The sequence below is a fragment of the Panthera tigris genome, chromosome B3 (assembly GCF_018350195.1).
Source record: "Panthera tigris isolate Pti1 chromosome B3, P.tigris_Pti1_mat1.1, whole genome shotgun sequence".
Lineage (NCBI taxonomy): Eukaryota > Metazoa > Chordata > Mammalia > Carnivora > Felidae > Panthera > Panthera tigris.
In genome coordinates this window covers 12,952,319-13,019,098 of record NC_056665.1, presented here as the reverse complement: position 1 = coordinate 13,019,098, position 66,780 = coordinate 12,952,319, and the positions used below count along the sequence as shown (strand labels likewise).

Genomic DNA, 66,780 nt, shown 5'->3' with positions numbered 1-66,780 from the left:
AATTTTCCCCCCGAGGCCTTTATTGAGATACAATTTACATAACATACAATTCATCCATTTTAAACGTACAATTCCACGCATTTTAGCCTTTATAAAGAATTATACAACCACCACAACGAGCTTGGTTTTTTAAATACTTTTTTAGATATTTTATTCAATTTTGAGAGAGAGAGAGAGCAGGGGAGGGGCAGAGACAGAGGGAGGCAAGGAATCTGAAGTAGGCTCCGGGCTCTGAGTTGTCAGCACAGAGCCCGACGCGGGGCTCGAACTCATGAACTGTGAGATCATGACCTGAGCTGAAGTCGGATGCTCAGCTGACTCAGCCACCCAGGCGCCCCCATCAAACCCACCTCTGAAGGTATATCCACTCATCCATCGATGGACATTTGGGCTCTTTTCATACTTTGTCTATTGTCAATAACACTGCAATAAACATTGGGGTGCATGTGCCCCTTTGACACAGCACACCTGTGTGTCCCTTGGATAGATACCTAGTAGTGTAATTGCTGGGTCATAGAGTAGCCTCTACGTTTAATTTTTTGAGGAACCTCCATACCGTTTTCCAGAAATTCATCCCTGTCTTGATAAGCTCTCTCATGTTTTTAAAACTTAAACAAACAAACAAAACAAAAACAACTTTCTCAGTCTTTTTCATGTGTTTGCAATTTGAGTGTATGTTTGAATGCTCAAGCGCACACAGCCAGAAACAGAGTCACCTTCTGGTGTCTTTTTTTTTTCTTTTTTTTTTTTAAGTTTATCTATTTATTTTGAGAGAGAGAGAGAGAGAAGAGCGAGCAGGGGAGTACCAGAGAGAGGATCCCAAGCAGGTTCTGTGCTTAGAACCCAAAGCGGGGCTCAAACCCTTGAACCATGAGACCATGATCTGAGCCGAAATCAAGAGTCAGCCGCTTAACCAATTGAGCCATCCAGGCACCCCTCCCTCTAGCGTCTTGTTTTGCCCCACGGCTTGAATTTAAGATTTATGATTGTTTTCTCAGGGGAATGGGCATCACGGAGCAGGCTGGATCCCAGAATGTGCCTGATGGTTTGCTGTGTGTCCGTGACCCTCAGTTCCGGTGCTTCTGTAGGTACAGCCGCCTTGGCTTGAAATGGCTCCCAGTCTGTAGGCTGGGCCAGACTCTGTGGCCCCACAAAAGTCCGCATGGACATCTCTCCTCTGTCTGGTACACTTGCTGTAGGGTCTTGCTGGCCAGTCCCTAAAGAAGAGGTTTTATGATTGAGGTGGACTATTTTGGAAATAGAACCTTGGCTTCGCTTCTTCTGATGGGCTGACTCTTCCAAAACCGGATATGTTTTGTCTGTTTCCAAAATAAATACCATTATTTCTCCAACAAAACTAAGAATGGACTCTTACTAGAGGAGCACAGCAGCGGCGGGGAGGCACCTGGGTGGCTCAGTTGATTGAGCATCTGACTTAAGCTCAGGCCACCATTTCATGGTTCTTGAGTTTGAGCCCCACGTCCGGTTCAAGGAAGCAAGTGCAGCCTTGTCTATTTCATTCACTGCCGGTGCCCCACAGAGCCTACCTAGCACAATGGCAACCTTTGTTCGGGACCTAGTCAGGAATTCTCTAGAGCAGCCGATTTTCCTCCCTAAAACTGTGCGATGTGAACAAAATAACAAAATGGCATTCATGAAAATCCTGAGAACGACCTGATGTTAGGAGAGATCTGGGTTCACATCTCTGCTGTTGCCCCTTTGACTCATCATATCTTTCTCCAGCCTTTCTTTCCTTATCTGTGGAATGAATGTCTCAGATTTATGGTGAGATAATGAGGCCCTTAGGCATAATGCCTGGCATATAGGATAAGTTCCATGTATACTGGCTTTGTCCATTTCTATTTTTTATAATACTCCAGCCTTTTAAAACATTATTTTATTATTTGATTTTATTTTATTCTATTTATTTTATTTTGGTGGGGAAGAGGGGCAGAGGGAGAGAGAGAGAGAATCTCAAGCAGGCTCCACAGCCAGTACAGAGCCGGACATGGGGCTTGATCCCACAACGCTGGGATACTGACCTGAGCCGAAACCGAGAGTCAAACACTCAACCGACTGGGCCCCCAAGTCACCCCAGGTTTTGTCCGTTTGTATTCTGTGATTTGAAAAATAGCCACGAGAATACTTCCCTGGTTGTATTATGGATTGAAAAAACATGTAAAATATCTCCTTAAGCTATTTTACTATAAATTGGTGTTGATCAATTTAGACCAAACTAGATTGGAAAAAAACAAAAAACCAAAAAACAAAAAACAACCTTCAACTAAAATGGGCTTGTTGTTGGTCTGTAAGCACAGCGGTATGGAAGAAATAGGGGCCAGAATCCAATGAGAAAAAAAAAAGGAAGGAGTGCTTTATTCTCACACAGCTATATAGACTTATCTAAGGTAAACCCCTAGGGCAGCGCTTCTCAAACTTGACTTTGCAACCCGGAACACCTTGTTAAAATACAGATTGCTGTCAACACACCATAGCCGCCCCCCCCCCCCCACTGCCATTTCTGATTCTAGGAATTTTCACTTCAAATAAGATGATAGTAATGCTGTAATGCTGGTCCTAGGACCACACTTTTCGAACCATGGCCACGGAGGTGGTTCTTAACCTTGACTGTACCTTGAGATCCACTTTGGAAGCTTTAAAAAATACTGATGCCTGGGCTCAACCCCCCAGAAGTTCTGATTTCATTGGTCTGGGTGGGATACCTGTCAGGATTTTTAAAAGTTTTTCAGGTGCTTTTAATACGCAAAAGTTGGGGCACCCGGAGGGGCTCAGGTCCTTTGACTTCGGCTCAGGTCACGATCTCCGGTTTGTGAGTTCAAGCCCCACATCTGTCAGCTCTGTGCTGACAGATCCCGCTTTGGATCCTCTACGCCTCTCTCTCTCTCTGCCCCTTCCCTGCTTGCACTCTCTCAAAATAAATAAACGTTAAAAAAATATATAATGTGCAAAATTAATCCCTGTGCTAGGTGCTAAGAATATGGATATAAATCAGACAGAAGGAGGGAGATTACCACACTGATAACTAATGAAGTGGCAAGCATAGCAATGAGCATATTTACAGAGAACTGCTAAGGGCTGTGTGTGGAGGGTAATGAGGTTTAAGTGAGGAAAGTCTTCATTAAGAAACTGGAACTCAGCTTTGAAGAATGAGCATTTTTTTATGGGCAGGGATTCGGGGGAAGAACATTTCAGGGAGAGGCCTGGAGTTGGGAGTGGACACAGGATGTGTTCACAGGTGTTCTCAGGTAGCCAGAGCCTGGTGTAGGTGCTCCGTAAGGAGGTGGGAGAAGATTCCAGAAGGAAAGCAATGCTGATGGGTTTGACCACCAGCCACATCAAGAGATAGGAAGACCTACCTGAGAAATATTCTCTAGGTAGAAGAATCTCGACCTTGAGGTTCAATCTGGAATATTCTGCAGGTTCAAGACACCAGAACGCCAGAGAATAGTAGGAAAAGCAAGACACCAGCTTCCTTCTCGGTGGCTAACTCCCAAACTCCTGATTTGATTTTCCAGGGAAAAGGAGGATGCCTGTGTTTTCATTATGAGTCGACCTGTTTTGGATTTTGGAAATGTGGGTAGAAGAGTTAATGCAGAGAAAGAAGAGACCAGACAGGAGAAACAGGAAGCCCGGAGATACCCTGATTGGTAAGACACCAAAGAGTGAATTAAAATTAAAGCTGTAAGAACATGTTTCCGGCCTGCCTCCTGCTGGTGCTCCATTGAAAGCCAGCCCCCCCCCCCCCCCCCCCCCCCCCCCGCCCCCCCCCCCCCCCCCCCCCCCCCGCCCCAGAAGGCCAAAAGCCATATCCCATGGCCTGCACTGCCACCTGCTGGTAGAAATTCTGAAAAAAAAAATTTTGAAACAATTCTGAAATCTCCGCCTGCATTTTATCCTCCGCCTTTGCAGAAAAGCTAGGTGTCTATGCCTTGGATGCCAGCAGGCCGTCCTCATGCTGGGCTAGCAGCTCACTGCTCTGGTCTTTACATTTCAGACTGGCTTTTAAAGGATCACTTTTCATGAATATTAGAAGGTACTCTTTTCTCCTACGCTTTTACATCTCTGAAGTCCCAAAGCATCTCGGAATTAATCACCAGTTTGACCGGCAGATTGTTTTTGCCTTTGTGATGCACACGAAGGAGCATCTCACAATCGATATCACCTTCTACTTGGAGAAAATATGGCAAAGCACTCGTTTTGTATATATCAGAGGCGTGGCCTGATGGAAAAGGCATGCCTTAAATTTTTTTTTTTTTACTGTTTATTTTTGAGAGAGAGAGAGTGAGAGAGTAAGTGCACAGGCAGCAAAGGGGCAGAGAGAGAGGGAGACAGAGAATCCCAGGCAGGGGACAACGTGGGGCTCAATCCCACACACCGGGAGATCATGACCCGAGCTGAAATCAAGAGTCAGAGGCTTAACCAACTGAGCCACCCAGGCGCCCCAAGGCATGACTGTTTGAATGTGAAAGGTATACTGTCACCTTAAATCTCTAATACCCCTTCTTTCTTCTAGTCGGGATCTCCATTATTTACTACTTATTTGGTTTGGGGCAAGTTAATGATCTGAGTTTCGATTTCTTCCTCCTTAATACCATGTATCTTATAAGGTTTTGTGGGGTTAAATAACATTATACATAAAGTCCTTGAATGGTTCCTACCTAGCACATTAAAGTACGCGGCAAATAACTATTATCATTTCCAAATTAAAGTCTCAAAACCTGATAGCCGCTCTGCTAATACCCGAGTGAAAAGCATCTGGCCCCAAACACCCTTCATTCTAGAATGTGCCGTTGAATCCCAAATGCAATCTGTGCAGTTTAATCCTCAGAATTTATGAGGACTGCTGCTGAGAGGCTTGCTTTTTGTTGATAACAAAGACAGGAGAATTCAGATGGAGGCTATGGGGGCAGTTATTTTAAACGCACCTATTTGGATGTTTAAAGTCTTAAGCAGAACCCAGCTATCTCCGCCTGCTATAATTCAAAACCTCCTGTCACCTAACGGCATCTTCCTTTATGCCCTTAAAGCTAGCCAGCCCGACTTCTGCTTTATTTTGATAAACCGGGAAGTGCGGAGCCCAGCCTTTTAAGTAAAACTGCTTTTCCAGTGCTTAAGGCAGCGGAACATAAGTGAAACGGCAAATAACAATGATAACAGGTAATGCTATCTATCGCTGCCGGCTGGATGCCTTGTGTAGCTCTCCTGAGCAATCACAGGATAAAATAAAGCCCCGTGTTGAAGGGCAGGGCATAAGCAGCTGGGTCTCGAAGCCTCAGTTAGCTCTGCAGGGAGGCAGCTCCGAGGGGCACCCCAATGGGGATAGAGCTTATAAAGATGTCTCTGAGCAACCTTTCATGTTTGCCAAGTGGCCGCCCCTTAAGCTCCCTCATATCCCTTCTTTCTTAAATGATATGAAATTGTACAGTCCAAGTTCTTAGCACAAATCCCAAGGAGGTTCTCCTTCTCTTCCCGGACGAAGAACGTAACGTAACACCATTGTGTTTCTGTGGGTTGCGTTGCGAGAAGGCGTTGAAGGGCAGAAAATGGGGATCTTGAAAAACTCCTCCTGCCCAGGCCCTCCTCTCTACGTCCCTCTGTCGCTCCTCCTGGCTGTTCTGTTTTTATCTTCACAGCTCTCTAACTTAGGCAGCAAGCTCGTCGTATACCTTGGGGACCCAGGTGGTTTAAGAATCTTGCTGCCCTGTGGAGCGCCTGGGTGGCTCAGTCGGTTAAGCGTCCGACTCTTGGTTGTGGCCCAGGTCATGATCTTACGGCTTCGTGGGTTTGAGCCCTGCGTCGGGCTCTGTGCTGGCAACATGGAATCTGCCTGGGATTCTCTGTCTCTCTCTTTCTTTGGCCCACCCCCACTCGCACTGTCTCCGTCTCTCTCAAAATAAATAAAAACTAAAAAAAAAAAAAAAAAAAAAAAAATGACTCTTGCTGTATGTGATAATGTCATGGTTTGAACCCAGGTGGGTGTGACAACCACCTGTGGGTTTGGTTTTGTTTTGTTTTTCCGGGAGACTCCCTGGCCTCCGCACGTTTCCCACCCCAAGCAGAAACTACACTTCCATCCCTATCTGCCCTCTCTCGCAGGCATTTTTGCAGATGAGTATGTGTGTATATTACTCGTATATTAAGTCCGTGAACATCTGCTCATTTATTTATGGCCCAGAACAGCCTGTAGAGATAAAACCATCGGGTCCATTTGTAAATGAGAAATTAGACCCCCAAGAAGTGTAGTATTTGGTCCAAGGTTATAGACAGCCTGTACAAAGTGAAGTTTACATCCTAGCCCAGATTTGACGATGACAAGCCCCATGTGTTGCCAGTAAGACAGAATATCCTAATTTTGTATACTTAAAAAGGAGACGAGAACACATATTTTCTAGCAATATCATAGTTTGGTGGCCAAAATGGCTCATGGTTGGAAGTTTCCTTAGGTTCAATGATAAACACGGGGGATCGGTGAGTCCCTTTTCACCCAACTTTACGTAGGTGTGTTGGTGATTTCATTACATCTCTCTGAAAGTTTTCTTCACCTGCGTAAAAAGCTATAAAATCTTGGATTGAGTGCTCGGTGAGCTTTTGAGGGGACGGCTCACAGATCTCTGTGGTCTTGGGTAACTCTATCGTCACCTGCTCTGGTAACGAAATCGTAGAAACCAAAGGAAAGGCATTTACCATACGGCCCTGGCCAGGGCTGCTGTGTCATCAGAAGGGGGAGGGGAGGCGTGTCACCGAAGTCTTTCTGCAGGTGACGGGGGTGCATCTTGCACTTACACTGTGTGAAGTGCAGGCAAGTGTGGTAAAAGTGAGCGTGAAATTGCCCTGGATGATCTCCTACCACCATGGGCGTCAACGGAGAGGCCCGCGGTGTCGTGGGAAGAGCTGGAGGGAGGCTGGACAGAGACGTGGCATGGAATTCCACTGGGATCAAGACGTGGGATGTGTCACCCTCTGCACCCTCTCTGCTCATGGGTGGAAGCAGGCTAATGGTTCCGACCCTGCGGGACGGTCGTGAGGGTCGAAGTGAGTTAATGCTTGAGCGAGCTCGAAAGATGTTCTCCAGAACAATCCCATTTATCACCCCTACCACAGAGAAGAGGAAACAGAGGCAGAGAGAGCAGGAGAGAGAGAGAGATCCCTACAGGATGCCATGCAACTCCTGAGTCTTGAAGCCAAATGTTCATGCCCTTTCCCTGGCTCCAGGCCTGTTTGAAATGCCCCCATCGGGGCATCTGGGTGGCTGAGTCCGTTGAACGTCTGACTCTTGGTTGCAGCTCAGGTCGTGTTCTCGCGGTTTGGGAGTTTGAGCCCCCCATCGAGCTCTGAGCCGACAGTGCGGAACCTGCTTGGAATTCTCTCTCTCCCGCTCTCTCTGCCCCTCCCTCACTCACTCTCTCTGTTCCCCTCTCAAAAGAAATAAATAAACTTAACAAAAAGAAAGAAAGAAAGAAAGAAAGAAAGAAAGAAAGAAAGAAAGAAATGCCCCCATCAATCATTTGATGCTCTTGGCTCTCCTGGAACATTCTGACTCATAATGAGGTTTTCTGAGCAGACCTGATTCTTGGGATGTAGCAGGTGGCCAGTGCTGGTCATGTTGCCAGGACAAGTGACAATTGCAAGCGAGTACGTTGGCTTTTGAGTTTATGTTTCGGCATCTTTTGAGTATGGCAAGCGTGAAAGACATCTGTAGCCTCTGTATCGCCAGTAAAGCTTATAACACCCTGTGGTTGAACCAAAAACCCGAAGGCTGTTCCAAGGAGAGCCACACTGAGCTCTTCTCTGTACGTTTCAGATGTCGGAAACAAAAATAATATTTTTCTTGTGCACTTGGTGCATACGCGATCATTCCACTGGCATTTCACACGCGAAAATGAGCTAGAGACAATGGCCGGAGATGACGACCGTGTTTTTGTCTGTTTGTCTGAGAAATATCCTTTTATTTGCATTATGTTTGATAAAGATTTGTAAATATGAGCTAATATTCAGGCAAGCGATGCAAATCCTTCGCGGAAGAAGGCAGTGTAACTATGTGTAAATAGTGTAATATATTTAGGTAATGGTTTCTGTTGTCCAGCATCGTGTGATTTTTTGATCCAGGTATGGGCACACATACATTTTATGTATTTTTACCTAGTATCATAATCTTTTATATACAGTTAACCCCGAACAGCACAGGTTTGAATTGTAAGGGTCTACTTACACGCAGATCTTTTTTGATAAGTACAACACTGTAAATGTTCCCTTCTCTATACTTTTTTAAATGTTTATTTATTTTGAGAGAAAGTGTGTGAACAAGCAGGGCAGAGAGAGAGAGAGAGAGAGAGAGAGAGAGAGAGAGAACCCCAAGCAAGCTGTGCACTGTCAGCGCAGAGCCCAACATGGGGCTCAAACTCAGAAACTATGAGATCATGACCTGAGCCAAAATGAAGCGTTGGATGCTTAACCAGCTGAGCCACCCAGGCACCCCTCCTTATAATTTTTAAATAACATTTTATTTTCTCTAGTTCATTTTATTGTTAAGAATACAGTATATTAAGGGGTGCCTGGGTGGTTCAGTCGATTAAGCATCCGACTTCGGCTCGGGTCATGATCTCGCGGTCTGTGAGTTCGAGCCCCGCGTCGGGCTCTGTGCTGACAGCTCGGAGCCTGGGGCCTGTTTCGGATTCTGGGTCTCCCTCTCTCTCTGTTCCTCCCCTGCTCATGCTCTGTCTCTGTCTGTGTCTCAATAATAAGTAAATGTTAAAAAAAATTAAGAATACAGTATATAATATGTATAATGGATATAAAAATATGCGTGGATTGACTGTTTATACTACCAGTAAGTATTCTACTCAGTCGTAGGCTATTTGTAAGTTAAGTTTCTGGGGAGTCAAATATTATGGTTTTTGCAAATTTTTGAAAACTTTTGACACCATGGACACATGGCCGGGGTACTTCCATCCATCTTTAATTTAGGTCTTTCAGTCTTTATCTGAAATCTGTTGTTGACTTGCCTTCTTCGTGTTTTCCCTAGTCTCCGTCCCTCCGGCCGTTGTGCTCTGAAGCGTCTTGTTATGTTTCTATGCCAGCGTCTGATTTTTGACTGTGTGGGCATCAACGCCCCTAACTCCTGGGCTGTTCAAGGGTCAACTGTATGTGTATCCACACATATATGTGTACATGTCTTTGTACACACACCTACACACACATGCACCTGGACCAAAGGCAACACTTAGGTACAGATGAGCCTTGTTATCGGACTTACAACAGAAAGAAAAACCCAGACAAAATTGCCCTGGGCCTTCTTTTAAATGGACTGTGTGAGATCCTGGGAAGGATCCTCAGAGATTTCTGCAGGAAAGATGAACCAAGTGGCAGATCCTTGTAATAAGATCTGCTGAGATCTGGGGACCCCTGAGCAGCATGGCCGTAGGACCCGAGAGGTTGTGCTCCCCGATACCAAGATGCCCCGTGGTGGCTGAGTGGGCCAGCGGCCCTGTGGTTCCAAAGCTGGGGCTTCTAGAAGCACAGAGGCATCGTTGAATCCAGGAGTCCCCCTTGGAGGTGAACAGCGCTCTGCTTCTGCTCTCTTTGTCCCAGAGGGAGACTAGATCATCCCCCCCTTTGACAAATGGGGACTCCAAAAGTCATACCTGAGTCACAGAATGCTGGCATAGAAACATAACAAGACACTTCGGAGCACAACGGCCAGAGGGACGAAGTCTAGGGAAAACATGAAGAAGGCAAGTCAACAACACTTCAGAAAAAGACTGAAAGACCTAAATTAAAGACGGATGTTAGTACCCTGGCCATGTGTCCATGGTGTCAAAAGTTTTCAAGAATTTGCAAAAACCAAGTTATTTTAAGCACCAACAGCTAAGACGATGGTTTCTTCTCCCCTAGAGCAATCAGCCTGCTTTCTGGGTCCGGGACTGAGAGAGTTCCCGGGACACAGGACTTTGAGCACTAAACTGGGCAAAATCCCTGGCAAAATGGGACGAGTGGGGTCACTCTGTTTGCCAATCTTCCTCCTCTTCCCACATCTCTCTCATCAGAAGGCACTGGAAAAAAATACAGGGCTTTTGGGATCTGGCAAAGGAGAGGTTGGATAAGGGATGCATTTCATTTGGGCCTGGCGGGTCGTATGCCTGTGGTTTGTAACCATTTCGAAAAATGTTTAATATTTATTTCTTTTTGAGTAAGAAGCGGAGAGACAGAGCTTGAGCAGGAGAGGGGCAGAGAGAGAGAGAGACAGAAGCCAAAGCAGGCTCCAGGCTGTCAGCACAGAGCTCGACGTAGGGCTTGAACCCACGAACCGTGAGATCATGACCTGAGCTGAAGTTGGACGCGTAACCGACTGAGCCACCCAGGCAGGCACCTGTGTGATCACTGTGTGTTACTTATTGGTTCGTGCTGCAGAGTGGGGGCAGCCTCTGGGATGCTAGCCAGGCATCACACCCCACCCAGCATGCTCTCACCAAGACACAGGACCTCGGCTGGTACCACATCCTAACCACGTCCTACTGCGCCCAGAGCCAGGGGAACCAAGGTAGCGGAGGAGGAACGAGGTTTGGAATGTATGGGGCCAGAAATCAGTGGGTGGAAAGTTCCTCCGGTGATCAAACGTATACAATGGATGATGGAAGATGGAATTCTCACTGACGTTCAGTCAAAATGGAAATTTTCTCAAGAATCAACTCCAGAATACAGCATACGCCGTTACAAAGGCATCGTGTATTTTTTTTTTTTCTTTCTTTCTAGGAATCGAGTGAAATGTGGTTTTTCAGATTTCCTGTTTGAAAGGTACAGTTGTGCGCAGTGGTTTTAGAGTGAATGCGTTTGTGTCTGAACTCGTGTGGGTTATACATCGCAACCACCAACAATAAAACAATTTTCGATCAACTCCCGTGAAGGGAAAGGGCCAACTTTTCATTTTCTCTATGGAAAATATTACACAATTGCAATTATATAGTGAGGTGATCAAAGAATATGAAGCCAAAAGATGAGGGGAAATAAAGCACTGTAGACATGAATTAAGCAGCCCTTCAGTAAAAAATATTTTGTGCCATCTTTCTGGATTAGGGGGATATTTGAGATATTTGTCAACATGTTATATTTTTTATTCTGTTTTGATTTCTTCTCATGCTTTGGACAGATATTCACTTTTGTACCAAAAATTTGCACTTATGTTTGCATTTTTCAAAAAAAGTCTTTTAATACATAAAATTACATGAATTTTATTCCTCATCCCTGGAAAAAATATACCAAAATCCCCTAAGAATAGATAGTCTATATGTATTAAAAGTGGTGAAGTCCTTAGGCAATATGGAATGCTACAAAGCGTTAAAAAAAAGAGAGATAAGCAAATTTCACTCTATAAATATGAAATAAAAGTTTTTGTGCGATAAATGATGACTTCAGTAGAGTCCATAGAAAATTATAAGTTTGGAAAAATATGTTTGCAACCCAGGTAGCAGAGAGAGTGTTAATATTTAAACTATACAAGATCTTAAAATTGATAAGAGAATGCACAGTCCACCTGAAAAAAAAGCATGTAATATGAAGAAGCAGCCTTTATTTTAAGTACACGTATTAGGCCAGAGAGCCCATTGTAGCAGTAAATTTAGCTTTAATATCATACAGACCCTGAAGTCTGAAAACCGTAAGTTAGAGAATGGTATTATATTAACCTAAAGAACCCATTCACATGGGAATATGAAACACACATCTAAATAACTCATGGGTTGGGGTGTCTGGGTGGCTCAGTTGGTTAAGCGTCCGACTTCAGCTCAGGTCATGATCTCACACTCTGTGAGTTCGAGCCCCGTGTCGGACTCTGTGCTGACAGCTCAGAGCCAAGAGCTTGCTTCAGATTCTGTCTCTCCCTCTCTCTCTCTCTCTCTCTGCCCCTCCCTGCTCATGCTCTCTCTTTCTCTTAAACATACATAAAAACATTTTTAAAAATTTAAATAACTTATGGGTCAAAAATTTTATCATGGGAATTAAGCAATTATTGAGAATTGGACAATAGTAAGACTACCTCATGTCAAAAGTTGTGGGAATACCCCTAAAGCTATCGCCTTACATGTCTATATGGGAAAAGTAGGTTAAATGAGCTCAGTGTCCACCTCAAGAAAATTTTTAATAAGGATACTGTACTTGAAGAAGTCAGAAGGAAGAAAAAATACGTAAACACAAATTAATAAAATAGAACACAAAGATAATCACTCAAAAATCAAAGGTGTTTGCTTCCTCTGCATTAATTAATAAAATGGGGCAAGAAAATAAAGAAACAGCATTAATAAATATTAGGAACTAAAGAGAGGGGCACAATTAGAGATATAATGCAGGTAATGGTAAGGGAAAACCAAGAATGAATTTATGCCAACTAATTAAAAACTGTGATAAATGGATCATGTTCTAGAAATTATTCATTTCTGGTTATATTTATCTAATTTTCTAATTGCACATAAAAGTTATCAAAAAAGTATTTCAAAAAGAACCAGAAACCAGAATTGATGTTTAGCCATTACATTTTTTTTGTTTTTAATCAGGAAATCTAAGTCTATTCCCTGAATTGACTACTGGGTCAGATGTTTTAGGAGCTAATTTTTGCAAAAATGAAGAAATACAGTATCCCCATCTTATACATAATATTTCAGATAGTAGAAGAAATGAAGGGAGCCTCCTTAGCTCACTTTCTGAAGTTAATACTGACTTTGACATTGGACTGAAAAAAGAACAGCACAAAATTTATTATGCAATCTGTCTCATGAATGTAAACTTAGAAATCCTGAATAAATATTAGCAAACAGAAGTTATCACTTTATTATTTTTAAAGCCATTATGATCAAGGTGGACTTCTCATGAGAATTCAGGGATGATTTAAGATGAGAAAAAAAACCTATAAATGCAATTCATCACCAACACTAATTTAAAGGATACGAACTTTCTAATATACCCAAATGTATACAAAACAAGCATTTGTTAAAATCCATTACCCATTCAAGATCTGCATACATCACATGCACATACACACATATAAAGTGTAGAAAGCAAACCTTAACTTATAAAGATTACCTAATTCAATGCTATAAACAACTTTATGTTTAATAGTGAAATGTAGAGCCATCATTTTGCAAGTCAGAAACAAGGCAAAGATGAGGCTAGCAGGAGTAGGAAATAATAGAAATTATCTGACAAATGATGTTCTAGACTTCTACGGAGGGGAAACAAACTTTACTGAATAATGCAGAGTAACGACATAAAGCCAGTTCTTGGATTGGAAGATATGCTTTCATAAAGATGTCAATTAGTTTCAAATTAATATATAAATCCGAAGTAATTCTAATTAAAATCCTTTCCGTTTTGGGGAGAACTTGAAATGCTCATTCTTCAGTGTATATGGAAAGCACAAGGCAAAAAAAAAAAGAAAGCCCACATAATTCTGAATTCGAACAAGGGAAAGAGCCTCTCCCCACCAGACATACGTATTTATTATAAAATGATACCAATTAAGAGATTGTGTACCAGTGCATGGTACACAAAAAGCAAATTCAGGAAATATCATTTCCTGACACCATTTATGTCAAGCACAAAATATACAAAAATAACGATATATGCATATGGAAGAAAATGTGCAATGAAAATATAAAAACGTTGATGAAAATGTCAAATATCAAATTTCAGAATTGTAGCTCTGTAGAGGTACAGACCCCAGAGGTTACAGCTGTAATGTAATGTCTTATTAAAAAAAAAAAAATTGTTACACCCTGGTGGCTCAGTTAACCAAGTGCCGACTTCGGCTCAGGTCAAGATCTTGTGGCTCGTGAGTTTTAGCCTTGGGTCAGGCTCTGTGCTGACAGCTCAGAGCCTGGAACCTGCTTCAGATCCTGTGTCTCCCTCTGTCTCTCTGCTCCTCCCCTCCTCACACTCTCTCTCTTTCTCTCTCAAAAATTAAATAAACATTAAAAAAAAAAACAAAAAAAAATTAAAAATAAAAAAAAATTCAAAAATTCTTGGGACTTCCAGGTGGCTCAGTTTGTCAAGCATCCAACTCTTGATATCAGTTCAGGTCATGATCTCACAGTTCATGAGATCAAGCTCCGGAGGGGGCTCTGTGCTGACAGCATGAGCCTGCTTGGGATTCTCTCTCTCCCTGTCTCTCTGCCACTTTCCCAATCACACACTCACTCTCTCTGTGTGTCAAAATAAATAAATAAACGTAAAAAAAAAAAAAAAAAAAAAAAAAAAGCAATGGGTTGGTTATACTCCAATGGCCAAAACAAACATTAAATTATTTGTAAGGACTATAGAACCATCTCTCCTCCTCCCCCGCCCCTAAAATTGTTAGTGACTTCCACTACACCCAGTCCAGTTCCATTTTATTTCTGGATCTTCCCACTTCTCCCAAGCCAACAATAAAAGCTTTACACAAAAAAATTACTTTTTTTGTTATCAACGAGATATGTTTTTTTAAAAAGGTTTATTTATTTATTTTGAGAGCAAGAGAGTGAGCAGGGGGAGGGGCAGAGAGAAAGAAAGAGAGAATCCCAAGCTGAGCCTGCACTGTCAGCGTAGAGTCCAATGAGGGGTTCGGTCTCACGAATCGTGAAATCACGACGCGAGCCAAAATCAAGAGTTGGACGCTTAACGGGCGGAGTCATCCAGCCGTCCCAAACAAGATACGGTTTTTATACGTGGAGTGAGGTTACTCATTTTTGTAGTTCCAAGACCTCAGCCTGTACCCCGAGTATATTCTAAAGAAAATGGTAATTTTTAACATTTTTTGAAATCTGGATTGTTTGAGTTCGCAAGTGTTAAGTTGAAGGGCAAAGAAAAAGCCCAGTGGTTTTTCATATGCTCTAGTTGTCCTATGAGTCCTCTGGGTCTTAGGAATTTACAGAAAGTTACAAGAGTACCTGCCATCTTGATGTAAATTTCTGGTGTTCCAGTTGCAAAAGCAAGTGAATGTTCTCAGCAGTTGTGACTTCAAAACTCCCTGGGAAATAGAATTCTATTTACCTTGTAAGGCTCTGGATCAAAAATCTGCCTGGGGGAAGTGGTGACTTTCTATCCTTTGAAAGTCATTTGAGTTCTGTCTTCTGCCTCTGTAGTCAGTCCTTCCCTTCCCATGATGACAAAACCCGGCTTACCTTTAGTGTGGGTTTCTGAGGTGTAAGTATCAAATTTCAAGCTGCTTGCTTCTGCCTTTGCTCACTCTGGCTCACTCCCACCCAGCAAGCATTTATTTCCTTTGCGAGTTCAGAAGGTCTCTGTAAGATGAGGCATGTGTGGGCCATACTACCACATTGGGCACATCTGTGTTCTAGTAGCCACCTGGGACATAGAAAATGGGCTCTTGGGATGACTTGGGGGGCTCAATCAGTTAAGCGTCCAACTTGGGCTCAGGTCATGATCTCACTGTGAGTTCCAGCCCTGCATCAGGGCCCGTACAAGGGTCTGCACTGAGTGTGGAGAGTACTTGGGATTCTCTCTCTCCTCTCTCCCTGCCCCTACCCCGCTCTCTCTCTCACTAAATAAATAAATATTTTTTAAAAAAAATTGCCTTCTAAATCAAGGTCATGGTGAGGATTCCAAGAATAAATGCTAAAATGAGGACAGATAGGGATGCCTGGGTGGCTCAAGTCAGTTGAGCATCCGACTTTGGCTCAGGTCATGATCTCGTGGTCCATGAGTTTGAGCCCCGAGCTGGGGTCTGTGCTGACAGCTCAGAGGCTAGAACCTGCTTCAGATTCTGTGTCTCCCTCTTTCTCTGCTCCTCCCCCACTCATGCTCTGTCTCTCTCGCTCTCTCGAAAAATAAGCACTAAAAACAATTTAAAAAATTAAATAAAATGAGAAAAATAACATTTTCAAAAGCAAAGTGTGAATTCCAACAAGTGAATAGGATTTTTTCACCTGGAATAAGACATCATTTTTTGTAATGGGCTTCTTAGTGATTGAGTGTTTGGGGTCCATGATTAACTTAGTAAAATCGTATAAAGCAAAATGTCTGGAATAATTCGATGCAACTCAGATGATCACGATCAGGATTTAATTGAAGACCACTTTCATCTCCAAGTTCTGGTTACTAGTCAAGCAGAATTACACTTACTAGGAAGTACGTTTGGTGCCTCACAATCTCCTTGGATCTCTTTGATGATCTTTGAATATAAATGAACTGCTGAGCTTCTGAAGGGAAAATGATTCCCGTCGCCCAAAAAACAACGTCACAGAATTGTCATTTATTTAACAAAGAAAGTGCTGGGATCACAGGCCAGCTCAGCTGGTCCCTTGCCTTAGAACTGGATGGGCAGAGGACTTTATTTATTTATTTATTCATTTATTCATTCATTTGTCTATTTATTTTTGCCTGATGCCATTGTCCCCAAAAGCAAAGCTGCAGACAGTTGTATATACAGGATAAATCTGTGACAAAATGAGAAGAAAATTCGCATAAAGCACACTGTTCATTTCTCAAAGCTGTCTTTTATTCTGAGATTTTTATCTTGAAATTCAAGAAACAGCGGGTAGTGTGGTTTTTATGCGTGCGTGTCTCTGCTCGACGCCACCTGAATTTGCATCTTATCCCCATTCTCTAATTTTTTAAAAATATGTCTTACTGATAAAAATCCCAAATCTGGAGACAGCAGACCTAAAACATTTATAGCCTTCTCCTTTCTCTTCTCAAGACGCTAGATTGGACTTCAACCGTAAATGACCTAAATTTTTAGAAAGTCCAAAAACTTAGCAGAATGAAAGATCAAATAACGCATCAAAAGCCAACATGTGTCAATGTGTCGGGGTTCACAAACAATGACTTCCAGCCAGTGATAGGAGTGCTTTTCCGCCATGTCAATTTTGAGGGCAAGCTTGAAATCCACAACTTAGCAGAAAAAGTAAAAGATCTGTGGGCAAATGTGAGGAATTTGTCACTGCTCCAGTCTGGTGCTCAGCCTTGGGCTGAATTTCGTATTAATCTCGATAGAGGCATGTTTGCAGTGGACAGAGAATAAGAGAAATGCACATAGGATTTATTGAGGATGCAGTAAAAAATCCATTTTTGTAGGGCCATTTTTCTTCCACAATAAATGATGAGGGGAGGAAAGAAAGAAAAGCTTAAAATTGGTGTCACGCTCTTTATTCCAACCATTTGGGATTAGCTGGAAGATAAATATGTCTGTTTATAATGTATCACTTTTGCTGAAGGTAAAAAGATGGGAGAGGAGACAAGTATCCAGCAAGCAGGGATCTGGGAGGATTTGCTGAAGTCTGTATACTGTGGTTTGTCAATCGTAACGGACTATCGATGAGTTTTTACTGAGTGAATTTCATCCATACACTGAATATAGTCCTTAACAATTCTGCGAGGAAATACATGTTACAAAATGAGAATATGCCACTCCTGCCTGTCTGAGATTTACAGAGGAAGGCATTTATCTCGTCGATGAACAAAACCCACGATACTGAAAAACAGTGATCTTTGTCAAGGTTGGGGGCTTATGCTAAATTGTAATAGGGCAATTAGATTAGTAGGGCTATTTCTCCCTGTTCCCACATTAGTTAAAGACAAACACACTTTTTAAAATATTTTATTTATTTTTGAGAGAGAGAGAGAGAGAGAGAGAGAGAGAATGAGTGGGGGAGGGGCAAAGAGAGGGAGACACAGAATCCCAAGCAGGCTCCAGGCTCTGAGCTGTCAGCACAGAGCCCCATGCGAGGCTTGAATTCGTGAACCACGAGGTCATGACCTGAGCCAAAGTCGGATGCTTGACCGACAGAGCCACCCAGGCGCCCCACTATGTGTGTTTTTTAAAGACAGAGGTTTCAGTATAGTCACTCAAAAGTTGTCTATTGTTCCACCAAGCACTGAATTGAATCAAGCGGTGTAATTTGGGGGAAAGAGGCATCCACCATGATATATTTTCCTTTTTCAGACCCATTTCTCGTTGATTCCGGGATATCCCCCTCTCCTTCTTGGTTGGCATGTTTAGTGCTCATTTTTTTACTTTGCATATTTTAATAACTGCCTGCCTAAGAAAAACCGTGTGTTCAGTCTCAGTGAAGTCCTTTCAAGGAAGTTACCAGACAAGAGAAAAGTAGCACAATGGGAAATATACATTGACAGTTCTGTGCAGTCCTGGGCTTATTGATAGGTTGCTGGTGATATATCCCATCTACTTGCAATGTTCCAGTTTTTGGCACCAATAACACCAATAAACCACATAGATGACATTGTAGATGATTTGAGAGCCTGCTTGACTTTTTGTTTTTGGGGAAATAGGAAGAGACAAACTATTATGTGCTTGACCTTCTTGAGCCCAGTGTCCATAGTGGAAATGGTTTGAAGTCGAAAATGTCCATAAGGACCTTTTTTTTTCTTTTTCTACCACTGCTTCCTAGATATTAGTGCTTTTCATTTGCATTCATGTTTCTTGACTGCTCTTTATTTCTATAAGTTTCCCTGCATAGTATCTATAACAACCTTTGCATCCTGTAAGCATCAGCCTTTAAATTGATAGGGGTATGTGTTTTTCCCACCAAGCCCCAATGGTTTCACCTTCATCCATGTGGTTCTTAACATCGTTTCCAGACTTATAAGAACACTCCCCTTTGGGGGAAGATGCTATATATTTCATCATCCCTCTCTAAACCAAGTTCCTTGGAAATCAGAAGTCCTGTTTAGAAAATAGGTAGTAGCTGGGATGCCTGGGTGGTTCAGTTGGGTAAGCATCCGACTTCAGCTCAGATCATGATCTCACGGTTTGCGAGTTCAAGACCTGCATTGGACTCTTGTGCTGTCAGTGCAGAACCTGCTTCAGATCCTCTGTGTCCCTCTCTCTCTGCCTGTCCCTCTCTCTCTCTCTCTTTCTCTCAAAGCTAAACATAAAAAAAAGAAGAAGAAAATTAGGTATTAGCTGAAGTCTCTATTAGTAAGTCCATCACTGTTAAGGATTCAGTCTACGACATATTAATTTACTCCTCAGCTTCTGGCTGATGCCAGACGAACCCTGAATGGTATCTGGTCGCAAAGATCTACAAATTGGCAAGAAACAGGATGGATCATTGAACAAAACAGTTCATTAGTTCTGCTTAGTGCAATTGATGTTTTTAGGAACTGTGGTTTATACCCTGTGACATTGTTTGGTCGGCTGGTTCCTGAGCAATCAACTATTCAAATCAAAACACTATCAGCACCTTGTAGAATATAATGTGTTACAGACATTTTCCAAGAGTGTTAGTGTCCAACAGTGTCTAGAACATTGCCCCCCCCCCCGCTTCAATTTTTGTTGACCGAGGACCTCTTATTACTTAATGTTAAATATTTCACATATTTTAAACTATTGACTATTAAGAAAAAGTTTATTGGTTTCTAAGATAATTTTTTCCTAGCTTTAAGGTTGAAAACTATTTCATATAGTTCATATAATCAGAGGAAATTTCTCAAAGCAATAGATTTTATGATCCTCCCCCATTTTCACCCGTACACACAGACAGGCACACACTCACTGCTAAAAAATCTCTCAGACTCCAAGAATGTAGTGCTGAAAAGGGACCTTATTGAATTCTTTCCGAATTCTGTGGTAAATATAGCTAAAATCATCTGAGTTCAGCAATTTGTTTTAAAAAGTTAAAAGAGAGGCACCTGGGTGGCTCAGTCGGTTAAGCGTCCGACTTCAGCTCAGGTCACGATCTCCTGTTCCGGGAGTTCGAGCCCCTCGTCGGGCTCTGGGCTGACAGCTCAGAGCCTGGAGCCTGCTTCCGGTTCTGTGTCTCCCTCTCTCTCTGCCCCTCCCCTGTTCATGCTCTGTCTCAAAAATAAATAAACGTTTAAAAAAAAATAAAAAAATAAAAAGTTAAAAGAACAGGGTGTCTGGGTGACTCCATCAGTTAAGCCTCCGACTTTGGATCAGGTCATGACCTCGTGGTTCATGGGTTCTAGCCCCTTCTTGGGCTCTGTGCTGACAGCTCAGATCCTGGAGCCTGCTTTGATTTCTGTGTCTTCCTCCCCCATTCATGCTCTCTCTCTCTCTCAAAAACAAATATTAAAAAATTAAAAAAAAAAAAAAAAAGAAGAACATAGGAGCTATACGTAAGAAGCCTCGCAGTAGGAAAGGTGGGAGAGAAATGAGAGATATTAATACCGTAAGGGAGACACTATGGCTAGGTTTATTTGGGGTTACCATGGTGATTTGGATAGCTTCTTTGGTCACATTCTAAATTTTCTCGATTACAGGTAGTGATTTGGGGTTACTTCAGGATTATTAATTAAATCAATCTCCATCTGGCTCCAAATTCCATCTGAAGCTTTTCCTCTATTCTCCTTCCGAGAGAAGGAGCAGAGAGAAGAGAATCACTGTGTTCCTGTCGCCGGCATTTCTCACAAGGAGACTACCTCCTTGCTGTCACCGTTGAAGTTCCACGGAAAGATATTCTCGGAATCCATTCTGAGCCAAGCGATCCGAAAAAGATCTATCGGGTGTTGAGGGTTCTAGAGTCCATGCTGCTGCCTATGTGTTAAGCCCCACTTGCCACTTCATTCCCCCCCCCCCCAACTTTCCCAGGGGCCCTCCTAGTATCTCAGAGACTTCCGTTCTCATACTCTGTCTGGACACAGTGTGTCCGTCTCTCTCACTGTTGAGACGTTCAAGTTCCCAGAGGCTCTTCCTTATTTCTCTTTTGTCCCTGACCCGCCAGGAGGTGAGAGCAAAGTGCAGCACCCCTCACCTCCACACATTCCTCTTCCACCTGCTCCCTTGTCGCCCTTCATTGTGTGACCCCGACCCGGCCTCAAGCTCTCTTTACATAAAGAAGTAATGGAAGCCAGGCAATGACAAATCCAGTCCTGCCACAACACATGGACCTTCAAATACGTATCTCATCCTTGAGTCCTTGACCTGTTACCACGGAAGCTGAGAAGCTCCACGTGCTGGCCGCTGGGCAAGAAAATGGGGACCTAATTTCGGAACAGAAGAGATGAGCGCATATTCTGGGCGATCTGGGTTTAAGTAGACATACGATAGTGAGAGGATGCCACGTGGAGCTCAAATCACTCTGGTCGATCTTAGTTCTGGATCCTCCTGGTGGTAATTTATCTAATTTAGTAACTTATCTGATTTCCCAGTGCCTTGGTGTCCCCATCTATAGAATAAGAAAGATAATGATTCCTGCTTCCTGGGAAGGCTTTGCGGATTAAGTACATTTTCATACACAAGGCTTTTTAATCAAGAGCAACCGATGCATAGTGCGTGTTGGGTAATTGTTAACAATTGTGATTAATCGGTTTCCTTAAGAGCTCACACATCATTCTGTCACACATCTTTAGCCCTTTGGCACACAATACCAAATCTTTAGCAATGCGCTTAAGCTCAAAAGGTCAAATGCCATTTAGCAAATCTCAGCACGGACTTCGGTCCCTCCTGACATTTATAAATAGCACAAATAAATGTAGTATGGATTAGCTGTGTCTTCCCGCAAGGCTGGCAGGATCGGGCTGAGAGCCTGGCTTCTAGGGCATGAATATTGTTCCCCACTCACCCCTGCATAAAACTGTTGACTGACTTGGAATCTAGAAGTCCTAAAAGTTCAGTGACGTGTACGTTCTTTTGTCAATGTTATCCACCTAAGCCACTATTTGAAACTCGAAAAACATTGTGGGGGTGGGAAAAGAACTAGAAAGATCGAGTCAAGTGAGGGCACGTTCGTACAATTTAATAGAAGTGCAATTTAATGCTTCAACTAAATTTATACCTATGTCCACACGCTGAACGTTCACTCTTGGAAACTGTTTTGCCAACCTTTTATCTGGAACCAAGGAATAAATTATACAAAGAGGGAATGCGTCCTAAGGAGATAGTTGGCCTGGGGCCCCTGGATGGCTCAGTCGGTTAAGCCTCTGACTTTGGCTCAGGTCATGATCTCATCAGGGTTTGTGAGTTTGAGCCCCGCGTCGGGCTCTGTGTTGACAGGGCAGACTGCTTGGGATTCTCTCTCTCTCTCTCCCTCTCTCTATCCCTCCCCAACTTGTGCTCTCACTCTCAAGATAATTAAATAACTTAAAAAAGAGAGAGAGAGATAGTTGGCCTGAATTATTAGCCTTTGTATTATGAAAATGCACATAGAGGAGCTTAGAACCAAAATTAATATTACAAGTATCAGAACTAGGAGACAGATTCTGTCAGTACATCTACTAGGCCTAGAAGTACATCTTGGCACAAGCATCTAGATTGTTTTGTGAGTAAATGTGATAATTAGCACTTGGAAGATCTTTAAGTTAAGGATCTACTCCATCTCTAACCACCTTTCATAACAGGTGTTTTATTAAAGAACGTATATTCATTTATACCAAACTAATACTTTAAACCTAAAATTGAAAAGCCAGCACTTAAAAATTAATTTACTTCTATAAACAAATAGAAGTAAAATTTTATGAAAATATGTAAAAGCGATCATTGCACACATACATTTCTTGGGATAAGCTTTTGTTTGCCCATTTTTTCCTTGTTTTCTCTTTCTCCTGTGTCAACCCTTCTTCCTCTTCCCACCTTCCCTACCCAGGGAATCTATGCCTGTCAGTGGTTTTCCTCAAAGGAATATATAGATATGTGTACACATATTTACATATTTAAAGATTATATTCACATGTCTGTATCTTTCCTTTCCCATGTGGTATCTCAAAATAAGTCTTCAAAGTCAAGTGGCATAGCTACTCTTTATTTATTCATTCATTCATTCATTCATTCATTTTGAGAGAGAGAAAGAAAGCAAGAGAGCACATGAGTGCACAAGGGAGGGGCAGAGACGGAGGGAGAGAGAGAATCCCAAGCAGGCTCCATGCCATCAGCACAGAGCCCAATGTGGGGCTTGAACTCACACACTGTGAGATCATGATCTGAGCCGAGATTCAGACTTGAAAGCCCAAGTGACTGAGTCACCCAGGTGTCATAAAGCTCCTCTTTTTAATGGCTTACACACTGGTTCATGGTGTGGATACACCATAATTTATTAAACCATGACCTTTGGGAAGGGTGTTAGAATTTTAACATTAAAAAATTCGCCTTTACTCTGTTTTAAACATTTTTGCCCCAACAGGCAATGCTACTATAAACACTTTAGTGCATGAACAATGACAACAACACAGAGAGGGTAATTATTATTTTCATTTTACAAATGAGGAAACTGTGGGTAGGAAAAGTTAACTAAAAGTTTTACAAGTAAGGACATTTTATTTTATTTTACTATTATTTTTTTAAGTAAGTTCTACTTTCAGTATGGGGCTTGAACTCAGGACACTGAGATCAAGAGTCATGTGCTCTATCAAATAAGCCAGCCAGGCATCCCCACTAATGAGAAAATGTTAGCTAAGAAAGTGCAAATGGCTACAGCATTGGTCCTATTTGACTCTAACCTCATAGGTTTCACTGTGTCACATGACACTCTGTTGTCCTTCTTCTGACTTCCCAGAAGCTGTAGGTTATTACATGGAAACATGTGTGATCCTAAGTCACCGAATAGATCAAGCACTTGGCAGTGGAGATTAAATATAGTTGTGTTGGGGCGCCTGGGTGGCTCAGTCGGTTGGGCGTCCGACTTCGGCTCAGGTCATGATCTCGCGGTCCGTGAGTTCGAGCCCCGCGTCGGGCTCTGTGCTGACAGCTCAGAGCCTGGAGCCTGTTTCAGATTCTGTGTCTCCCTCTCTCTCTGACCTTCCCCCACTCATGCTCTGTCTCTCTCTGTCTCAAAAATGAATAAACGTTAAAAAAAAATTTAAATATAGTTGTGAAATTTGAAAAGAAAAGATGATTGTACATTCATTTTTATAAATGGTTGTCTTAAGCTATCATGGTTCATAACAAACCTAGGACTTTTGGAAGAAATATGGCAGACTAGAGTTTAAGAGAAAGAGTTTCCGGTTCAGGATACTTCAAATCACCAGGCGTAACATAATGAGGTTCGCAGGTTTCTGGGTCTGAGACAAGTGAATTGGATTAAATAGAACAAAACCTTCCACTGACAACTACGTAGGGAAGGGAGTCTTGGTGCTCAGTGAAGAGAAACTAACAAAGTTGAGACTTGGATGACCATGATCCTTGGGAAGAGAGAAGCACACAGAAGCCTCCCCGTTGATCCTGGCTTTTTCCATGAAGCCATTTTCCAATTTTCTATAGACAAAACAGAAGCCAAACAGAAAGTGGTTGTCTTGTTGGAGTAGAGATACAGTAGTCAGAATTCCACACTGCCACATTGGTTGAGATCTGAGGGATAACCATCCCAGAGAATAGGGAAATATAGAGAAGTCCCCCAAATGTCTAATTCCTATGGAGTCCTTAGTTAATTCCTATGGTAGATGTGTCAGGGCAATAGTCCAAAAACCCAACAGGCTACAGCATCTGGGAAACCAAATAGAACAGCAAAAATTTCAGCAGCTGCATGTTGCTGTGGAGACTATGGTTGGAGTTCAATTCCTGACAAATTAATTCCTGACAGCCCAGACTTTCAGTGGAGATTCCCAAAGGGCCATGAAGTAGGAATAAAGGCCAGACCCTTGGAATAAAGACCATACTTTAGAAGGTGAACTATGGTTCAGGAAATATCTCAACACTGAAATATATCAACCTCAAACTCTAAAATCAAACAGCAATTAGATTATGGTGATCTGCAGGCTTGATCTGCCCCCCAGAAGAAAATCTCTTGCTGGAGGAAGATAACATCATCCAGAGCCTCTGTACTGTGTCGTTGACAATGTCAGATATCCATTAAGAATTACTAGGAGAATTAAAACACAGGACCAAATAACCAAAAGATATCTATATTTTATAAAAATCATGGGAACAGACCCTCAGGAGATCTAGATAACTGATTTAAAATACCTTATGATCCAAATGCTCTTTAAAATGAAGGAAAGATGGGAAATTTCATCAGGGAATAGGAGTCTGTAAGCTAAAATTCTAGAACTGAAAAATAAGTTATATCTGGCAATAAAAATTTAATGTATGGGTCTAAAAAAAGATTAGACACAGCAGAACAGATGATTAGTAAACTGGAAAATAGGTCAGTGCAAACTATCAATATTGAGAAATGGAAAGAAAAATAAAGGTTAAAAAAATAAGGAAAAAAATGTAACACGTATCTAACAGGACACTTTGCAATAGAAATATAATGGAGACATCAAATGTAAACAAGATTTTTCCAGAAATACAAAATTTGAAATTTTTATCACAAGAATACCTGTACTATAAGAAATGTTAAAGGACATTCATCAGGCAGAAGGGGAAAAATAGGACGAATTGTCAATTTATAAAAATCAAACACATCAGAAATATCACCTGAATGATACAGATTGAATGTTTGTGTCCCTCCCAAAATGTACATGTTAATATCTAATCCTCAGTGTGATGCTATTTGGAGGTGGGGCCTTTGGGTGATGATTAAGTCATAAGGATGGAACTCTTAACAATGGCATTAGTGCCTTTTTAAGAAAAGGTGGAGAAGTAGCTTTCTCTTTTTCTGCTATGTGAAGAGAAAACAGAAGTCAGCTGTCTGCAACCCAGAAGAGGGTTCTTACCAGAACCTGACTATGCTGGCACCCTGATCTCAGACTGCCAGCCTCCAGGCTGTGAGAAATCATTTCTATTGTTTGTAAGTCACCCAGTCTATTGTACTTGATTCTGTCAGGCTGCATTGAGTGAGACAGGAAGTGTAAACACACTGGGCTTTAAAAATGTTTTATTTTCTAAAAGGTAGTAGACTGCTTAAACAATGTAGTAGGAATGTTGATAGCATGTAGAGTCACAATGTATATAAACAATACCAAGAAGGCTAACAGGAGGAAAATGGAAGAATACCGCAGATAGCTTCTGATGCTATACATAAATGCGTGTAATCACTTGATGTAAGACTGTGGTTAACTAAAAATGTGTACTATAGGGTGCATGGCTGGCTCAGTCAGTAGAGCATGTTTCTCTTGATCTCAGGGTTGTGAGTTTGAGCCCTGTGTGGGGGTAGAGATTACTTAAAAATTAAACTTATTAAAACTGTATATTATAAATCATAAAATAACCACTAAAATAACAAAACAAAGAGTTGGCGGATATAAAGCCAAAAAAGGAGATAAAAGTATTCCTTTAATTCAAGAGAAAGAAAAGAGAAAAAGGAATAATAACCAGGACAATTAGAAACAAATAGCAGGTGGTAGTTTTCTGCCCATCGTGTCAATAATTATATTACAGGTAAAATGTGTAAATACCTCAATTAGAGATCAGAAATTGTCAGATTGGAAAAGTAAAGCGAGACCCAACCATATGCTTTTTATAAGAAACATACTATAATTATAAAGGCACAAATAGGTTAAAATGAAGGAAAAGATAGCCCATGCTAACCCTATTCAAGATAATACTGAAATAGGTATATTAATATAAGACAAAGCAGATATCTGGTAATATTCAAAAATATTACCAGAAATAGAAGTTATTATGTAATAATAAAGAAGCCAATTCATCAAGAAGGTATAACAATCCTAAATACTTATGCAGTTACTAATGGAGCTTCAAAATACATAAAGCAAAAACTGATAGAACTGCAAGGAGAAATAGACAATTCCATAATTAGTCTCTTTCTACTTGATTGGACAAGTAGATAGAAAATCAGTAATGCCATAGAAGACTCGAACAATATTATCAACTAACCTGATTTAACTGACCTAATTTATAAAATAACCCAACCAAAAAAAATAGCAGAATTCACATTCTTTTCAAATGCACATGGGCCATTGACCAAGATATACCATATTCTGTGCCATAAACAAGTATCAATATATTTGAAAGTGTTCAAGATGTGCAAAGTATGTTATTAATCACAATAGAGTTTAATTAGATCAATTATAGGACAAAACCTGAAGAGGCCCCACATATTTGGTAGTGAAACTATACTCTTCTCTAAAAACTATAGAGCAAAGGGAAAATTAAAGGGGTTTTAGAAAGTCTTTTGAACTGAATGAAAATAAAAACATTAATTCTGGTTCAGCTCTGACATGTAAAGAGCGTGGAAGAAGTCACTCTCATCCTCACAACAGAAAAAGCTGAACAAACCCCAAACCATTGACTTTTCTTGGGCTTCTCAGAGAACAGAGATCAAAGGACAAACTGCCATTCCAAAACTGGGGAGAAAAGCCAATACAGAGAGTCACAGCTGAGGTGTACTTACCTAGAGCAGAGCAGTCATAAACTGATCGGAACACTCAGGAGGCTGAGTGTGGACTCGTGTGAGTGGGAAAAACTCCTGGCTGTTGCAATCTTGGGGGAAACTCTAAAGTTTACCTCCAGGAACTCTACCTGACTCTCACGGTTAAAAGTCACAAAATTCCCTTGTGTGACTCTGAAAGGGAAAGGAGAAGATTAATTATTGGGAAATATTCCCAGAGAGGGCTCCATAACAAAGCGCTGCCTTCCAGGGGGTGGAAAAAACTTGATCAGAGTCTTGCCTCATCTTAGATGGAGAAAACAGTCATTCTCCTTTCAACCCCCACTTGCCTTTCTGTCTCATCAAAGCGATGTGAAAGGGAAAGGAGAAACTATACCTCAGAAGAAACAGCTGTGAACATCACAGTCCAGAGAAACAGGTCCACTAAAAGACTAAAAAGAACTCCTAAGATTATAAAATGCTTTTCACCCACACATGCTACCACACTGACAGAAATTCAGTATAAAAATGGAGTAACAGCTGAAATAGCAACTAGATACATACTCTCTATGAGAAGGAGTCCATAGGAAAGACCTAAAATCAACAGGGAAGAAAGAAAACAATTATAGTGGAGCTATATACAGCCTCTGGCACCTACAACCACAGCACATATGAAACACAGCACAACTCCTAGCAGATTAAAAGAAATCCTCACATTAAAAGCCTATTTAACTCAGTTTCTATTCCGATAAATGTCATGCTTTCAACAAAAAATCACAAGACATGCCAAAAGGCATGTAAAAGCATAGACTCCAAAGAAAAAAGCAAGTATCCAAATCAGACTCAGATATGGAATAGAAGTTGGAATTCACAGACATGATATTTAAATATTTTTTTTACATTTTATTTATTTTTGAGAGACAGAGAGAGACAGAGCACAAGTGGGGGAGGGGCAGAGAGCGAGGGAGACACAGAATCCGAAGCAGGCTCCAGGTTCCGAGCTGTCAGCACAGAGCCCCACGCGGGGCTCGAACTCACAAACTGTGAGATCATGACCTGAGCTGAAGTCGGATGCTTAACTGACTGAGCCACCCAGGCGCTCCCTTTTTTTTAATTTTTATTTTTTCACAGACATGAAATTTAAAGCAACAAATTAATATGTTAAGGGCTCTAGTGCAAAAAGTAGACAATATGCAAGCACAGATGAGTAATGTAAACAGGGAGATTAAAACTCCAAAAAAGGTCAAAAGGAAATGCTGGAAATAAAAAGCCCTGTAACAGGGGCACTTGGTGGCTCAGTCAGTTAAGCATCCAACTCTTGATTTTGACTTAGGTCATGATCTCATATCAGACTCTGCGTTGACAGTGCAGAGCCTGCTTGGGATTCTCTGTCTCCCTCTCTGACCCTCCCTGCTCACTCGCTCTCTCTCAAAAATAAATAAACATTAAAAAACACTGTAAACAGGAAATGTAGAATGCCTTTAAAATGCTCATTAGTAGACTGGACTCAGCTGAGGAAAGGATCAGTGAGTTTGAAGATAGGTTAAAAAACAAAAAAAAAAACAAAAAAAAAACCCAAAAAAAACAAAAAAACAAAAAAAAACACTTCCCCCAACAGAAATGCAAGAAAGGAAGGAAGGAAGGAGGAAAGGAAGCACAGAAAGGAGGGAGAAAGAAAAAAAGGAAGAACTTTAATAATAAAACCAGATGAATATTAGAAGAAAGGAAAAATACAGACTGATAACTCTTAGGAATATGAATACAAAATTCTAAACTAATCGTTAGCAAATCACATCCAACAATGTATAAAAATAATTATACACCACAAACAAGTGGGATTTATTTCAGGTAAGAAAGGCTAATTTCATAATCAAAAACGAATAAATGTAACCCATCATATCAACAGCCTGAAGAAGAAAAACCATGATCATTTCAATTGATGCAGAAAAAGTATTTGATAAAATCCAACACCTACCTATTTTTGATAATAACTCTAAGCAAACGGGAAGTAGGGGGAAATGTTATCAACCTGACGAATACTGTCTACAAAAACCCTGCAGCTAACATTGTATTAAATGGCAAAAAAATGAATGCTTTCGCCCTGAGTTTGGAATCAATGCAAGCGTAGTCATTTTTCACCATTCCTATTACACACGGTACGATCAGTTTCAACTAGTGTAAGGAGACAAGAAAAAAATAAAAAGGTATGTAGATTGAGAAAGAAGAAATGCAGTCTTTCTTCATAGATGACCTAATAGTTTAGGTAGAAAATCCCAAGGAATTTACCAAATAAGTCTTGGAAATAATAAGCAAGTACAACAAAGTCACATGAAACAAGGTTAATGTACAAAAGTCAATTGGTTTCCCGTATGTCAGTAATGATCAGTTGGAATTTAAATTTTAAAATAAATATTATTTAAAAGTAGCATCAAAAATTAAAATCCTTAGGTATGAATCTGAACCAATATGTATAGGATCTACATGTGGAAAAATACAAAGCTCTGATGAAAGAAAGCTGTATCTAATCAAATGGAGAGAGATTTCATGTTCATGGATTGTAAGATTCAGTGTTCCTGCATATATTTGGAGACTCCATAGAAAGATGTATGTACGTTTATAATCATTGTATATTCTTGATGGAATGACCCTTTGTCAGTACATGATGTCCTTTGTCTCTTGTAATAACTTTTTATAAAATCTATTTGGTCCGATATCAATATAGCTACCCCAGGTTTTATTTGCTTTTTGCATGGAACAGAAATAATTCCACTTTATTTTTTAAAATGTTTTATTTATTATTTATTTGTGAGAGTGGGGAAGGGGCAGAGAGAGAGGGAGATACAGAATCCGAAGCAGGCTCCGGGTTCTGAGCTGTCGGCAGACAGCCCAATATGGAGCTCGAACCCACAGACTGCAAGATCATGACCTGAGCTGAAGTCAGACGCCCAACTGACTGAGCCGCCCAGGTGCCCCTAAATAATTTCACTTTAAACTTATGTGCGTCTCTCATAGACAACTTAGCAGTTAGATTACATGTTTTGTTTTTTTGTTTTTTTACAATTCTTTCTGACAATCCGTCTTTTAATTGGTGAGTTCAATCTGTGTACATTTAAAGTAATTACTGATAAGAAAGAACTTCTGTCATTTTACTATTCACTTTCTACAGTCTTATATTCCTTTTGTTCCTCATTTTCACTATTACTGCCTTCTTTTGTGTTTAACTCATTTTTTTCCCCTTGTGTCTTTTTTATTTCTTTCTCATTTCCTTTTTCTGTATATATTTCAGTTCTTTTCTTAGCGCTTACCCTGGGTATTACAACTAACATCTTAAGTTTATAACAATCTAGTTTGAATGAATACGAACTTAAGTAATATACAAAAACTCTACACCTATACAACTCTGCCCCCCTTATATTGTTATTTTTTTTACATATTATGCTGCTATACATTGTGTTCCCATTAACATAGATTTATAATTGTTTTATTCATGTTCCATTTGAATAACATAGACATAAAAATGAGTAACGAGTTAGGGGCGCCTGGGTGGCTCAGTCAGTTAAGCGTCTGACTCTTGATTTCGGCTCAAGTTCTCATGGTTGGTGGGTTCAAGCCCCATGTCGGGCTCTGCATTGGCAATGCGGAGGCTGCTTGGGAATCTCTCTCTCTCTCTCTCTCTCTCTCTCTCTCCTTCTCTCTCTGCTCTGCCCACTCACTCTTCCTCTCTCTCAAAATGAATAAGTAAACCTAAAAAAAGTAACAAGTTAAATATAATACTAGGTCTTATGTTTATCTGTGTAGTTACCTTTACCTGTGTGTTTTGATTTTTCATATGGCTTTATTTTACTCTCTAGCATCCTTTGATTGTAGACTAAAGAATTACCCTTCTTGTAGGGTAGATCTAGAAAAACGATGAGCTCCTTCAGCTTTAGTTTGTCTGAAAATGTATTAATATCTCCTTCATTTTTGAAGAATGGTTTTGCTGTGGCTACAATTCTCCTGACTTCCATGGTTGTCAGTGAGACATGGGCCATTAATTGTATTGAAGGTCCCTTCTACGTGGTGAATTTGGCCTATTCTACTTCTTTCAAGATTCTCCCTGTCTTCGTTTTTGACAGTGTGATTATAATGTGGCTCAGCGTGGGTCTCTTTCAGCCTGTCCTACTTAGAGTTTATCGAGATTTTTGGATGTGTGGACTCATGCCACTCATTATACTGGGGAAATTTAGGGAGATGATTTCTTCAAATATACTTTCTATTTCTCTGTCTCCTCTCCTAGGATTGCCTTTTTGGACATGTTGTCACACTTTACGGCGTCCTTTATCTCCTTAGGTCTGTTCTAGCAAGTACCATATCCAAGTTTTGTCAGGGACAGTTCTATGAAGATTTTGCCTTGTTGGTCCAAATAAATAAAAGCAATACTATCTTGGTCTTTGTAGATTTTCTTTGTATTAGGTCACCCTTCACAGTGCTAAGCCAGGCCATTTACAATTCTACTTTAGCTTTTACTTCCTGCTTGCATGGAGCCTGTCAACCAGCCAGAGCTGAAAGCTTGTCTTCTCATTTCTTTTCTGAGCCCTGGACATATGTGTAGCCTTCTAGATTTTTGAGCATATTTGTGTTTCCAAACCAGCCGACAAAATTCCTGAAAATTTAACATTTGGCTTACACGAGTTGCTCTTAACTGGCATAAACTGGCTGAAAGACACCCCTGATTTAGTGCTCCCAGGAGTAAAAATGTAAAGAAAGCAGAAGGGAGAGAAATCAAGCAAGGGTATTTTTCAGGCAAGCTTCCAGCCTCAGCTTAGTCTTGCAGGGATGCCTAGGAGTGGAAATTATGCCATGGAGATTATTACAGGTTGTAGAAAGGGAACTGGGCTTCCAAATTCCTACGTTAATCAGTTTTTAGCTAAGGGCTGCTTTGGGGATGTAAACTACCAGGCACTTTTGGCTCTCCACTTATTGGACAAAGGGGATCTGGCAGTCTGAGGGCAGTCTCATCAAGAGAATTGCAAGAATGGGTTCTTAGAGACAAAAGGGTAACAAAGCTGGCAGGGGCGGTGGGGGGTGGGGCACATAAATAATAAAAGAGAATTACGGGGACCTGGGTGGAGTATGGACGTGTTCATAGAGTCCACTCCTTACACCGGTCTGATCCACTTGCATCTTGTGAATTTCAGTCCATCCTGTTACAGCTTCTTAAAGATGTTGGAAAGGGAAAAATAAAAGCATTATGATAGGAGAGCTTGTAGGATGGGCTGTAGTTCCCACTGCTGTAGCTAATGTTTGTGAATTTATGCCGAATTTAAATACAATGAATGACAGTGGGATAAAAATAAAGTCGAAGGGACTGTATAAGTTCAGATAAAGACTTCAGGAAAAGATTATGACCGGGAATAAAGAAAACCATTACATAATGATAAAGGGGCCAAGACATCAAGAGAACATAATGATCTTTTTTTTAAAAAAATTAATGCTTATTTATTTTTGAGAAAGAGAGAGAGAGAGAGAGAGAGACAGAGAGACAGAGAGACAGAGCTGAGTGGGAGAGGGGCAGAGAGAGAGAGAGAGAGAGAGGGAGACACAAAATCCGAACCAGGTTCCAGGCTCTGAGCTGTCATCACAGAGCCCAACACGGGGCTCAAACTCACAAACCATGAGATCATGACCTGAGCTGAAGTTGGATACTTGCCTGACTGAGCCACCCAGACACCCCATAATAATCTTAAATGTGTAAGTACCTAACAGAGAGCTTCAAAATAAGTGAGGTAAAGCCTTATAGAACTGAAAGGAGAAACCAGGCAGTGTCTATAACTATGGTTGGAGATTCCAACTCCTTTCCCAGTAATTTGTAGAATATCTATTGTTTTACCTAAGAAAATAAAAATGGGTGTGCACGTAAATAGTTGTATGTGGTTTTTCATAGCGATGTTATTTAAAATAACCCAAGCCTGGAGTATCACAGATGTCCAACAGCAAGTAAATAAAAAAAAGTGTATAATTGGAGTATGCTTTGACCACAAAATAGCACCGAGTTACTGATACATACAACAGGGTAGATGAACTTCAAAAATGTTATGCTGGGTCAGAGAAGTCAGATAAAAAAGATTACATACTCTATATTTCCATGACACTCTGGAAAAGAGCAAGCAATTATGACAGAAGTAGATTGATGTGGGGGTACCAGAGCGGGTAACAGAGCGGAATGCAGGCGAAGGGGAATGAGGAAATATTTTTGGTGTGTTGAAATGTCCTGTATTTACGCAATGTCGGTGTTCACATGAGTATATATGTTTTCTATAAACTGTTGAACTGCACAATTAAAACTGATACATTTTATTGAATATAAATTAAACCTCAGTCAAAAGAAAAGCAAACATTCATCCAGAATGGAAGGTAAATCACACAAGGAGATATTATGTAACCAAAATTGTTAACAATCACAGCTACACGCAATAATAGGGATGAGTATCAAAAACAAAATATTGAGAGATAAAAGCCAGACCTTGAAGAGTATGCATTTTATGATTTCAATTATATTAAGTTCAAAGCATTGAAATTGAACCTCTGCTGTTGGAGGCTAGAATGGTGTTTACCTTTGAGTGGGTGGTGGGTGGTAATAGGAAGGGATCTGGGATGCTGGTAATGTTCTATTTCCTTTTTTTTTTTTTTTCAGAGAGAGAGAGGGAGAGAATATCTTAAGCAGGCTCAACTCTCAGCATGGAGCCCAACTCAGGGCTCCATCCCACAAGATCCCGTGATCCCATGAGATCATGACCTGAGCTGAAATCAAGAGTCCGATATTTAACCAACTGAGCCACTCAGGCACCCCAATAACGTTCTATTTCTTAATCTGCAGGGTCAAATCCTGGCATAAATCAAAGTATGGTCAAAGAGCTATTGAGAAGGCAGAGCAGAAGGAACGTACAAGCATGACTGGTGGAAATGTAACCACTCCAGAAAACCTCGGTCAGTTTCTCCAAAGTTAATGTATGGGACCATGTGACCCTGACATCCCACTTCTCGGTATGCATTCTTGAAAAATGAAACTTACGTTAAATCAAACACTATCCATGTATGTTAGTGAACTAGAATTTGAATAAAAACTTAAAAAAACAACCTATCCGTGAATATGTGTAGCAGCATTAGTCAAAGCTGCCCATACGTGGAAACAATCCACATGTCTTTCAGAAGGTGAAAGGATAAGCAATCTGTATTACATCCACACAGTGGCATACTTCTCAGCACTAAAAAAGAATGAGCTATTGACACATGTGATACTACACATAAATTTTAAGAGAATTGTGCTACGTCAAGGTTTTTCAAAATCATGGCTCTTGACTTTTTTGGGGGGCTGTATAATTTGTTGTGGGGCTATTTAACCACATCCCTGGAAAGGCCACCCCTATGCATAGGAGGCAGTACCCCTCTACCTTTCCAACTTAGTACAACTAAAAATGTCTGTAGACATGGCCAAGTGCCCTGATGGAGAACCACTGTGCCGTGGGAAAGGCCATAGTCTTAAAATATTACATATTGCATGATTTCATTTATAGGACATTCTGGAAAAGTGAAAGATATAAGAACGGCAATCTGATCGGTGTTTGCTGACGGTTAAAGGTGGGGAGAGAGTCTGAACACAAAGAGGCAAAAGCAGGGTATTCTTCAGAGTGTTGGCATTGTTCTGTATCCACTGATAATTACTGATCTATGCCTGGGTAAATAACAAATCGAAGAAATCAAATCGAAGAAATAAAATCAAACCCAACAAAATAAGTACAGTATAAATGGAAAGTCATACTTTGACTTGCCAGTCATGAGGTGATCTTGGCAGAAGGGTTTTCAGTGAAGGTTGTGAGAGAGGCAAGGATGAGTCAGTTCTGTAGGATGTCTAGTAACTTCAAGTTAAGGACAGTGAGAGTAGAAGGGTCTGCCATTTTGGAAGTGCATCCTAGACTCTTGCTTTATGGGGAGACCATAGAGGATAAGCAGAGACATAAGCCAATATTCCTAACAAGGGTGCACACAATGCAGCAGGGAAATGCCCTCCTGCTAAAGAGGGGCATGCCCAGTGTGAGTCCTGGGTAAACCACTGGGCACATTCCCCATGGACTTCCCAGAAGAGTTCATCCTATGCCTATAGTGCACTGTGTGTCCTAACCTCTCTCAGGAGGCTGGTATGAAGCCCCAGTGGGGGACTGTAAGGCAGAGCTCCTGGGTTGGGGGTTACCGAGCTGCTCTTCAGAAGTGTATCTTTACATACTCTCCCCAGAGCCCACAACTCCTATCTCGGGGTTCTCTCCACTGAGCCATCTGGAGTATTTGGATGCCCTGTGCTCTAAGTTTTTTAGTGACTAAAATTGTTCTTGGAGATCCTCTGTTCTGTGATCTGCACAGTAGCCATATCTGTTCCAGGGACGTGCTAAAGGAACCTAAGCTAGGGTAGATTATAGCAGAGAAATTGAGTTGAGATGACCTTTTCCAAGACCAGGAAGTATGGGCATATCTGGCCTCCTGGGGGCGGAGAATGGTCTCTGGATTGGTTGATTTCCTAGGTTCATCATGTTCTGTTCTTCATTTATTTTCTAGGAAACCACCTGGAGATGCAGAAGACAGATGATCTGCAGATTGGGACATGGAACAAGAAGGTGAAAAACACAGACCGTACCTTGCAGACAATGGAGATGTCAAAGGTCAACTAGATCTTTAGTCAAAGGGTTAGAGGTCAAAATTAGATTGAGTGATGGAACAAGCCAAGTGTGAGAAGTGGGAAACGAATATGTGGCATGGTCCTGATCAGTTTTGCATATAAAATTCCAATTCCAAGAATTCCAAGTCATTGCATAGCCCCAGATTTTATCAGCTTGGGGGAAGCAAATCATCTGGAGATTCAGGGACTGGACAGATGGATCCAGGCTGGAGTTTAAGCTCTCACACTAAGGTCTCCCTGTAGGACATCATCGCATATATCTGTGAAGGTTGGGGACTGCGTAATTCCAATGGGTCCGACCACACCACATCTGGTGACACCCCTGGAGTGCTGGGATCAGTTGTGCAATACTCCATGGTCTCTGCAGCTGGATTCCAAGAACATGAGGAGGTCTGTTAAATTTTTTTGGTGATGGCAGGAAATATGAACAGAGGAAGAAGGGGAGGAGGGTAGAGAGAGGGAATGAGGAAGGAAGCCAGACTGAGAGAGAGAGAAAGAGGAGGGGGGGGAGGAGCAGGGGAAGAAGGAGAGAACACTTGAGTAATAGTTATAGTGATCAGATAGTTTATTGTAAAAACTGAACTATTTTATTTTATTTTATTTTATTTTATTTTATTTTAGTAGGCTTCACACTCAACATGGGGCTTGAACTTACAACTCTGGGGTCAAGAGTTGTATGCTGTATGGAATGAGCCAGCCAGGTGCCCCAAAGGTGGGATAGTTTTGAAACAATAGCAGAAGCTATAGCTACACAAGAGCCATTAAAATTGGACACAGTAATCATATGTTCACCCCAGGAATAGGGCATATGTCCCTGGGCTTCATTTGGTCCGGATGAGATTCCGTCTGCTACTTCTAACCACAGAGGGCTATGGAGTGTCGCCCACAGAGGCAGCAGAGGGCATCTGTGAAGCGTCGTAGGGACTTGGGGATCCAGCTCTAGCCTTTTTGCACAGCAAGAAAGCAAGCAATCGGGCAAGGCTTCTCAAAGTCCGATGCCCCAAATATGCTTTCTTAATTGTCTTGCCTAGGCCCAACCTCAAATGCGTTCCCTTCTCCGTCCCTGGAATGAAAACAGCCTTACTTGGACGTGTTGGTGATATCTTGCCTTCTCTCCTCTTTCCTGATGTTTTAGTAACTAGGCTTTATAACCAGCCAACAGGTTCGCTCTTAATGACTTAATCATTTCAGGGTTGTTTTGGCTTACCATACTTCCCCCTATATGATTATCAGGACTGTCTTTAGTTACACGTCGACCAAATATGGTTGTGATTTAATGTGACCCTTGCACACAGCATTATATGAAAAGTTTGTCAGCTAACTGGCGTATCCCAGGGGTTGCCCTGTTTTACCGACGAATACGCTATCAGTCTCAGGCTGTCTGAGATTTGAGGGGCCCATTGAAATCACGTGTGAGGTTGTGAACAAACCAGCATAATGTCTCTCCAATGTAAGTGTGCGTGGTCACCTGGAGAGCTGGTTAAACCACATTGCTGAGCCCTGCCCCCAGAGTTTCTGCTTCAGTAGGTCTGACGAGGGACATAAGGCTTTGCATTTCTTCTTCTTTTTTTAAATGTTTATATTATTTATTTTTTGAGACACACGGACGCACACACACACACACACACACACACACACAGAGCACAGACATGAGCGGGGGGTGGGGCGCAGAGATGGCGGGCTCTCTGGCTCTGAGCTGACAGCAGAGAACCTGACTCGGGGCTTGAACTCACGAACCGTGAGACCATGACCTGAGCCGATGTGGGTCGCTTAACCCACTGAGCCACCCAGGCACTCCAGGGCTTTGCATTTCTTTCAAGTTTCCATGTGATACTGACGCACTGTTCCAGAGACCACAGTTTGAGAACCACTGTCTGAAAATTACTGATTTGAGGGGCGCCTCGGTGGCTCGGCTGGTTAAGCATCCGAACCTTGATTTCGGCTCAGGTCATGATCTCAGCGTTTGTGAGATCAAGCCCCACATCGGGCTCCGTGCTGATAACGTAGAGCGCATTTGGGATTCTTTCTCTCCCTCTCTCTCTCTCTCTGCCCCTCCAGGGCTTGCTCTCACTCTCTTGAAATAAATAAACATTTGTAAACAATCAAAAAAAAATTACTGATTTGACAATGATGTAACTTAACGAGTACCATCACTGCAATTTCTTTCCTTGTTTGAAAATGTTGGCAGTCATTATTTTTAGAGCTAGCCAACTAAATGACAAATTGGGCTTATTATTATATTGAACACACCGCCCACTTGGTAGGGGCACTGGCATTCTCCAAATTCATGCTCGTTCTGCCAAGGTTGCCTCCTGAGTGAAAAAAACAGCTGAATAAGGCACATTCAAGTTAACACCGATCTGTACTAAGAATTTACACTAAGCCAGGCGCCGTGTTATAAACCTAAAAAGAGGCAAGATACACTGTGCTCTTAGGAAAATGTATACAGCCTACACCTTAGGGCTTCTTCTGAGCATCACACTAGTAAAATCTTCACCCAGTGGATGGGATTTGAACTAGCGACGGGAGGAAATCAAGACATGACTAACTATCACGGGCCCGAAGAGCTTGAGAACAGTTGGTAACTGTCTCGGGTTGATATGGTGGTAAAGGGGACAGAGTAGAATATAGACAATGGAGCCCCAATGAATTGTATCGTCCTATTTAGACAAGCCGGGTTCGGACAGAAGAAACGTGGATGGCACAGATACAAACGTTCAGTGATCCCCTAACTCTGCCCGTATACAAGGGTCTTCTCTAGCCTGTGACGGATAAAGCCCTATAGGAGAGCTGGGTTCATTTCAGCAGCATCAGCTGGTGCAGGCAATTATTTTTGTTCAATAAACTAATATATCCCGTTCCTCCCCGGGTTCCTGAAGATTTCTCACCATACCGTTATCTGAGCCTGTCGGTGTATTATTTATAATTAGTTTGTCGCTATTCTGCGCGCTTGTTAAAGCTTGGTGAAATGAGTTCCCATGAAAACGTCTCCCTAAGCAATTGCATATTCTAAAGTGCTTCGGAAATTGAGTTCCCAGGCCCGTGGGGCTGAGGACCAGATTCTAGAACGTGCTGCCCTGGCTGAGGGTGCAGGAGTAGGAGGCGACTCCGCGGCCGGCCCGCAGACTGAGAGTGTCCCAGCCCTGCCTCATGCTTCTGTGAAAGTGAAACCCTGTTCATAACTAGAAAGACACAGACTCAACTAGCGATCCGCATCGTAATGGATGTTTACAAGGAAGTGATACGGGGGCTCAGAGGAGAAGATTCCACTGGCTCTGAGCGTCTGCAAAGACTTCACGTAGAAGCTGCCACTTGAGATGTACCTACAACGATATGGCAGCTTTCTACATGGCAACAATGGAGTAGGTACGTGTCTAGACAGAAGAAAGAGCTGGGCTCCGATATTCCTTTTGTAGAGAGAAATCGTGCTTGGGTAGGTACAATGGTTGTTCGGTGGATGATGTACTACGTTCTGGAGAAGTGGGGAAGCCTTCCCCGTGAGGGCTACTGGTTTGATCCTGAGCGTTGCCCAGGGGCCTTTCGGAATACCTGTGTCTTCCCTTGGTCAGTCCTCAAAACAGCGTGGCCTGGGGAGAAGCAAAAAAGCAGAATCTAGTAGAAAGCAAGAAATACACAACTCAGCTGACTTGTTAAGGAAATGGCAGCCATTGCCCAGGAAGTAGATGTAGCAGGAATGATTTTGACCAGGGGCAAAATCAGATGTGAACTTGTATTTCTAACTACAGGATGGCGGGTGTGAGGATAGGTCCTGGGGAGATTTGTGTCAGTTCGGGGAAAGAACCAAGTCGTTCATGGAATTCCTTTGGCTTGGTTCTTAAGAGATTTGGGGATCTCAGCTTAGATTTGCTTTGAAACCAGGAGGTGAGGTCTAGGATTTAGCGGAAGGAACCGCTCTCAGACTGGCTGAAATTCTTAAATTCCTAAAAGATCTTCTGAACATCTTCTTTGGTTTCTTCAATCACCTTTAGAGGGAAATACTGTAGACCAAGAACTGAGAATCTATCTTCTGAAGTCAGCCCGTGTGGGTTCAAAACCTTGTTCTATCCACTTGTTAGCCATGCATACTTGGACGATTTCCGTACCTTCCCTGAGCCTCGGTTTCCTCACCTACAAAATGAGATCATCATAATGCCTACCTCAAGGAGTCATTGAATGAATTAGGGTAATCTGTGTCTGGCATAGAGTTGTTATTACTTCAGGAAGAGGGAAGATGGCTAGGGTGATCCTGACAGGCTGTGAGACTTGGAACAGTTAGAAGTGGAGATTCTACAAGAGCTGATGGGAAGCCAAGAGAACATATGGTTTCAGACTCTTGCCTTGCAGGTGGTGAGACAGAGGCAAGGGTCGGGGAGATTCTTAATTGCTGGGTGAGGACCAGGACTATAGTGCTGGGTAGGGCTCTTGTAATTGTTCAGTACCCATTTTGTTACAAGACCTCCCCTTCTAGAAAAATCCCTGAGTTCCTGAGTGCTACAGTGCAGATCACAACTGTGCAGATTGATATCCTGAAAACTCATGACCCCTGGCTTTTTCCTTTTTAGCTTCTCTTCAGTGCTACCTTCAGACTGTCACCTCTCACCTCCCCCCCCCATCCACCCTGTGCAGACAATTGTGTTTCTGACATCTATTTCACAGAAAACAATCATTCAAGCCATGGATGCTCTCACTTTATGCCCTTTCTTTTTTTCTTTTTATATTTTTATATTTTTTAACATTTATTTATTGTTGAGAGACAGAGACAGAGCATGAGCAGGGGAGGGGCAGAGAGAGAGGGAGACACAGAATCTGAAGCAGGCTCCAGGCTCTGAGCTGTCAGCACAGAGCCCGACGTGGGGCTTGAATCCAGGAACCGCGAGATCATGACCTGAGATGAAGTTGGACGCTCAACCAACTGAGCCATCCAGGCCCCCCAACTTTATGCCCTTTCTGTAAACCACTCTGCATTGACTGTACTCTTCACCTCTTCTCGCTTTGCCTCCCTTGACCTTCTGAGCTTTTGCGCTCTTTTCCATGAAGGACAGAAGCACACACAGGGTCAAATGCAGGGGTGAGGGCTTAAAATCTAAACAGCAACTGTTGGGTTTAGTGACATGGAAGTCTTCAATCAGTACCCAATTCCCCGCATCTTATTCATTCTTCCACCAATGGTGGCTTTTGCCAAACTTCTGGGATTCCCTTTGCCAGGTAACAAATACTTTGTCACCATCATAGCTGACCCCTTGGAAGCACTGACACTGTGGACCGCTCTGGCTTCTCCAAAGCTCTCTTCTGTCCCCATCGCTTCTGTTTTGCTTCTTACTTCTCTGGCTTCTCATTCTCTAATCCCTTTGCCTGCCTCTTTGTCCACTCCTTAAATGCTCATCTTCCCCCGGACCTTCCCCACCTCTCTCCTTTCCGCACCGTACAAAATAGACATGGCTGGATTTACCACCCACACCAGGATGACGTCTACATTCAAATGTCAAGCTTGGCCCTCTCTTTAATTCAAGACTAACCACTAGATAGTCCTGCATTGGTGCTGCAACATTGCCACGTGAGTGGCTCAAATCCATATTTCTATCTGAACTCTGTATCCCTAATATTCTTCTCTGGGGAATGATACCTCCATCTAGCCAGGTGCTCAGTCAGAGGGAAAAAATAAGCCTGGGGATTATTTTAGTTTCTTCCCTTTGCCTTAGGTTCCACATCCGCTCATGTTCCTGCTTTTCCAGATTGGGAATGTCTTCATATCCTCTTGTCCTTCCAATCCCACCATGAGGTCCTCATCCATACGCTGGGCTCTCATAATGGGTTTTTGCCCCCATCTCTTTCCTCGGTAGTGGCCGTCAGTAATCCACCTTTACCTTCTTCCCAAGTACTCTTTGCAAACACAGGTTGGATCCTCTCCCTTCCCATGCAAATGCCCGGTGGCTCCCTGTGGCTCACCTACATGATGAAATGTCCATTCCTTTGCAGAGTAGACTCTGTCAAGCCTTTTGATTTGATTCTTGCCTCCTTGGGTAGTTTTAATTCTTGTCCCCTTGCCCAAAATGTTACAGTTTGGGAGTAAGGTAGTCTTATAGATTCTTAGAGACAATGTGCTCCTGCCAATCTTTGGACTTTTGTGCATTAATTTTCTTTCCCCAGAATGGTATTTACTCTCCATTCTACAGGCCTGCTGGCCGAGTACCTGGGTCTTTATATGCTTCCTCCGAAGGCTCCTCTGTGCTCACCGGAGAAAGCGTACGATTATCCTCCTTCTTTCTTTCTGCTACATTTCGGAAACTCTCAAAAGAACGAAAACGCCTTACCTATTTTAAATGCAGGCGTGAAGCTCCTCGTTCAACAGTGCCTATGCTGATGCCAAGAGGGCTCTTTACTTTGAACTCAAACCCAGCTCAGGACACCACACCTGAAACTTCAATTAAGTTTGAACGAACAAATGAATGCAATCTGGTGCCACTGGTTGGCGGGTCAGGGGCTCACCAAGTCGGGGGGGGGGACGCTCAAAAATACAGATTCCAGGGATTTCTGAGTTAGAACCCAAGACACAGATTTCTAACAGGCTCCCCAGCTGGTTCTAATGCAGCCACAGAAAACATTTGGGAGTCACTAATGCAAACCGTCTTAGGTGCATGAACGCTGTTCTCTGACTCTGGAAGATTCCCAGTTCTCAGCTTCCTCAGGTAAAAAATCTGCTTTTGTTTCTAGCACCAAGATTCGATGATGCCACAGACACGCTGAACTGGCAATGTTGCAACTGTCCCCAGACATTTAACCACTGTGAGCACTCACGCATCCACAATTTGATGAGTATTCTTGCACATTCACATTCTGGGCCTCTCTCTGTATGCCATGCAGTATTGGGATGGCCCAGCAGATGGCAATATGGCCTCAGGAAATGACGTTCCGGGCCGGGCGGGGGGGAGGAGGGGGATGATTCATGGGCATGACCGCGAGGTGGCAGCATTGCACGGTCTTCCGATTTAAGGGAAGGCTGGAAATTCTGTTTTCACGGTCGAAAAGTCTCATATCCCTAATTGATTTCCAAGCACGCATTACTTTCTCAGGACGCTAAAAGTGATCGTTTCAAAAGCTGCATCCACTGCGTGAGTTGCGTCGTTTCAGATCAAACGGTATGTCCTTGGTCGGATAGTACCTGGAATGTGGACAGAAAGAAGGCTTTGTTGCTTTGTTTTCATAGAATGGCCCAGTACATCTTAATCAATCATTAGCGACTTAAGGTGGAGGCCAGAAGCAGGTTTGGAAAGGTTTTGTGAGGTTTGGAAGGCTCTGTAAGGCACAGGGGTGTGGCGAAATCCATTCCCCAGGGTGTTACCACATGCAGAGGTCTGAGGACCACAGGAGTTAGAAGCCTCCTGTAAAGCAGGCAAGACTGTGTGGGTTCAGTCAGCCCTACCCCAGCCTCCAGTTTTCAAGATCTGTCTTTTTGTTTTTGTTTTTGTTTTAATTTTAGTGTGGAGTCTCTCAATTCTCCCGTGTTGGCAACGGATTCAAATAATTTACAGCCAGACAAACAAAATACAGCCGTCAGCCAAGTTCAACCTTTGCCTGCCAGCCTGTGTTCCTGGAAGGGTTAAGAAGGGCAGGAGTGAGGCTCCAAGGTGTCAGAAAGGGACAATGGGGCCAGGACCACCACCACATTTCACTTCAGGCTTTCCCCCCAAGGAGAAGCATGTTTAAATAATCTCCGGAACATTCGCCACTAACAGAGAATGCAGGTTTCTGTGAAAGTGTGGTTTTCTTCAAAGACAGTCCCCAGAAGATGTAGTTACTATGTGAATTTTTTAAATAGTGTTGTTAGAACTGCTCCCTTAGGTTATTTTTGCTGGCTTTATTGGCAGGAAAATCATGCGCCTACTTGTGCCATAGAAATATTTTCATAAATAATAATCGCCATAATATTTCTATGTGACATTTAATTTTTGTGTATATTGGAAATTTATTTGTTATTTCTACTGATTATGAAAGTCATACATGCCCTTTGGGAGCAGCGAGTGGGGGGACCTCAAACACGATATAAATGCTTTATAAGTCATAAAAAGTAGAAAAATCGATGTCCCCTCACAACGCTCCCCTCCCCCTACATCACGGTAACAGCCTTGTGTGTGTTTTTACAGACTTTTTCTATGAGTCTCAAAGTGTCAATAGGAGACAAATACATAAATCTAAGTATTTATAATTTGTGTTACCAAACAGTGTGACACTGGTTTGAAGTCCACGTCTTCACGCAATAGTATTATTTGAAGAATGGGTTAATATATTGATGGGGGGGGGGGCACCTGGGTGGCTCAGTCTGTTAAGCAGCCGACTTCGGCTCAGGTCGTGATCTCTCGGTCCATGAGTTCGAGCCCCGCGTCGGGCTCTGGGCTGACGGCTCAGAGCCTGGAGCCTGTTTCGCATTCTGTGTTTCCCTCTCTCTCTGACCCTCCCCTGTTCATGCCCTGTCTCTCCCTGTCTCAAAATAAATAAAAACATTAAAATATATATATATATATATATATATATATTGATTGGGTTCTTCTTGGAAGATGCCATCCATGACAGACAGAACCAACCTGTGTTCAAATCCTAATCTGATTTCTGTCTCTAATGGAAACATTTCTGGTTTTTTCACAATTAAACATAAGGCTGGTTTGGATTTAGTATATGTAATAGTTTTATTGCTTTGGGAAAGTATTCACCTGCTTCTATTTTTAAAAAAGGATCAATTTTATTATTAAATCATGGGTAGACATCAGCTCTTATTAAAATGCCACCTTGATGTCTTCTGAGATATTGACCTTTTTGACCTTACAATATAGTTATTTGAATAGATTTTCTTTCAGTGCTCTATCCTTGTAGCTTGGTGCAAACTTTACTTACTGTGGCATATTTTTCTTGTGATCTTCTACATGATTCTCTTTTGTAGGATATGTGATTGGTCTGTGGTTTTCTTTTCCTACAGTTTTTTTTTTTTAATTTTTTTTTTTTAACGTTTATTTATCCTTGAGACAGAGAGAGACAGAGCATGAACGGGTGAGGGGCAGAGAGAGAGGGAGACACAGAATCCAAAACAGGCTCCAGGCTCTGAACCATCAGTCCGGAGCCCGATGCGGGGCTCGAACTCACGGACCGTGAGATCGTGACCTGAGCCGAAGTCGGAGACTCAACCGACTGAGCCACCCAGGCGCCCCTTTTCCTACAGTTTTTATGCAGGTTTCCTGAGACTTGGTTTTATTGTTATGCTGGTCTTACAAAAATGATTTTGAATGTGTTTTTTACTTTCTCTGGAATATTTATAGTAGTGTCAACATAATCTTTTATTTGATAATGTGATAGAAAGTTATATTGTTGGACCTGGTATTTTTTAAGATGAAGCTTTTCGACAGATTTCTTAGATTACGTTCATTTTAAAGCCAACTCCCTTTCCACTCTCGTAATTCTACTGTGTGGCTAGGATTGAGATCTCTATCTCTTCTTGGGTCAGTTTTAATAATGTATATATTTATTTAAAACATCTGTATCTGCTGATATGTGTATGTTATGTCCATATATGTATTTATGTTTAGTTTAGTTACTTTTTTTGCATACTGCTGAATATATGTATGTGTATATATTCTTTTCCAAGTCAGATTTGTCAGGGAAAATCTAGTTCCAAAAACAGAACCAGCTCTGGGATTGATTTATCATTTTTTACTAATTTCTTACTTTGTCTTTGGCCTTTTTAAAATTTTCTTTCTGCTTTCCTCATGTTAATTTTTGCCTTTTTATTACTCAGTTGGATATTTGCTTTTGGATTTCCTTTACTTTTTCACTGTCATATTTACTACTGTAAACGTGTAATATAAATTTGTCTTTGTACACAAATTTAGCCAATCTCTAAATATTTCATATTTGTTTGAGGTTCCCTATTCTTTTTTTTTTAAATAATTTTTTTAATGTTTATTTATTTTTGAGACAGAGAGAGACAAAGCATGAATGGGGGAGGGGCAGAGAGAGAGGGAGACACAGAATCGGAAGCAGGCTCCAGGCTCCGAGCCATCAGCCCAGAGCCCGACGTGGGGCTCGAACTCACGGTCCGCAAGATCGTGACCTGAGCCGAAGTTGGACGCTTAACCGACTGAGCCACCCAGGCGCCCCCACTATTCATATTTTTAATAATCTAAGATAAAGACCGAGTTTTATTTTTTATTTATTTTTTTTACTTTTTTAAAATGTTTATTTATTTTTGAGAGAGACAGAGCTCAAGCCAGGGAGGGACAGAGAGAGAGGGAGACACAGAATCCAAAGCAGGCTCCAGGCTCTGAGCTGTCAGCACAGAGCCCGATGCGGGGCTTGAACTCACAAGCTGTGAGACCATGATCTGAGCCAAAGTCGGCTGCTTAATCGACTGAGCCATCCAGGTGCCCCAAGACCAAGTTTTAAAATTATTGGTTCAAAATAGTGTGTTAGGTTTTTAAAATTTTTATTTATTTATTTATTTTTAATTATTTTTGAGATAGAGAGAGTGGGAGAGGCAGAGAGAGAGAGAAACAGAGAATCCCAAGCAGGATCCATGCTGTCAGCACAGAGCTTGATGCAGGACTTGAACTCATAAACTATGAGATCATGACATATGGAGAAATCAAGAGTCAGATGCTTCATCGACTGAGCCACCCAGGCACCCTAAAAATTTTACTATAGTTCTTTATTACTGAGATAATTTATTGTGCAATTATATATTTTAGAATTTTTATTGCCTAGTATAATTAATTTTTATAAATGTTTCATGGATATGTTGAAAAGAAGATATATTTTATGTTTTCTTTGTAGTACTTTACTGTGTTTTGTGTTATATGTGTGTGTGTGCGTGTGTGTATGTGTGTGTATATATATATATATATATATATATATATGAATAAATAAATATATAGCCTTTTTTTTTTTTACTTATTTCTCCTTTTATTTATATCCTGTAGATTTTGCTTCAGTAGTGTGGTATTTTATACTTTGGTACATAAAGATTTGTGATCATTATACTTGCATTATATATTATATACTTTATCATTATAAAATATACTTTCAATGTTTACTTTTCCTCATCTGGTAATAAATTGATGTCATTTCTTTCTTTTAGTTTTATTTTTTTAAGCCTTTACCTTGGAATCTCTGCTTGTCGTTATGTTTTCAACTTTCTTATCCATCTCAATTGACCTGTATTTCTTGTATGACTTAAAAATGTGGATATAACCTGAAAGATTTAAAAAAGTGTTCATCACTGTTTTCCTTAGGATTTAACAGGTCCTTTTGATCTAAATCAAGCAGAGTATTGCATAAGTATATATTCATTAATGACCCAGGGAAATGACGTTCAGGGCTAAACGGCTAAAGTATACCTGGGCATTAATGCATTAATTCTACTAAGGAAATCACTGCTGTCACTGCTATTTACCCCATTTGCAGGAAGTCCCCAGAAAGAGAGAAATAGACCCGAGCTCCCCCTGCTTCTTTTTCTTTTTCTTTCTTCTTTTTCTTGGGTCATTAGCTCTTGAATTAAAGCACAGCAAGGAGCATCTGCTGACAGCCTAAATCATGGGCCTATACCCAAATTGTAAGTGGGAAAGAGGATATTTATTTCCATCCTTTATAGTTGGAAGGTCTCTCCTACCCATTAAGATTGATAAGGTGAGGAATTCTTTACACATACAAAGCAGCTCAGATTCTAGAAAGCCAAAAATGAGACAAATGTACATTGCTATTCTTCTAGTAGTTACCTTTGTAATTAAAAAAGGACATATCTAAATCTCTATTTCTTGCTTAATGCCTTTAAACTGTCCTTACTGATGATCTGTTATGAAATACAACGAAATTAACACATGGTCCTTTTTTTCTCATTTCTTTTTACTTCTTCTACATCCTAATATTTATGAAATATATTCTTTTACATTGTCAACGCTTAAAATGTTGTCATTTTGTTCTATAATTTTAATTCCCTTAAGTTATCCAATGAGTGGAAAAAGTATTCATTTTGTATTATACTATAAGAAGTCAAGGATGCATATCATAACCACTAGTTTTAACACCAAATAATTGGAAAATAAACCAGCAGAGAGGAGAATAACATAATAAAGAAATAATTCATCCAAAAAAAAAAAAAAGCAATAGAGGAAGAAACAAGGGCCACAGAATAAGTGGAATTCATAGCTGGCTTGTTTAAAGGATTATTACTAAGTGATAAGAAAAAAAAAAAAAAAAAAAAAGACCCAACAGAAAAATGTGCAAGAAGTTTGAATAGGTGCATCTCCAAAGACAATATCCATATGGCTGATAAGCATGTGTAAGGAAAGTCAATCCCACAATGGAATAAAACCACAGAGGAAACACCAGTATAAACACACCAAAATAGTTAAAATTCAAATGCCATCAGTGTCACATATTTGCAAAAATATGGAGCAATGAGAACTCTTATTCTCTTCTGTAAGGGGTGGAAATTAGCACCTTCTAAAACCTGACATATCCTCTGACCTGCCATTTACTACTATGTATATTCCCTATAGACATGCATTATTTGTGCACCAAAGACCTACCCAAGAAGTCTGCGGCATCATTATTCATAAAAGCCTCAAACTGTAAATAATTCAAATATCCATCCGCAGTAGAATAAGGAAATGGTGGTGTATACCGTGCATACCACACATTAGTGGAAACAAAGTAACTACATCCAAATGCAAAAGCTTGAATGAATCTCACAAACATGATGTTTAATTACAAACTAAAAAAGTATACGCTGTGGATTCTTTAAGATGAAATTCAAAAGCTGACAAAACTAATCAATGCTAGCGATCAAGGGAGTGTGTGTGAGGGGGTTAAGAGGGAGCATGAGACAGGCTTGGTGGGAGGATTCATGTTCTATATCTTGGTTTGAGTTCTAACTACCTGGATATTGTATCGACTATGGCGTATAAAGTCTCCCCAAAACTTAGTGGCTTAAAACAATAATAATCATTTGTTAACTCATAGTTTCTGTGGATCAGGGCTTCAGAGATGGCACAGGCGGGTAGTGTGATTCTGCCTCATGATGTCTGGGGCCTTAGCTGGAAGCCTTAAAACCTGAGACCTGAATCACCTGCAGTCTTGACAGAGGCAAGAGATTTCACTCCCAAGGTGACACACTCACAGAGCTGGCGGGTTGGTGCTGGTATAGTCTTCCCTCTACAAAGGGTTGCCTGAGTGTCCTTGCAGATTTCTGCTGCCTTCTTCTGGAGTGAGAAATCCGGAGGCCCAGAGGGAAGCCGCCATATTTTTTATGACCTAGCCTTGGAAGTCACGCGATGTCCCCCGCAAAGTATCCTATTGGTCGCACAGACCAGGCACAATTCAGTACAGAAGAGAAGACTCAAGAGCGTGAATGTCAGGAGGCATAGCATTGAGGCTGCTCACCAGCACTGGGGGTGTTCACTTCCGCACTTCCCTGTAGAGATGCTGTGCCTCAATACAATGTGTACTCCAAATACGTTTTTATCAACATTGTTTAGAAAATAGTACCAATGATGGGGCGCCTGGGGGGCTCAGTATGTTAAGTGTCTGACTTTGGCTCAGATCATGACCTCACAGCTCTTGAGTTCAAGCTCCGTGTTGGGCTCTGTGCTGACAGCTCAGAGCCTGAAGCCTGCTTCGGATTCTGTGTCTCCCTTTCCCTCTCTCTGCCCCTCCCGTGCTCCTACTCGGTCTCTCTCTCTCTCTGTCTCAAAAATAAATACACATTAAAAAAAAAAAAAAGAAAAGAATACCAATGAGATATTCTAAGAAGATAAGTCCCTTTCTTAGATGTTTTCATCATTAACCATGATAAAATGAACCGACATGAACTCTATAATCATCCTAAGCCCTTCAATATAATAATACAGGGATAAAAATAGTACCTACCTCATATGGATCTTCTGACGATTAAATAAATGATCAGTCTTACTAGGTAATGAAAGCATGACAACTCCAATGCTGTATTGATAAAGGAGGAAAAATATAAGGGCATACAGAGCATATTTTAAACATTGTGATCACATGATGGTCAACTCTTAATATTTTTAAGATTTTTTTTTAACGTTTTATTTATTTTTGGGACAGAGAGAGACAGAGCATGAACGGGGGAGGGGCAGAGAGAGAGGGAGACACAGAATCGGAAGCAGGCTCCAGGCTCTGAGCCATCAGCCCAGAGCCCGACGCGGGGCTCGAACTCACGAACCGCGAGATCGTGACCTGAGCTGAAGTCGGCCGCTTAACCGACTGAGCCACCCAGGCGCCCCAATATTTTTAAGAATTTTTAAATGCACGACTGTTTCTGAAAATAGAAGCAAAATCAGCATGGCATTACCAAGATAACAAAACCTAAATAAGGCAATGGAAGTTAAAAATACGTGAACATTTTGTCAACATTTTATCTGGAATAAAGTTTTTAACCCGACAGTTCCTCCCCATAACACTCAGCTGTCATATCTCCATGGTGCTTTCTGGTTTGTAAATCTCTTTTGCCTTTACCTCCTTGTCCTCACAAATATTCACAGGGTCAGACAAATAAGTGTGGTTCTCATTTTACTAAGAAGGAAGTAGATGATCAAGGAAATGAATAATTTGTTGACTGTCACATGGGTGGGAAGCCACTGAGCCTGGACTCTATTTAATATATATTTTTTAATTGAAGTGTTCTGTTAGTTTCAGGTGTACAATATAGTTATTCAACATTTTTATACATCGTTCAGTGCTCATCATGAGACGTGTACTCTTAATCCTCTGTATTTCCCAATTTTAACATACTGCCTTCAGTAGAACAAGGCCAATTTAGACTTAAATTGTCCCAAAAGTTAAGTGTACGTTCCAAACGCTGTGTATAAGAAAGGCGCCAAATGTGCAGAGCATCTTAGAAAGATTTTAGGTACAGTTCATAAGCACTGGCAGTGCTGCTTGAAATAATCCAGGACGATTCCGTTCCCAAAAGCTTTTGAAGTTCAGCTTTATCTGGTAAATTTCGGGGAAGGGAGGCTGAAGGGTCAGCTTTAAAATGCTGGCAGTTGACAAATTATATTTGAGTTGACTTCAACGAGACGAAGATTATGATTCTCTACACCTATCATTTCACGCTTGTAGACTAGGTAGACTTGATAATTCTCGGTTCTTTTAGCCCACTAGAAAATGGTATGCTCTTAAATTGAAGCGAGCAATCCTCTCAGACCTTGCAGAAAATCTAGGCTAAGGAAGATATTTGTTACGTCTCACTCTTGAACTTCGTGTAAGACTTCATCTTTGCCTTCAAAATTGTATGGTTCACCTTCTCTACTTCTCAGTTTTTTCTGATTTGCCTAAACCACGCAGGGATTTCTGCATCCACAGAACCAAGCAAGTCCCAACTCTGTTTACATTCTTTTCTGCATATTTCTTTACCCAACAGCGCCTCGGCTCTGAAGAGTGTTCAAGAGTAAACACGATTCTTTATACAGGCTTGAAGAAGAGGTCACCCAGGCAAATATCATGTGACTCCAAGCCTTTGAAAGCTAATATTTAGCAACCTCTTGTGTCCTTCACTTTCAAAATATTTGTCTCTGGAAATAATGTGAGAACGAGTTTGTCAAGGGGAAGTCAAAGTGGACAAAACCCAATACTCAAATGTTTCCCGCTCTCTGTGTCCGAGCCTCGGACAGATCAAAGTAAGTACCTACATCACCTGCGGTTGTCTGCAACAATAAAGCCTGTAACCCGAGATTCAAACTCTACACCTCAGTTACCCTTGGGGGGAAGACAATGTAGGGCTTTAGTTCAGGGAATTTTAAAAATTATTTGGGATAAAAACAATTATGTGTTACCAAGACAAGGGTGCACATTGCCAAATTTAAAGCTATTTTCAATTTGGGGGTTTTAAATTCAATATTTTTAAAGTAAAAAAAAACCCTGGGTGATAATAAAAATTAACGCTTGCTATCATTTTTTGTTGTTGTTTTTTAGTAAATAAACATTGATTCTTGGTGGTTTGGGTTAAATGAAACATCAACTTTATATTTACATCAAATTTCTTTAAATTTTTTTTCGGTTTATTTATTTTGAGAGAGAGAGACACACACACACACACACACACACAGACTCCAAAGCAGGCTCCAAGCTCTGAGCTATCAGCACAGAGCCCAATGTGGGGCTCAAACCCACAAACCCCAAGATCATGATCTGAGTCCAAGTAGGAGGCTCAACTGACTGAGCCACCCAGGCCCCCCTACATCAAGTTTCAAATAACTTTTAAAAAGGGATGATAAGGTAAGTCAATAGGACACATTCTTTGTAGCAAATTTGAAAGATTTGTTAACAAATTATTAAAGTCCTGAAGGGTTGACAGGTTCAAGATCGTAACCAGATACAGACACGTGTCTTTACTTTGAGTCTTTACTCTGAAGGGTTAAATGAATTCAAACCCATGTTTACGAGTATTCCTGACCGTGAAGAACCAAATATCAGTCACATATTTAAAAAGAGACTTAAAGCGGTCATTCCAAATTTAATACGAGTTTAAAAACGAAACACAAAACTCACCTAAATAGGTAGCTGTTAATATTGCCACTAGAGATACAAGCCCTAAAGTAGTATTTGCAACTCGATTAGCCACAATCATTCATTCATTCAACAGAGCTTTAGTGGGTACCTTCTATATGTCAGGTGCCGTGCAGGGATTAGGTAGAATGCTGCATAGGCAGACAAGAGTCCCTTTTCTCGGGGAGTTGGGAAAAATAAATCAGCAGAAAACCGTAAGGGAGAGAGTTAAGTCCAAGAGAAGAGACGTTTGCAGCAGGCAAGACACAATCCATCCTGCAGAGTCAAGGGAGTGGTATACCAGTAGGATATTCAGACTACAGGTTGTTAAGAAGTGGCCAAGTGAAGGGGAAAGTGTTTCCATGCTTCATTTCCTTCTCCAGGGGGATGGACGACGACTTCACCGTGAAGTTCCATGAAGTGGTAAAGAGATGCCCTCTTAGAGAAAAGCTGGACACTGATACACCTGCTTTAGGTCAAGAGGCACGCTCGGGCCTCAGCGAGAGGACCGAGCACAATGAGAGAGGCAGCCAGGTACTAAAACGCCTGGGGTCATCTGTATCCTCTGAGGCTCTCTCCAGGGCTGGAAAATAGGCTGTATTTCAGGCGCCCGTGTCCAAAGGGGGTTGGGGAGTTCAGTCTCTTTCATGCTGTTGGTGATATAATGCTGTGGACAGGGAAGTGAGTTCGTCTCGGCCTCAGTGAAATTCAGCAGGTGGTACGGGCCCGTTGAGTGGGGTGCACCCGGCAACTGGGAGACGGGCAGGACTCACTGTAGGGAGAAGGCAGAAAGTTCTAGATGCATGCAGAGGAGGTTATCAAGAGCCACGCAGGTGGCCACCGTAAGAGATAACCTGATCGAGAATTTCAGTGGATTCCTCAGTCTAGCCCAGGAGAGAGCCAGCTACCAAGGATTGTGAACCCTAAGGAATTTTGGAAGGACTTCCAAGGGATGGCCTGGGGTGGGGAGAGAAGGGAGTGGTCGGGGGGACGCTGCCCAACTTTGTTCTGTTCTAGTTTTTCATTGTTTCTGCTCATGCTTCGCTTGAACAAAGGTTTATTTAGCTTTTACAAATTTTGATAACCTCCTATCTAATTGTCAAGGTATACATCTTAATCTGGTCATCTAGGGGCTGTGAATCCTTGCAGGAGTTAGCCTCTCTGGAGTTAGGGTTCCGTGAGAATCTAGAATATAGCACCTACTTTATAGGGCTGTTGAGAAGATTATATGAGCGACAGCATGTAAAGTGATGACCAAATGCCAGAAAGCTCACCATGTATGGTTGTGTAGATTGTGCACTATACAAATCCAGGCAGGGGTCTATGAGATGAGTTATAAAGTTCAAAATCTGTATGACCATATATGTCAGTCCTGGAAGACACGTAGTAAGAGGGTGATAATGATAACCATTGTGTTGAGGAGGCAAAACCTCACTATAAGAGTAGAATAAGCACAGTGGAAAGGGAGAAGTTTGCAACAGTCTGGGGTGGGTGTGAGGAACATTAAGGTGTTCGGGATACAACCCAGCCACACCAAAATTGAGCTGTAGCAGTGTGATGAAATCCAGGCCTCCCTGGCTGGTGCATCTAAGAGCCAGCTCAAGAATAGGGTAGGGCAGAGTTGTGTCAGTGGTCCTAAATATTGAGAGTCACCTGTGCCTGTCCCTAGGGAACCTTCTGCTAATCTTCCCGTGAGGAAAGTTCTGGCAGACACTGATGATTTCTGTGGAGTTCTCAAGTCCTAATAGACAAGAGTTCTATGGAATTGCAGAGGCACACTGGCTTCGTGGAGGAAAGCCAGACTTACAAGGTGACCCTGGAGAGCCTAATGTCAGCCGGTTAGCATAGCCACCTAGCTCAGAGGTATCCGAGAGCGGCTGCCATCATGAGCACTTTGTGGCTGACACTGGCAGGAGAGCAAGGCAACTTGTAGCAGATGCATTAGGTCCTTGCCTGGTAAGCGGCTTCTTTTGTAGGGATCCGCAAGATTCTTCTTGCAAAGCTCGTATTTCAACACATCATTGCACTCCCAGAACAAGTTCCTGTTCAGGGTGAGGAAAAAAGGTAAAAAGTAAGGAAATCAACAAAGATCAACTCGCAGACTATTTTATATGCCTTTAGATTAAGGAAACTGTGTTGCCTATTCATTTGAAGTGGTAGGAAAAGAAATGAAATAGATATTATAATCACAGCTCAATTTTCCTTTAATATCAGCTTTCACTCTACCGGTATTTCACACAAAAAAGAGAGGAAGAAACAAGACATCACTCTTGCTCAGGTTTGAATACTTCCTGTGTGTGTGTGTGTGTGTGTGTGTGTGTGCGCGCCCACACGCGCGCGCATGTGTGTTTAAATGCCAAACAGCAGTGATCATGTGGAAGTAAGCATGACCTCCTGGGATTATAAGATCCTAAAGAGCAGAATCTTTATGACACTGTTCTAAAGAAAGTAAGAAACGATCACCTTAATTATATTGCCTTGAAATGACCTTAAATTAGATCCACTTTAATCTTTGTTTAAAAATATGAAAATATGTGACCCAGAAAGGGAAAGAGACTTCTGTAAAATTAGAGATGAGAGCTGTTGGGAGACATTTCTTCATGGGTTTGTCGCATTTCTGCACATCTGTGAGAAGAAGCCTTGACTATTTTCCTTTTGTACTATGATATCAATGGTGTTTGTACAACCAACGGCCTTGGAGGAAAGAGACAGTATCTCCCTCTGAAGCAGAGGGCAGACATCCTTACTCTCCGTGATGAAAGAGTCAGATTCCTTCAGCTCAGGGCTTCTCTCCTGTAACATAATGCTCCTTGTGTGCACACAGCCATCTGGCTTTGTCTGCATCGCCCCCTGGGATTTGGGGGGCAAAGAGAAACTTGCAGGTGTGCTGATGTTCTTGCTGCTTGCTGTGCTGTGAGTAATAAAGTCTTTTGTCTCTGACCCATGAGTCTTGTGTTGTCCACCAGCATTAGGCTAACTTGTTGTCTTGCAAGTAAGATAAAATCCTGGACCCTTCACAGTTGATGAGAGCAAGGGCCTGAAAAGCAGGGATTTTGATTCTTAATCAGGGGCTCTGGTATTAGCTATTTGATAAGTTTGCAAAATAGTGCTTTTCCTAAAGAATGTGTTCTAAATGAGTGAAATACACATATATGCACAAAGATAGGTGATAGGCAGGTAGATAGATAGATAGATAGATAGATAGATAGATAGAAAGAACAAGCAAAGTTCAAGCCTTAAATAGGCTATAGATTACATGAGAAATCAGGGCATTTCCTCGTTCATCCTAATGCTTAGGTCATAAACCAAGCCAGAAACGGATCCATGCCAAGTGCTTGGTAATATTTCCAGGATTTTCTGTTTCGAATTGAAAATTAGGAGGCTTCGCCTCTCTTCTTTCGTACCCACTGCACTGTTATCCTTCACCATGTTTCTGTGGAGTGTGTCTATTATTTCCCCTGCCTCTCATTCTACCAGGAATTCATTCTCTTGTGTCTTCAAACTGAATTCTTTTAAAGTCTTTTTATTTTATTTTATTTTATTTATTTTATTTATTTTTTTAACGTTTATTTATTTTTGAGACAGAGAGAGACAGAGCATGAACGGGGGAGGGGCAGAGAGAGAGGGAGACACAGAATCTGAAACAAGCTCCAGGCTCTGAGCGGTCAGCACAGAGCCCGACGCGGGGCTCGAACTCACGGACCGCGAGATCATGACCTGAGCCGAAGTCGGCCGCTTAACCAACTGAGCCACCCAGGTGCCCCAAAGTCTTTTTATTTTTTTTGGTCATGAAGACATGTCTTGCCCCCATTCTGCCATCTTAGTTGCGTTTCCCGGCTGACCCCAACGCTGTCACTCACCACTGCCACCGTCGTTGCCCTGAGAAGCCTTCACCGTTGTCCTATTCTCCTGAGCACGTCTGCCATAAATCCTGTGGACTTCATTTGCCTTTTATCCTCCCTGAGGAACTGCTTGGTATTCAGACCAGCAGACTGGCTGCCTTTACGTTCCACTGCCTTCGTCTGGTCTGCTTAAGGAGGGACACGCACTTTTATCAGCATGACTCATGGCCTGCGTCCACCCTGTCTCTCGGCCACGGGCAGCGGGCTGCACTCAGGAGATCTGACTCGGGAGAGAAGAAGAGAATCATAGCTGCCAGGCTGAGGAAACCGAGGGCTCTTGAGGTGATCGCAGGAATTTTCTAGGAATAATGAGTGAGGATTGGATTGTGCACAGGCGACTGTACTCCTTGGCATTCGAGAAACATCTTAGTCAGGGCACCCGCGCCGGCCCAGACTAATAAACACTTCGGCCACGAGCTTGAGAACAGGCAGTCATTCGGGCTCTTGAACCCAAAAGCAAAATCATGCAGATGATCATTAGTTTGGAGATCTCTTCTACCCTTTCAAAGAGCACACTTTTAGTTTTCTGTCCTCTCTGGCTCTCTTAGCGGCCAAGGATGTTTCATAAACATAAAGAAAGTTGAGGATTGTGGATGATGTTTGGATATGGCCATGGATGCCCCGAAATACATTTTTTTGCTAAGCCAGGATGTCCCGTGAAAAGAAAAGATAGTTACGTTTTGTATATGGTACTGATTCTCTTCAGTCTACCTGTGACTTTTCTTCTCCAAAGGATTGTTCCTCCCTTTTTTCAAGAAGAATGGCACAGTTAGCTATACTATAAAACCTCTATGCTATCTCCTTTTGTAAAAAGGAAGCTCAGTAGAAGTTGTTAGCCTGGAAAACAGTCTGGTGGACAATCAAGGGTCTCCCTAGATAGCCTAACTAGGTAGGGTCTCCCTCGCCTAACTAGGTTCATTGAGGGACATTTTGCTTCTCAAGGGTACCCACCTCCTTTTTTATCTGACAGATGGGACATTCTTGGGGAAAAGCAGGGCAGTGGGAGCCATGGGGGGTTACACACGGCAGCCATGCAGCTCTCCTGGAACTATAGACTCTCCTGCGGAGACCGGATCCTCTGAGATTATCTCTACGTCTCGATAGCGTCAGCCCTTCTTAACTCGTGAGTAGCTGAGGATGGTCCAGAGGGCCACAGTTCTAAAAGTGCATCTTTTTTGGCGTGCCTGCATGGCTCAGCAGGTGAAGCATCCAACTTTGGCTCAGGTCGCGATCTCACGCTTCATGGGTCCGAGCCCCACGTCAGGCTCTGCTCACTGGCTTCATGGAGCCTGCTTGAGACTCTCTCTCCCTCTCTCTCTGTGCCCCTCCCCTGCTTGTGCCCTACATGTATATATAGATAAAGATAGATAGATGATAGATAGATGATAGATAGATGATAGATAGATAGATAGATAGATAGATAGAAATGCATCTTTTCTGTTTCCAGTTTTAACACTGTCCCATGAGGGGCATTTCTCCGTATGTGCATGGATGCTTACCTCACTTCTGTCCTCTCCTCCCTATGCCTGCCCCCTTTCAAGGAAGTGGATTAGGATTTTGAGGGATATGGTTGTCAAATCTATAAAAGCTCCCACTATCCCTCTTCTGCCTCTCCATCACGCGCGCGCGCACACACACACACACACACACACACACAAACACACACGTTACTGAATTCCAGGCATTTCTGAGGATGTAGCAGAGGTTATTCAGGACTCTTGTGAATAGATTTGGCTTATGATTTATGGCTTCTCTCCCTCACACCACCTGGCTAAAACCTCCCAGGTATGATTTCATGGAATCCTCAGTTTGGGAAGGAATACAAACAGCTATGATTGAATTTTATTTCTCTTCTCCCAGACAAGGAATGGTTTAAGCTACATCTCCTATCATTTAAGGGAACCCAGCGTCATCTCCATAAGTCTCTGCAAAGAAAGTGGCTTATGTTAGAGTTATCTACTTTAGCAGATAGAGCTGGAGGACGAGCAGGTCAAAAACAATGAGGAGGGCACCTGTCATCTCCAAGGAATTTAAGCCCTGAGGCAGAGTCTGCCATTTCATGCATATACCCTGAGGGCTATGTGCCTGAGTCGCCCAGGAATCTGGGACAGTATCAAACTAATTTTATGATGAAGAAATCCTTCCCTGGATTAACCCATTTTCTTCTCTTCGGACACCTATTGGCAATAGAGAAAAACCGGACTCTTCTTTCTTCTTAGAAGACCTTGAACTTGTGAGGCAGACTCTTTTCTATCTCCTTGTATAATTCCATTTCTTTCTTTTTTTTTTTAATTTTTAATGTTTATTTGTTTTTGAGAGAGACAGAGACAGAATGCGAGTGGGTTAGGGGCAGAGAGAGAGGGAGACACAGAAGCAGAAGCAAGCTCCAGGCTCCGAGCTGTCAGCCCAGAGCCCGACGTGGGGGTTGAACTCACGAGTCGTGAGATCATGACCTGAGCCGAAGTCAGACGCTCAACCGACTGAGCCACCCAGGCGCCCCTTAATTCCATTTTTTCTTTGCACCAGCTTGGGTGAGCTCCACACCTGGTTTTCAGCATCGGGGTGCACGCGTCAGAGACTGACCATGCTTCTGATCTCAGCGAGGGGAACTTGCCAGTAAGCAGTGTTTTCTGCCAAGACCATTAGGTTTGATTCCTAGTCAAGGGGCATGGGATTTCAACAGGAACGGTCCAATAGTGGACCGTTTCCAGAAAAATGGTCTTCTGATAAGTGACTCACAATGAGTCTTCTCCAGTTTACACATAAGGCATCCCAGCGAACTGCTCTCCCTCTGTTTCCAACCCCTTGCACGCATGCCTGTTAACACGAATCAATGACGCAATTATGTTGAGTAAGGGCTGCTCCCCTCAAACACTGCAATCATAGCATTTATTTTTGCTTAGCCTGCTTTTCTTGATTCTCCCCTTCTCCAAATCTGATCACGTATAATGATCAAAGAAGCTCTGTTGAGGCTGATCGTCTGCCATGCGTGCTCCCCCCCGCCCCCCTTCCCGTTCCTAGGCCATGTGTGATATTGAACTATCTTTCTTATTAAGGTGTACTCTTTAACCTCTGCTTCAATGTCACCACTTGCATTATGCTATCGGTCCCAGATCACAATGTATCACTGAAATGACTCTAGTGGTGGAAAATTCCCTAGCTCCTCACAGTGTCTTTTCACTGCCATCTTAGAAATGCTCCCTTATGTTGAGCTGAATTGAGGTCTCCCTAGACCTTCCGCCTACTGCTTCTAATCCTGTCCGGTTTCCTTTGTAGGTTGGTTGGCTGGTGGGTTTTGGAACTGATTGCACAACTTTGTGGTCGTTAGAGTTGAATTTCATCCATAAGATTCAGCTATTATTCTTCCATCCAATAGGAGTATAATCAACTATCAAATAAGTGAGCATTTTAATTTCGCCTTCCTTCATGTCATTTGCAAGTATGTCCGGCACGAAGTCAGATTCTTTGTTTTGTTGCGGACGAAAATGCTGATCAGAGCAAGACGGAGAACAGAGTTTAGGGCAAATCTGGAGTCCTTCAGCCTCGCTGGGACTGGTGGGGATAAATGCTCATTACATACAGATGCCTACAAGGAGAGTTACAGAAATATGCTAATTGTGGTGGTGTAAAAGTACCTAAGATGTTGGGATTTTTGACCTCAGGCTTTTGGAGGAACTTCAATTATTTCACAGGGGGTTGAAGTGAGGAATCACTGAAGATCCATAGCAGTTAGACTCTAGGAAGCATCTGTATGAAGGCTCCTAGAGTCACATTATCTTAACCCAAATGTAGCACTTCCCAGAGGGTATTTACAGGAGGCCGACACAGATTCCTTGAAAAACAACAACAAGAAAGTCGGCAAAATGTATGGAAAGTGCTGGCTTAGGCAAAGTGAAGCTGGTTTTTTTTTTTTTTTTTAATTGCTAGACTTCTTAGGGTTTTTCATACACAAATCGGCCAAGTAAGTTTCTTTACTGTATCAACTATGCAAAAATTCTTACATTTATTTGCTGAGAGGATCCACTTTTTTTGGGGGGGGGCTTGGAGCACCTTGAAGCGTTATGGTTCACTTGGGAAACTAATCGGGCTGTTCACTTACTACCTAATCAGGGCGACCGGGATGGGACAGGTGAGACATGAGCACTTGCACACCGGACAGCGAGTGTCCCCCTAAATTGTGCACCCCGGTCACCTCGCTTGCCTCATGCTAGTCCTGCATCGACACTGTGGGCTGTAGTGCACGTTCGTCAGGGAGAGGATTCTGGGCTCATGCAAAAAGCCACAGCACCATGTTCCTGCTGCAAGCAGGGGGGTAGTCCAACATTTCCTGGAGGAAGGAATTCAGAATAAAAGGGACGGGTGTTATCCTTAACCGGCAGCATCAGGAACAAACTAGTATCAACAGCTATTATGTGACAGCCTTTTTAATTTCCGTACTGTGGTGTGCGTAAACACACACGCACACACACAGGGACACACACACACACACACACAATCCAGGCACCACAAGCATGTACACAGACACACGGCATCTGGAATACCAAACTGAAGTCTTTCCCTGGTTCAATATGATGTGGGTGGCTCTTCTTGGCTAAACACTGTTGGACCTCAAGTCAACGTGGCTCACCCCCCACAGGGGTCCCGACTCATGGCAGGGCTTGAGGAACTTTTAGAACCCTGGTTTTCAGCAGCCGCCTCCAACTATGGCACATGCCCTTGGCTTCTACTTCCCCAACCATGGAAGGTGAGCCTTCCCCAGGATGTTGCTTCAGGACCAGGGCACCCTGTGTCTGTCTGGGAGAAGCCCCTCCTCCACAGTTGTTTAGTCCTCAGACCTTTATATTGCCTGTCTCCTCTCTTGCCTCCACCTCCAGTGGAAATCTCTCTGAGAATTAAACTTCGCTGCCTTCGCAAGGGGTAAAAATAACATTCCATGTCAACTCTACCAAGGCTGGAAGTTCTCTACTCACCTATCTCTCATCCCTCGTTTCCTCTGATTTCCTCCCGTCCCCTCAACACTTCATTAGCTGAATTGACTTGTCTTTAGCATTACCAAGGATCCCATCACAGGTTTCCATATTGATGTTGTAAGTAGCCACAGGGTTGAATGTGTACGTGTCTACGTAACACATTTTTTTCCTGTTTGAAATGTATATATGATCAATGAGTAGAGGTGCATTCTTGGAAAGCTGTAATTGGCTGTTTCTATCTGGTCAGTGTGTCTCATTGTCAGGGGACCATGAAAGATTGCCCAATTCTCTATTTTAAGTACTATATTGGGAAAAAGGCTCTTTAAGGTGTCATGGGTAATTAAAGAAAAAACCTCGTCTATTTTCTAGGGATGGCCATTGGAGTATTCACCACCCCCGATCCCGTGGTGCCAGCTGTTACACGCCAGATGGGGAGTGTGCTGTCTACACTGGGAGGGTCAGCAATCAGGCTGAGAGTCCTCATAGCCCACACTAACCGATTAAATAAAAACCTTGCATACAGTGAAACACACTCAATGGGATGCCATCACGAAGCCCAAAAGACGCAGCAGAAACAAACTCAAAAGATCCAGCAGAAATAAATTCAAGGGAGAAATCCTGGCTAGTCAAAGGCTAGATGTGTTCCCAGAAAAAAAAAAAATAATGGGAAACAAGAATTGTATTCAGTTAATTCTGTGGTAACAAGACAACATGGGGCTGAAAATTTTCAGGCTTTGTTTTTGCTTTTTTTAGGGTACCACAAATGAGCCATATCCAAGATGCCAGAGGAACAGGAGATCAGTGACCAAGACTGGAATTGTAAATAGGCCTCATTAAACTGAGTTGAGAATGTCTCCCACAGATTCCTAGGGTGGGAGTCTTGGTTTGCGTGCAGTGCTTCCTGGATTCACCCCAATGAACTTCTTGGTGGTACTTCTGAGAAATAGATGGGACTTGACATTTGCTGCTAGGTACGAATAGCAGTTCTGGTTCATTCTGGCCGGTGTCTTTGTTGGACGTTTCGTAGAAATGACTGGAATATACACGTGACTCAGTTGATTCTTCAAGCATGTAGATGCAACTCACGACAAAAGACCTATGTTGTAGGACCAGAAGAGGACTTCTCTGGGGATCAAAATATCCGAACCATTTATGCAGAGAAAGTTCCATGAGAGTGGAATCCAACAGTTCAGACTGTGATGTCCAAATCTCTTCATCACTGTGATCTCAACTGGGAGATTTAGGGCTACTTCCCATGGCGAACATTTCATGAATTTCGTTACAAATTTATGCTGCGAACAACGACCTAGCGAAAGCAAACAGATGTCGCTGGGAAAATTTTCAAACGAGGTCACTTACTTCCTTGTTTTCTGTAGATGAAACTGCCACATTAGCTACGCATCAAGAAGGATCTTTTCTTTTTTCATTGAAGATTAAAAGATTAAAATATTGGTCATATTTAAGACAATGCATTCATTTTCTTTTTTTTCTTTTAATTTTTTTTAAGTTTATTTATTTATTTTGAGAGAGAGACAGAGAGAGCAAGTAGGGGAGGGGGTTGCAGAGAGAGAGGGAGAGAGAAAATCCCAAGCAGGTTCTGCACTGTCAGTGCAGAGCCTGATGTGGGGTTTGAACCCATGAACTGTGAGCTCATGACCTGAGCCGAAATCAAGAGTCCAATGCTTAACTGACTGAGCCACCCAGATGCCCGCAATGTATTCATTTTCCAAATTCACACATTCTGACTAAATTATCTAGCTTTATATTCATGTGTTTATATAGCAAAGAATTTAAAATTTATGCAATATGATACCTTTTAATTTTCAGAAATATCAATTAATGACAATGATAACAAGTCTTTAATACATTATTTGGTTAATTTACATGATTTATTTATTTTCCATACACATTTTTTAAGACATACATCCTTGAAATCTCATATGGCTTCTACTATATTTTATACACCATATTCTAGACTATACTTTATATGTCCCCCAAGCCCCCCATATTTTGAAACCCTGATCTTTGTGGGTTCTATATCTAAACTTTAGAGTTTAGAAATATCATTAATATACAAAAGGTTAGGGTACAAAGCTTATCTGAAGGTTGTCGGGTCCCACAGAAAAGAGAGGGCACATTCAAACTGGGTACTTTTCAGAGAGTCTAATAAAGACACTCCTTGTGAAGATATGGGCAAAGTGTAGAGAAACTTGAAAGCTAGAGCAGCCTCCTAGGGCGGATACCATTTGGAAGCCATTACTCCTCTTGATCTGAAGTGACCAGTGGGGCATGCTGTCACGGAATGTGGGAGAGAGAAAGTGTACCCGAGGCATGAGCCATAATGTCAAGAGTTGAAGCAAGCTCGTGCAACTCGGAAAGCCAACTGAATAAATGCCCAGTCTTCATTATCTTTGCCCCCTCTCGTCACCAGCTGGTGCTCCCCATTGGCAAATTTCAGTGGTAAGCCAAGGTGGAGTCAGTTCATAGAGGTCAGCCTCCCAGGTCATATCACAGGCTGGTGTGGGGTGGAGAGTTCTCTAGAAGCATAAAAACAAAGGTATCTAGAACATCAGGTGCAGAAGATTCTATTCTGTGATTCTGAACTTCTTGCTGCTACGTATATGTCTAAACGTTGTTTGAGATGGTTTGAAGAGAAGATAGTTCACTCATTTTTCCCAAACAGTGGTCCTTACCTGTGTGTGTGCATTGGAATCTCACCCATGATGAGCTTTGTCAAACCCTCACTCCAGACCTATTCAATCAGAATTTCTGGTGTAGGTCTTAGGCATATAGAGTTTGGGTCTCTTAGGGAACTTCTCATATACATCTTAATTAAGAATCATTGATTTGGACCTTCTGACATATTATATTTGCATTTAGTCTGTCCACAATAGAGATCTGTTTCTGGATGCAGTATTTTGAATGTCTCCCCTTCCTTCCTATTTCCTGCCCATCACTCCTCCCTGTCGCAAAAAGAAAAAGGAGTTGCTTTTACTGTATTATGTTTTGATATTTGATGGACATTGCAGGAAATAGCCCTACTGAAAAACTTTGTTGGATTTACTGTAAAGATATTGTTGAAGAAATTGCTCATAATATTCTTTAAAACCTTTAAACCCCATGTAAGAAATGCCTTTCTATCTTGATTCCAGGAATAATTAGATTTTTCTTCTAATTTTTTTTTTTTTAATTTATTTTTGGGACAGAGAGAGACAGAGCATGAACGGGGGAGGGGCAGAGAGAGAGGGAGACACAGAATCGGAAACAGGCTCCAGGCTCCGAGCCATCAGCCCAGAGCCTGACGCGGGGCTCGAACTCACGGACTGCGAGATCGTGACCTGGCTGAAGTCGGACGCTTAACCGACTGCGCCACCCAGGCGCCCCTCTTCTAATTATTTTTTTTACAGAGATCCTGTGAGTCATAGTAATGATTGCACATTATTTTTTATTTTCTTTATTATTGATTGAAAATTCTTAGAATTCGATTTAGCCTCACTTTGACTTTGCCAATCTACTATTTTCTAAACATCTTCACAACATTCATTCCATTGAAAGATAACCAAGTTTCATCTTTAGCAGATGTGTTGTGTGTATTTTGAAATATGCTTTAAATCCAATTAAATTCCATTAATCTAATTAAATCAGTTAAAATATTGGAAAAAAGACCTTGAAAGAGGAGAGCTTTCTATTCTCTTTAAGTTTGGTTTACATACACTAATCTTGAATTATCAAGAATGATTAAAGTGTTTTTCTTTGTATTTCCCTTTTATACTCTACTATGCTCTAATAATAATATTCTTTTTTTTTTAAATTTTTTTTAACGTTTATTCATTTTTGAGAGACAGAGTACAAGTGGGGGAGGGGCAGAGAGAGAGGGAGACACAGAATCTGAAGCAGGCTCCAGGCTCTGAGCTGTCAGCACAGAGCCCGATGCGGGGCTCGAACCCACAGACCATGAGATTATGACCTGAGCTGAACTCAGCCGCTCAACTGACTGAGCCACCCAGGCACCCCTCTAATAATAATATTCTTGATGTGTATCCTTAGAAGTTACAAAGCATCTTTCCATCTAGTATTGCATTTGACCTCCGTGACATTCTGAAATAGACAGGGTAGTTCATTACCTTAATAATGCAAAAGAAACATCCTATTAACCTGTATCCCTAGAGCTTTAGGAACTGTTATTTTCTTCTTATTTTCATGGTATAGACATGAAATTTCAATCCTTTCCAATCTACAAACTTTCAACTATACTTAATGGCAAGGAGTAGAAAACACTCTCTGTTTTCATATTGTCCTGTTTTTACTCTTGTCCCCCACAATTTTGTTGGAATATTTTAAAAGAATTGATTATTAAAGGAGAAAAGATAAAGGCCCTCTTTGGTTGTGCATAGATCCATCACCAAAGCCTTTTCAAAGTAGGTAGAAAACCATATTAACACACTCTGTACAATCTGCTATTGCCCAAGGCAAGCCATTCTATGAGATATTCGATGTGTCAAATTTTATGCACAACGTCTTGGACAAATGTTTCTGATTCAATAGCCAAATCTCTTCTAAGTTGAAGTCACTCTAGCTGCAATCCTAGAAATAAAATGTGGATCGCAAACAGAATACACAAACTGTTTTATAATCTATACAACTGAACTATTGATCCAAGAGCCTTGGGGCTAATGCATTGTGCATTAGGAGAATAGGTAATAAATCAGAAGGAGAGAGTTAGTTAATTTTCAGTGAGTTTGTTTTCTTGGCAAACTGCTGATAGTAATTTTTGCAGGTGACCCTCTTTCATGCTTACCTTCTGCCTCTCTGCATTAGACAAGTCAAAGTCAGCACATGGTGATGGTCAAAGTGACTAAATGAGCTCTTGTTTATGGGTAATGATCCATTATATTTATGACATCCTTTGGCTGGTGCTGGATGCTCATTTGCAGGTGTCATGGAATTTGGATCACTGTTATCTCGATGGGGCTGATTAATTCACCTTGTAAGAAAAGGAAGCTAAGATGATTCCAATTAGATGCACAACAAGACATCAGCTGTTCAGATTAAGATGAAAAAGTCAGGCTGAATTAGTAAAGATGTCAATTATAAATGCATTAAAAGAGAAATTTACTGTAAGAGGAGAATGGAATCTATTTGTCCCTGTAACCAAAGAGAGAATCCACTAAATATGTTGTTACAAATTGTTTAAAAATTACGGTCAATACTATTGTTAGAGTTTACATGGATGCTCTTAAAAAATTTGAAAATAGTTTTGAACTCCTTACGAGTTTGGATGTGTTTTGTTTGATATTTTTTGCATTATTTATTTGCTTACACATTTTTTTTTTTTAATTTTAGAGAGAGAGAGATCACCAGCAGGGGAGAGGGGCAGAGGGAGAGAGAGAATCTTAAGCAGGCTCTATGCTCAGAGCAGAGTCTGGATGCGGGCCTCGATCCTACGACCCTGGTATCATGACCTG

At 41.8% G+C, this 66,780-nt stretch overlaps 1 long non-coding RNA gene across 1 annotated transcript; it reads left to right on the top strand.

Moving 5' to 3' along the window:
- The first annotated feature begins 20,569 nt into the window (after window positions 1-20,569).
- LOC122239389 lies at window positions 20,570-36,052 on the top strand. The gene is made up of 3 exons (XR_006218428.1): window positions 20,570-21,097; window positions 34,045-34,211; window positions 35,775-36,052. It is a non-coding gene; the product is annotated as an uncharacterized LOC122239389 (long non-coding RNA).
- Window positions 36,053-66,780: the final 30,728 nt, after the last annotated feature.